The sequence below is a fragment of the Pan troglodytes genome, chromosome X, assembly GCF_028858775.2.
Source record: "Pan troglodytes isolate AG18354 chromosome X, NHGRI_mPanTro3-v2.0_pri, whole genome shotgun sequence".
Taxonomy (NCBI): domain Eukaryota; kingdom Metazoa; phylum Chordata; class Mammalia; order Primates; family Hominidae; genus Pan; species Pan troglodytes.
Window position 1 is genome coordinate 88,693,915 of NC_072421.2, and position 72,089 is coordinate 88,766,003.

Consider the following 72,089-nt stretch of genomic DNA (forward strand, 5'->3'; position numbering starts at 1 on the left):
AGGGTTGTAAAGGTCCATGATGGAAGTGTGGAACCCCTTGGGTCTCTCACTCACTCACCCCTTCCATATGTTAGGAGGCCTCTCCCAGGTTCACACCAGTACTGGCTCTTCAGGCTGCGTAGCTTCACTCTCCTCTGCTTTCTATGGTTCCCAATGCTTCCCTGGTGAATTTAAGGATACTCCCTTAGACAATCCACTGGAAGTGCCAATATGTACTTACTATTTTAATTCTTCTCCATGATATAGGCACTCACTAGCTGCTTCTAGTCAGCCATCTTGAACAGGGATAGCTTCTCCCATATTTAGTGTGAGACCTGCTCCAGCTTCTGGAGGTAAATTTAACTCACATGAGTATGGTGTACCTGCTTTCACTGGGTCCTCCCGGAGTTTTAACTATCAGACTTGTACACACAAAGCCTTAAGCAATTTATCAATTATAGCTTGTGTTTTCCTACTCCATCACTGTTACCTGTTGTGGTTTCTGCTTATGAGTTTCTTCTCCAATAAGCTCTGACTCTTAGTAAGCCTATCTGCCTCTCCAATCTTGGGAGCAATGGTTTTCCCTGTGTCCTTGCATTTCTTATTTATCCAGAAGAGTAGTACATTTTTCAGGCTTCTTAATTTTTTTCCTTGCTAGAAAGAAGTGGCATCTTCCAAGCTCCTTACATGCAGAACTGGAAAACAAAAGCCCTATTTTCAGAATTGTCATGCACAGAATATGTTCTTTAATTTCATTTTTACATGTTAAAATCTAATGTTAATTGTTATAAGAAATATTAGTTAATGAAATATTTGTTTTATATTTTCTCCAGACTTTTTCATTTCATATAAATATTATCATATATGTGGTCTTTGTGACTGCCTTCTTTTGCCTAACATTACGTTTTCAAAATTTATCTAGTATGTATCAGTATGCTATTCCCTTTTATGGTTAAATAATATTCCACCGTATGCCTACATAACAGTCTGTTTATCTGATCATCTTTTGTATGAATATTTGATTTCTTTCCACTTTTGGGCTATTATTTATAATACTGATGTGAACACTCATGTAAAACATTTTCAGTGGTCACAAGTTTTTATTTCTCTTGAGTATATATCTAAAGTGGAATGCAGAATAGGTGGGTTATGTGGTAAGTATATGTAAAATTTAGAATAACTTTCAAAGTGTTTTACAAAGTACCTGCTACATTTTACATTTTTACAACCAATATGTGAGAGTTCTGATTTTTCCACATCTTCACCAACACTTGTTTTTATGTTTTTTTTTTTAAATTATAGGCTTCCTCTATGAAATGGTTACTCATCTTTGTTTTCGTTTTCATTTCCCTGATGACTAACAATATTGGATATCTTTTTTATGTGTGAATTGGTCATTTTATATACAATTTGAAGAAATGTTTATTAATGTTTTTGCCTGTATTATTTGTCTTTTTATTATTCAGTTGTATGAGTTCTCCAAATAATCTTGACGCAAGTCTCTCATCAGATTCATGATCTGCAAATATTGTCTTCCATTCTGTGTGTAAACATCTTTATAATCTCAACTTTATTTTGACTAATGTCTAAAATGGCTATCAATGTAAGACATAAGCATTTGCCTTGTCTCAATGTGCCTCCAAGGATTTGTATCTTGAAACTAAATTACCAACATGGTAGTATTAAGAGGTGCGGCCATTAGGAAGTGATGAAATTGAGGGAGGAAGTCTTCAAGGATTGGATTGGGGCTTTATAAAAAAGGCTTGAGGAATGGGTTCACTATCCTCTGCTTCTCTGCCATATGATAATACAATGTTCATCCCCTTGCTGTCCTTCCTATCCCTTCCATCATGTGAGGATATCTAGATGATGCCATGTGTAAGGAACAGGCCTTTACTAGAAACCAAATATACCAGTGTCTGGAGATTGGACTTTTCAGCTTCCAGAACTGTGAGGAAATAAATTTCTGTTCTTTATAAATTATCTAGTCTCAGGTGTTTTGTTATAGCAGCATGAACCGACAAGATAATATTCTTACACAAATTAATATAAATCTAGATGGGTGGGACACATGAGAACAATTTACCAATAAGTAGTTTTAAATAAAATACTGAGAAAATGAATTCCTCAGTTAAATAAAAATAACATACAAAGATCTATGTGTGTGTGTATATATAATATCTATCCATATCTATATAATCTTGATTTTACATATACACAAGGAAAATATGTTGTAAGATTCCATATGGAGTTGCATTTCAAGAAAATATTTAGTTTAAGCTAAGTTATAAAGAGCAATGTTAGATAACATACACATCTTATAATAGTCTGTAATCGTATTTCCTTTCATTACAGATAAAACTTGAAATTTGAGAAAGTATTATTTCAAAATGTGAAATATGCTAATGTGAAGGTGCCTGAATGAATTGTTCAAGAGCTGTCTTATTGGAAAAATAAATTTAACTACATCTTTATTAACTTAAGCATAGTATACTGAAATTTGCTTACAGCAGTCAACTCTGAGCAATTCTTCTGGCCAAAATGCAGTGACAATGCTTTACTTCTATTATCTGAGATTGAAACAAATTCTGCCCATAATTTCTGGGTGATAAAAAGCTAAGAGTTTTAAAATTAAGCAGATTTCATTTGACAACTGAGCTAAAATTTTGAGTCAGCCCTAAACTCCAATCTGCTATGTCCTTTTCACTTTTGGTGACCTTTTACTATGCTTTAACTTTAGTGCCTTAACTTGGTAAAATTGAAAGAAGAACAAAATAAATGTTGTGAGAGAAACTTGATTTCTCTATATTATAATTTGATTGTAAAATAATCACATTAATGATTCTAAGTCCCTTAATAATTGATTTACTAGCAGATATATTATCAAGCAAACACTAGTTAATGTTACTTTGTCAGATATAATTACAATGCAAATTAAACATGCACAATGCATGCCCTCAAGGAATTTATATACCACAACAGACATAATCACAAAGATACACATAAATGTATATACATCATATGACCAAATTTATATTTTTGTGTTGAAATTATTAGTAATATAATAAATACACAAATCAAGTATTATTTCTATGATGTATAAGGTTATTAATTTTAACTAGCATAGTACCCATGTTATTTTTATTTTGAGACACATGTATCATATATTACTGAAGTATAACAACATGAAACAGAGGACAGAACTATATTTTTGATACATCATATTCATAGCTTAAATGTAGCTTATTTTTTGGATGTACGCGTATTTATTTGAGAATCTATCTTTTTGTTCCAAGAAAGTAGTTTTGGACTCATGCTACAGCTCATCAATTAATTGCATGAATGTGATATGCAGTTTTTGTGCGCCTTAAAATTTAAATTATGCAGTATATATGTCAAACGATCTGCAAACTAAATATGCAAGCAATATTACATATAATTTAGGACAACTATAAGACACTTTTTATAGTGTGTTTTTTTAATATAAACTCTGTTAACAGGACTAACTTTAAAAATACCTAATCTTTGCTCTTCACAAAAATAATGTCAATTATGTCCTGTCCATGTCCAAATTCTATATATCACGTGTCAGAAGAAAATTCAATATTCTTTAAAAAGTTACCTATAGATTGTGTCTATTATACACAAACAACTTTTGATGTCTGAATATTTTATTGCTATAATAATTGTGGATGCCTTTTAATACATTAAAATAAAATGTTTTAATATTAATTTAATGTTAATATTAATGAAATGTTTTAATATTAATATTAATATTAATAAAATGTTTTAGTATTGATTTAATGTATTAATAATACATTAACAAAACAAAGATGCCTATTTTTGCCACTTCTATTCAACAAAGTAATGGAAATTTTAGCTAGAACAATTAGGCCAAAAAAAGAAAAAAGACGAAATAAAAGACATCCAAGTTGGAAAAGAAAAAGTAACTATTTTTTATTGAAGATGACATAATCCATATATAGATAACCCTAAAGATTCCCAAAAAAACTCTTAGAACTAATCAATTTAGCAAAATTGCAAGATAAAAAAATAACCCACAAATATCAGTGGCTATTCTATATACTACCAACAAAAAATCTGAGAAGAAAATCAAGACAACACGTCCATTTAAAATAGCATCAGAAATAATAAAACTACTTAGGAATAAACTTTAAAATAAGAGGTGAAAAACTTGTACACTCAAAACTAAAAATATTGCTGAATTAAATTGAAAAAGACACAAATAAATAGGAAGATATCTTGTGTTCATGGATTTAAAGACTTCATATTGTTAAGATGTTGCAGTACTACCCAAAGAAATGTGAGAATTAAATGAAATCCTTTTCAAAATCCCAGTAAAGATTTTGCAGAAATAGAAATATACATCTTAAAATTAATATGAAATTTCAAGGGATACCAAACAGCTAAAGCAATATTGAAAGAAAATTGGAGCTCTTATACTTTCTGATAGCAAATATATTACAAAACTAAAGCAATCAAAACAGTCTGGGACTGGCATAAAGAAAGATATATAGATCAATAGAATTGAACAGAGATTATAGAAAAAAATTGCATAATGTTCATATGATTTTTGACAAGGATGCCAAGACCCATTCAATGGGGAAAAAAGTGTTTTCAACAGATGTTGAGAAAACTGAGTATCTACATAAAAAAGAATAATAAAGTAGGGCCCTTACTTTATATATAAAAAAAATTAAAAAGGTAAGAAAAACATATATTTAAACACTAAAACTATAAAACTTTAGAAGAACATATAAGGACATGATTCGTGACATTGGATTTGGTAATGATATCTTGAATGGCACATCAAAAGCATAGTAAACAAAAGGAAAAAAGGATGAATTAGGTTGCATCAAAATTAAGTTTTTTGGCATCAAAGGGTACTATCAACAGAAGGAAAAGTCAATACAGAGAATGGGAGAAAATATTTGCAAATTATATATAACATGTTAGTATCCAGAATATGTAAAGAACACCTAGAATTCAACAACTTAAAAACAACAACAACAAAAAAACAAATTATAAAATGGGTAAAAGGCTTGAATAGACATTGAAGATACAAATGGCCAATAAGCACATAACATGTTTGATATCACTAATTATTAGGGAAATGCACATAAAAACCATAATGAGATCACACATTACACCCATTATAATGATTATCTCCAAAACAAAAAAGAAAGAAAAAAAACCAAAAAACAGAAAATACGTGTTGGTGAGAATGTGGAGAAATTGGAATACTTGTGCACTGCCATTAGAAATGTAATGTATTGCAGCTGCTGCAAAACACAGTTTGGTAGTTCTTCAAAAAATTAAGTATAGAATTACCATATGATGTAGTAATTCCACTTCTGGGTATATCAGCAAAAGAGTTGAAATCATGGACTCAATCAGATATTTGTACACCCATGTTCATAGCAGCAGTATTTACAAGAGTCAAAAGGTGGAAACAACCCAAGTGTCCATTCACAGACTAATGAATACACAAAATGTGGTATATACGGTAGTTTCTCAGTTATCTATGGGGGATTGGTTTTAGGGACTTTTGTGGATACCAAAATCCATTTATGGATGCCTAAGTCCCTAATATAAAATGATGTAGTATTTGCATTTAACATATGCACATGCTCTTTTGTATTTTTAATCATCTCTAGATTACTTATAATTCCCCATACAATGTAAGTGCAATGTAAATTGTTGTTATATTCTACTGTTTAGAAAATAACGTCAAGGAAAAAAATATTTTTACATGCTCAGTACAGAGGCATTTATCCATTTTTTCAAAATATTCTTGATCTATGGCAATTTGAACCTATGGATGCAGAACCCAAAAATATGGAGGGTCTAATATATGAACAATGCAATATTATTCAGCCTTGAAGAGGAAGACGGTTCTGACACATGCTACAACATGGATAAATCTTAAATACATTGCCTAAGACTTAGTGAGATAAGCTAGTCATAAAAGGACAAATACACTTATATTTGGTATAGAAGTACTAAAGTAGTCAAATTCATACAGACAGAAAGTAGAATGGTAGTTGCCAGGGGATGGGTGTAGGAGAAATGGGTAATTATTGTTTAATAGGTAAATTCTCAGTTTTTGAATATAAAAAGTTCTAGAGGTAGATGGTGGTGATGTTTCCACAACAATGTACATTAACAAGATTTCCATTAACAATATAGTTAATGCCACTGAACTGTACACTTAAAAATGGTTAGAATGGGAAATTTTATATTAGCATATCTCACTACAATTTTTAAAAAGTAAATGACAAAAAATAAACGATTTCATGAAACAAATTATTGGTTAAGACAATTAGAGTTAATTTACAACATATTTATAGGTCAGGTTCTCAGATAAATGTACATATAGGCAGTTCTAATATATTAACATTTCCTTTCTCATTAATAGTCATTTATTGTTTATTGAGGCTACTTCTAAATATCAGGGCCCAAATACACTAGTAGTAATACTAATTCTTCATTTCTTTTACTATTTTACTAAGGGCCAGTCACTCTCTGAAATGCTTAAAAGTACTAATCCTAATTATTTTTCAAAAGTAACCTGGGTAAGTATTATTATTATTTCTATTTTACAAATGAAGAAACTCAGGCAGAGAAAAGATAAATCATTTAAACACAGTCACACAGAGCGTAAATGGATTGACGATTTAAGACCAATGACTCTGCAGAATCTTTCCTCTTAACAACTCTGATATCTTATGTAGTCCTTTCATCATCCACATTGATAGGTACACTTACACTTCTTTTCCAAATAAACTGAAGTATTGGAGTTGAAATAACTTGTCTGAAATCATACATGTTCAGGATCTATATTCATGCGTATTTGACTCTGAAAACCTGGCTCTTAAATTACCAACAATACTACAATTCTCCAACTTGCAAAGAGTTTATTTATGTCTCACACAGCCCCAGGATGAACTCAAGACCACAGAATATCACAGTTTTTAACGAGAGTATTGACCACAATGAAAATAAAGAAAAAATTTGAAAAATAAACGGTAGCGGTAGATCTCATAAGTAAATCAAATAATTTGTTCCTTAAATATAGATAGATACATCACTAACATGCCTAAAAATTTGAAAAAAGAAGAAAGCAAAAAATACGCACATGAAAAATATAAATGGGGAAGTGAACACTGATACAGAAGAAGAAAAAATGATATAATAACATAATTAATTCAAGTTTATAAAAATAATATCAAAGATGATATAGATGAAATACCTGATTTTTTGGGAAATATAAAATGACAAAATTGTTTCTTTAAAAAGCTAGAAAATCTAAACAGACAAATTGTCATTGGAGAAAACAGTTTTGAAAAAGTAGTCAAAGAACTACTTAAAACTTATTAGTCATGGAATGTCTTTGTAGGTCAATTATCTTAACTCTTTAGAATACAGATGAATCCAGTATTATTTTAACTCTTTCTGTGATGGGCTGAATTGTGTGCCCCCAATATTCAGATGTTAAATCTCTAACACTCCATATCTCAGAATGTGACTATTCAGATGTAGCCCCTAAAGATGTAATTAAGTCAAAATGAGGCCACTTGTGTGAAGCCTAATTTAATCTGACCAGTGTTCTTATAAGAAGAGAAAATTTGCACACACAGAGTGACAGCAAGAACATGTGGGCACTGATGAAAGATCATGTGAGGACACAGCAAGATGACAGCCATTGTCAGCCAAGGAGTGAGGCCTCAGAAAAAAGTAAACTTGTAGATTCCTTGATCTTATACTTCTATCCCTCTAGAACTGTGAGAAATAAATTTATCTTGTTTAATCCATCCAACTCTTTGGTATGTTGTTATTGATACAGCTCCGATGAGTGGAGGAACACCAGGGCTCTTGTTTCGTGGGAATTGGGTAAAATGACATGGACACATGTGGAGTGGTTTTAAGGAGTGGAGAGTTTAATAGGCAAGAAAGAAGGGAGAAGAAAGAAGGAAGAAGCTCCCATGTACAGACAGAGGGAGGGGTTCCCAAAGCCAAGAGAGAAGACCCCATGTGCCACAGAAAAGTGGCTACTTATATGGGTAGGCTGGAGGAGGTGGTGTCTGATTTGCATAGGGCTGTAAATTTTTAAAATTTTTAAAAATTACAGGCTGCTTATTTTGTAGACTTTTTTGCATTTGTATTTATTTGCTGTTTATGATTAGATTCAAGTTATGCAGTTTTAGCAGGAATACTGGATAAATTACATGTTCTTTTCAGTGTATGGTATTATTAGGCAAATAGAGTTGGTTTGCCCCAATACTGGTGATGTTAAATTCAGTCACTTAATTAAAGCATTGTCTGGCGTGTTTTCTCACTGTAAAAATTATATGTCATTTTTAAGACTTTATTTTTGGCCAGTAGGCAAAGAAACTGCAACCACAGGCTTCCAACGCTAAGATGCTCAACTAAAGAAGCCACGCTCTTAAGAGAGCAGGAAAAAACTGGTTCCATTTTGGTGAGTTTCATTTTCTAGGCATTTATTTAATCTTCTAATTATAATTTTCATTAGACTGTAGATTTATAACTATAAGAAACACCCTATAAGTAAATAGCCTTTGCAAATGTTTGTCTGTACAACCTCCAATGAGCATTGTTATTGCGGCCTTATATTCCAATGAGACATACATATGACATCGGATTAAAAGTCTTTCTTTAGGTTTGAAAGATTTTCAGAAGCAGAATCTGCATAATCTGACTCATTTGAAAACAAATAGATTTTAAAAACAGACATATTGAGAATGTAGTGGACAGGGAACTCTGGGAAAAGTTTGACTTTGTTCAAGCCCTCATTGTCTTATGCCTTCTAGACTGATCTTCTATCCAGACCCTATGACTTCAACACGATCTTCAAATAGTTTCAAATTATTCTTTTATAACACACAAGTCTGTCAAAATTACTGCTCCATTTAGCATTCCCTTTTTTTCTGTACTGAACACAGAAGAAAACATTTGTTTATCATAGCATTCTAAAAAAAACTGTATACTATGCTACCCTTCACACACGTTCTTGTACAGACTTATCTTGAACAAACCACCATCTCCACTCAATACCCAGTACTCTTCTGGTACACTATAGTTTTTACTATTCCTGGAACATTTTATGCATACAGTTTTATACTTTTGTCATTTTATCAAAGTACCTCATCCAAAAGAAATATCCTCGTCTACACTTCTTAATACTTTACTCATCCTTAAAGATCCAACTTAATGGATACCTCTTTGATGAGCTTTTTTATTATCCTCACAATTGGAATGAATCTATACTTTGCTTTCAGTGTTTTATACATTTTTAAATAGATGTCTTCATCTTTTCCTAATGTTATAAAGCAGTTACATACACATTCTCAGTGACTAGTGTATATGCTTCCCAAGAGCACAAAATATATCTTAGTTGTTTTCATATCTTTACTGACTAATCTTTTGACACATAGCAGATGCTTCAAATACCTTGATAACCCATAAAACTGACGTATAGAGTCAAAAGATGTCACATGATAGAAAATAAACGTTTATACAATATTGGGCTGAGATTCTCCAGAATCCAGTTTTATTTATTCACAACTATTCATTCATAGCTTATCAAGTATGAACTCTTATACTGTCTTGTAGTAATTGCACATCAACCTGTTTCAAATGGACTGCTTCACAAAGCAAGTTGTTGTCCTGTTTATGTCTTGTACATGTCCTTAGTTGTATTGGAGGTGCATGCACCTGTCTAGTAGAGCCTGAAAGCTCACCACCAGCAGATTCACATTAAAATTCTGACCATTATAAAGGTTTCATACTTTCTAAAGTACCCTAGACTTGGCTACCACTACATGTTGCTCCAGAGTACAAGATATCTACATTGATGCCCACATTTTAGCCATTTTTATTCTCATTTCCAAGTCTTGCATGATTCCCAGGGGAAATGTGTAATTACTTTGTTTTATAATTTTATGTTTATGTTTATGAAAAAGAGCATCATGCATCAGTAGTGAAATAACTATATTGTGTCACAGGAGGAAAGCTAAAACACTTTCAATGGTTTCCTTTTTGGTGTTCTTTTAAGCTTGGTGTAAAAGTAATTGCAGTTTTAGATCATGAATTTTAAATCATTACAACTAGGCTCAAACACATATTTATTAATCCAAATAGGAACCATTACAATCAGTCCATTTTTGCCAACAAGAAATAAGTTTGCTTACTACTATAGCATAAAAATCCATGCTTCAGAATTTGATGAACACCTGGAAAGCATTTTCTGCATCCTGCTGTTTGTGGAAGCATTTTCTAGGCAAAACATTGTGGAGATGCTGGAAGAAGTTGTATTCAGTTGGTAAGAGGTCAGGTGAATATGGCAGATGAGGCAAAACTTTGTAGCCCAATTTGTTCAATTTTCAAAGCATTGGTCAGGCAACGTGCAATCAGGCATTGCCATGAAGAATTGGGCCCGTTCTGTTGACCAATGCCAGCTGCAGGCATTGCTATTTTCCATGCATCTCATTGATATGTTGAACATACTTCTCAGATATAATGGTTTCAGTGGGATTCAGAAAGCTGTAGTGGATAAGATCGGCAGCAGACCATGAAACAGTGACCATTACTTTTTTTTTTTTTTTTTTTTTGGTGCAAATTTGGCTTTGGGAAAGGATTGGAAGCTTCTTCTCAGTCTAACCACTGAGCTGGTCATTGATGGTTGTCGTACAAAATCCACTTTTCTTCCTACATCACAATCAGATTGAGAAATGGTTCATTGTTGCATAAAATAAGAGAAGACAACACTTCAAAAAAATTTTTTTATTTTTGCTCAGCTCATGTGGCACCCACGTATCAAGCTTTTTCCAATATGCTTCAAATGCTGAACAATCATAGAATGGTAGATGATAGGTTTTTTGGCAAGGTCTTGTGTAGTTGCAAGAGGATAAGCTTAGATGATTGCTCTCAGTTGGTCATTGTCAACTTCGGATGGCCAGACACTACGCTCCTAAACTTCAAGGCTCTCATCTTTATTTTATTTTATTTTATTTTTGAGACAGAGTCTCCCTCTGTCACCCATGCTGGAGTGCAGAGGCGTGACCTCGCCTCACTGCAACCTCCGCCTCCTGGGTTCAAGCGATTCCCCTGCCTCAGCCTCCCGAGTAGCTGGGATTACAGTTGTGTGCCACCACACCTGGCTAACTTTTTTGTATTTTTAATAGAGATGGGGTTTCACCATGTTGGCCAGCCTGGTCTTGAACTCCTGACCTCATGTGATCCGTCCACCTCAGCCTCCCAAAGTGCTGGGATTACAGTCATGAGCCACCCCGCCCAGCCTGCAAAACATCTTGAACCACCAGTGCACTGTATGCTCCTTAGCACTTATATTGTGAGTTGTCTCTGCTACTTTATGACCCATTTTGAACTCAAATAAGAAAATTGCTCAAATTTGCTTTTTTATTTTATTTTTTGAGACAGTCTCGCTCTGTCACCCAGGCTGGAGTGCAGTGGCCAGTTCTAGGCTCACTCCAACTTCCATCTCCCGGGCTCAAGAAATTCTCCTGCCTCAGCCTCCCGAGTAGCTGGGATTACAGGCATGTCCCACCACAACCAGCTAATTTTTGTATTTTTAGTAGAGATGGGGTATCACCATGTTGGCCAGGCTGGTCCTGAACTCCTGACCTCAAATGACTCAAGTGATCCACCCATCTCAGCCTCCCAAAGTGCTGGGATTATAGGTGTGAGCCACATGCCCAGCCTTTTTTTTTTTTTTTTTTTTGAGACAGAGTTTTGCTCTTGTTGCTCTGGAGCGCAAAGGCGCGATCTCAGCTTGCTGCAACCTCCTCCTCCTGGGTTCAGTGATTTTTGTGCCTCAGCCTCCTGAGTAGCTGGGATTATAGGCGCATGCCACCATGCCTGGCTAATTTTTATATTTTTAGTGGAGACGGGGTTTCGCCATGTTGGCCAGTCTGGTCTCGAACTCCTGACCTCAGATAAGCTGCACACCTCGGCCTTCCAAAGTGCTGGGATTATAGGTGTGAGCCACAGCATACAGCCTCGAATTTGCTTTTTGTCTAACATCATTTTCATAGTCTAAAATAAATAGCAAGTAATAAGTCATCAGCAGAAAAATAAAATGAGAAATGCGCATTAAAATGGTGTATAATGTAACCAAATTTATTTAAGATTGTATTCCAATATCAAATGGCAAAATTCAACAATGCAAATATCGCAATTACTTTTGCATCAATCTCCAAATAATCTTATCTTTCCATTTAGTGGGTTAGGAAGTTTTAAGGCCAAAGTTGCCTCCAAAAACAATAACAAACCTAGACTAAAAAAAATTATTGGATCTCTAACTCTGCAGCTTCCTTAAAGCTAAAATAAGAGCACCAGTGTCTAACATACACATATACCCAATATCAACTAAGAACTTTCATGAAGAAGAAAGCAGGCAGGATAATCTACCCAAAAATGTCTTCAACTTCCTCATTAAAAAAAAAATGTTAACCCAAAAATGGCCCGGAGTAGGATGTGTATATTAAGATATTTTATATTTGCTTTTTAGATTTGTTTACAAGACTATCAATAAGCAAATGTGGCATTTATGTTCAAAAGACTATTTTGGAGCTTCTCTAATAAGTGAAATTTGCTGAACATCTGAGGCAATTCACAGCCAGTTAAATGTACTGCAAAGTCAGTAATGATTCACAATAATTATATATATGTTTTTCTTTTTTGAGGCAAGGTTTTGTTCTGTTGCCCAGACTGCAGTGCAGTGGCATGATCATGGCGCACTGCAGCCTCAACCTTCTGGGCTCAAGCAATTCTCCCGTCACAGCATTCAGAGTAGCTTAGACTACAGGTATGTGCCACAAATCCCAGCGGTTTTATTTTTTATTATTATTTTTAGTAGAGACAATGTCTTGCTATGTTGTTTAGGCTGGTCTGCAAGTCTCTTAGCCTCAAGCAATCCTCCCACCTTGGCTTCCCAAAGTGCTGGGATTATAGTCATAAGCCACCGTGCCTGACCATATTTGGTTTTTATATATGCATATGTGCTTTACAATGATGTAGAAGTGCTATGTAAGTATTGCTTTATATTAACCCATCTTTCAAGTTTGTATGGAAATCTGGGCAAAAATTGCAGACTTACACTTCTCCTAGAAGATAATTTTTGAATACATCAGTGAATTTTACTGGATTTAAGAAAGTTCCCCATGGCTGAATAGCTAGCTCTAAAATCATCACTGAATTAATAGCAAAATGATCTATACTATATTTTTCATTGCCCCCAATTTCTCAGGGATTCAGGGAATAGAGAATATTATGAAGGTTTTGCAAAAAATAAAATCCTAATGAGATGTATTAGCTTTATTGAAGCATAGCTACTCCTTGAAGATTTGCTCTGAGAACAGCTGTAAGCCCATTCTATGCTTCATTAAAAAGAGCTCTTAATTAAGAATCAATGCCCAGAAATAGTTTGGGAAGGAGAGAGTGCTTCATACTTGTCAATGCTGTGCTCACTTACCAATGTATTTCCTCTCTCTTCATATTACTAAAATTACAAGAGAAATGAAAAACACACTTTAAAAAAAGTTATTCTTAGGAGATATGAACTTCATTTAGAATACACTTGATATGAAATCCAAACTAAACATTTTGTAAACATAGATAAAAATTAATGAGATACATACCATGGAAGTTAAGAGCTATGTCTTACTCATCTTTGCATGCTCCACAGGTTAATACAGTGACATGCATGGAGCAGGTAGTTAATAAACATTCATATACAGGAATGAAAAGAAGGAGTAGGGGAGGGAGAATTTAATAATAGTATATGCCACTTCTTTTATTAATTTTAATTTTTATTTTACATTCCAGGGTACATGTTCAGGATGTTCAGGTTTGTTACATAGGATGTTCAGTATGTACAGGTTTGTGTGTCATGGTTGTTTGCTGCACCTATCAACCCATCATCTAGGTATTAAGCCCAGCATGCATTAGCTATTTTTCCAAATGTACTCCATCTCCACATCCCACCCCCCGACAAGCCCAAGTGTGTGTTGTTCCCTCCTTGTGTCCATGTGTTCTTATTGTTAAGCTTCCACTTATAAGTGACAACATTGGTTTTCCTTTCCTGTGATTGTTTACTAAGGATAATGGCATCCAGCTCCATCCATATCCCTGTAAAGAAAATGGTCTTGTCCCTTTTTATGGATGCATAGTGTTCCACATTTTCCTTATCCAGTGTATCATTGATGGGCATTTGGATTGATTCCATGTCTTTGCTATTGTGAATAGTGTTGCAGTGAACCTATGTGTGCATGTATTTTTGAATAGAATCGTTTATATTCCTTTGGGTATATACCTAGTAATGGGATTGCTGGGTCAAATGTATACCATTTCTTAATAGATTATTCTGTGCCAGAAACTATGATACTTATTTAACTTTCATTATTTTATATGTTCTTCACAACAATCCTGAGAAAGATGAAAGAAGACAGGAATATAAAATAAAGTGTTTGTTCATGAGATTAAGTAATATGTATATTAGCTGAGAACTGCATCAGATATTAAATAATTATTATCAATGTGTGTCAATAAAGATAAGAAAACCAAAATCAGAAGGCAGAAGGAAGAAAAATCATTTGTGTCCTATTCTTTTCAATCCAGATTGTGCATTATGTATGATTTAAAATACTCTCACAATTTTTGTGTATTTTATTAATGAGTTAATATTTGTGAATTGAAGGTCAAATTTACAGCAATAACTACAAACCAAACGTATTGCATTTAATAAAATCACTTGTCTTTCCTCAGATTCTGTAGTTTCAGAAGAAGCCATTATTGAGCATAATATTTTCCACAGAAGAAGTCCTCCTAAAAGATAACAACACCATTTTAATGAAATAGAACTTTAGCAGCACCAAACCAGGGTAGCATAATGCACCCCCATAAACACACACACACACATCCTCAACATACACATGTCCAACCTACTGACATAAAGCAACAATCACAGCTGAAGCCAATTATGTTTTCTTTCTACAGAAATTTGGGTGGCATATTTTAAAGTCATTCGAATCTAATAGCTGCAATTTAACTTTCATACAATACATACTGGCACAAATTAAAATGAACTAATGTTGAGGTTCAGAGAACAAGCACTGTTTTCTGTAGAACATCATTCTTTCCTTCTTCAAAGAGTTAAATAACATCCTAGGGTTTTGGCCATCATATATGAATGCAAGGCCCACCTATTTAAATCAGGATTTACTTGATTAATGTTTGAATCACTTAGTTCATCAGAATGCAGCTAGAATACTAACCTTGACGTCGTACGATCTGATTAAAACTTAGTTTTACGGTATATGCAAATGAACTTCTTTAATTTCATTTTTAAGTTTTATGAACACTTCCATTTGTATCTCCTGATCGAGTTAAAAGTGAACATAAATCTGTTTAACATCGTATGCACCCTAGCAATACAATAGCATTAGGACATCTCAGGTGTCTAAGTGAAACTTTTAAGTTAGAAAGTGGAAGATATACCGAATTTATTAGCTTTATCATATATAGCTATTAAATTATCAGACATTTTTCACTTACATATTTCAAGTGAATCCAAATACTTTTTCAGACCAATCATTTACGTTCTTTAAATTTAACAATAATTGTGTATAAATATATTTAATAAAAATACAATTTAAGTTGATAATTTAGCCTTTTAAAATATTTTTGAGGAATCAAGGATCCATTTATTTACCTTATTATTGTAAAACCCAATTCTTCAAATAACTAAGTAAAAATCTAGAATTGATACAATTTAAATAATCTTGAATTTGTTAGTATGACTATTTAACAGTGAGAACAGAAAGTATTGTATTTTTCAAACATACAATATAACTAAACTTTCTCCCCCTCCCCACAACTTGCACAGTTTGTGTAGTATTTTCAAATATTTGACCAAGAAGGTATCTGTTCACTTGAATGTATTATGCCTATAGAGAGTTGATAAAGCAGCATATAAACCTGACAATATTAACAATCAGTCAGGAGAATTTGTCTCAGTAAAATTAAGTAACACGTATTTGACCACTCGGAGACGAAAATTAAATTTTGAATCTGTCCTTCACTAAAATGCACTCAGTTTTTAACTTTATAAAATATAGGGTTGGTGGAAAAGTAATGGAGTAATAGAACTAAAAACTTGATGCTACGATTAAAATATATTTAAAATTCTTATTCACTGGATATTAGAAATAATTAAAATAAGTCAATATATTTGTATTTTATCTATTTCACGTTTCCAAAACAGATCTGAAGCAGATTAAACTACAATATTTAAATAAAATAAAATAATATATTGTGTTTATTTGTCAATTTTTTATTTTAGTTCAGTAAGAATTAATTTTACTAATTATTTTGCCATATGACATTTATCATGTTTTATGTTATTTATAAAAATTTTAATGTATTGCTCATTTTATTTGTTTTTTTAGCACTAAGTGATAAGTAGCTACTTTAATGTCAAATTTTATTTTAATATTTGTATATATAGGATTTGCTAAAAGATAAAAATCTTCATTTATTCTTTTTTTATTTCAATAGTTTTGGGGTAACAGGTGTTGTTTGGTTACATGGATAAGTTATTTAGTGGTGATTTCTGAGATTTTGGTGCACTCATTACCCAGACAGTGTACACTGTACTCAGTGTGTAGACTTTTATCCCTCACCCTCTCTCATCATTCCCCATGAGCCCATTGTGTCATTTGTATATGCCTTTGCATCCTCATAGCTTAGCTTCTACTGATAAGTGAGAACATGTGATGTTTGGTTTTCCATTCCTGAGTTATTTCACTTAGAATAATGGTCTCTAACTCCATCCAGTTTCCTGTGAATGTATTTATTTCATTATTTTTTATGGCTGAGTAGTATTCCAAACAGTGTGTGTGTGTGTGTGTGTGTGTGTGTGTGTATATATATATATATATATATATATATATATATATATATCTCACTTTTTTAATCAACTCGTTGGTTGATGGACATTGAGGATGGTTCCATATTTTTGCAATTGCAAATTGTGCTTCTATAAACAGGCATGTGCAAGTATCCTTTTCATATAATGACTTTTTTCCTCTATGTAGATACCCAGTAGTGGGATTGCTGGATCAAATGTTAGTTCTTTTTTAGTTCTTTAAGGAATCATCATACTGTTTTCCACAGTGGTTGTATTAGTTTACATTTCCACCAGCAATGTAAAAGTGTTCCCTTTTCACCACATCCACGCCAACATCTATTATATTTTTGTTTTTTAAATTATGGCCATTCTTGCAGGAGTAAGGTGGTATCGCATTGTGATTTTGATTTGTCTATCCTTAATAATTAGTGATGTTGAGAATTTTTTATATGTTTGTTGGCCACTTGTATATCTTCTTTTGGGAATTGTCTATTCATGCCCTTAGGCTACTTTTTGATGAGATTATTTGTTTTGTTCTTGCTGATTTGTTTGAGTTCCTTGTACATTCTGGATATTGGTCCTTTGCTGGATGCATAGTTTGCAAATATTTTCTCCCACTCTGTGGGTTGTCATTTTACTCTGCTCATTATTTCTTTTGCTGTGCAGAAGCTTTTTAGTTTAATTAAGTTCCACTTATGTATTTGTTACTTTTGCTTTTGGGTTCTAGGTCATGAACTATGCCTAAGCCAATGTCTAGAAGAGTTTGTCCAGTTTTATCTTGTAAAATTTTTATGGTTTCAGGTCTTACATTTCAGTCTTTGATCCATCTTGAGTTGGATTTTGTATAAAGTGAGAGATAAGGATTCAGTTTCTTTCTTTCACCTACATGTGGCTTGCCAAATATCCCGGCACCATTTGTTGAATAGGGTGTCCTTTGCCTAATTTATGATTTTGTTTGCTTTGTCAAAGTTCAGTTGGCTGCAAGTATATTGTTTTCTTTCTGTGTTCTCTATTCTATTCCATTAGTCTATATGCTGGTTTTTATATCAGTACCATGCTGTTTTGGCAATTATAACCTTGTAGTATAGTTTGAAGTCAGGTAATGTGATATCTCCAGATTTGTTATTTTTGCTTAGTCTTGTTTTGACTATGTGGGCTCTTTTTTTGGTTCCACATGAATTTTAGGATGCTTTTTTCTAGTCCTGTGCAGAATGATGATGGTACTTTACTGAGAATTACATTGAATTTATAGATTTCTTTTGGCAGTATGTTCATTTCCAGAATATTGATTCTACCCATCCATGAGCATGAGATGTGTTTCTATTTGTTTGTGTTGTCTATGATTTCTTTCAGCTGCGTTTTGTAGTTTTCCTTGTAGAGTCTTTTGCCTCCTTGATTAGGTATATTCTTAATTATTTTATTTTTCTTTGCAGCTGTTATAAAAGAGGTTGAATTCTTGATTTGATTATCAGGTTGTTCACCATTAGTGTATGGCAGTGCTACTCATTTTTGTATATGGATTTTGTATCCTGAAACTTTACTCAATTTATTTATCAGATCTAGGAGCTTTTTGGAGGAGTCATTAAGGTTTTCTAGGTATACAACCCTATCATTGGTTAACAGTGACTTTTTGACTTCCTCTTTACCGATTTGGATGGCCTTTATTTCTTTCACTTATCTGATTTCTCTGGCTAGGACTTCCAGTACTATGTTAAATAGAAGTGGTGAAAGTGGGTATCTTTTGTTCCAGTTCTCAGGGGGAATACTTTCAACTTTTCCCCCATTCAGTATATCATTGGCTGTGGGTTTGTCATAGATGGCTTTTATTACCTTAAGGTATGTTACCTGTATGCCAATTTTGCTGAGGGTTTTAAACATAAAGGGATGCTGGATTTTGTCAAATGCTTATACTGCGTCTATTGAGATGATTATATATTTTTTGTTTTTAATTCTGTTTATGTGGTGTATCACATTTTTTACTTACATATGTTAAACCAATCCTGCATTTCTGGTATGAAACTCATTTAATCATGGTGTATTATCTTTTTGATATGCAGTTAGATTTGGTTAGCTAGTATTTTGTTGAGAACTTTTGCATCCATGTTCATCAGGGATATTGGTCTGAAGTTTTCTTTTTTGTTATGTCCTTTCCTGGTTTTGGAATTAGGGTAATACTGGCTTTGTAAAACGATTTAGGGAGGATTCTCTATCTTTTGGAATAATTTCAGTAGGATTTGCACCAATTCTTCTTTGAATGTCTGTCAGAATTCAGCTGTGAATCAATGTGGTCTTAAACTTCTTTTATTGACATTTTTTTTATTATGGTTTCAATCATGCTGCTGGTTATTGGTCTGTTCAGAGTTTCTATTTCTTCCTAGTTTAATCGAGAAGGGTTGTATATTTCCAAGAAAGTATGCATCTCATCTAGGTTTGCTAGTTTGTGCACATAAAGGTGTTTTTCGTGGCCTTGAATGATCTTTTGTATTTCTGTGTTATCAGTTGTAATATCTCTCATTTTGTTTCTAATTTAGCTTACTCAGATATTCTTTGGTTTTTCTTAATCTCTCCAATAGAATATCACTTCTCTTTAAAATATTTTCAAAGAATCAGCTTTTTTTTCATTTATGTTTTGTATTTTTTGTTTCAATTTGATTTAGTTCTGCTCTCATCTTTGTTATTTCTTTTTTTCTGTTCAATGTGGGTTTGAGTTGTTCTTGTTTCTCCAGTTCCTTGAGGTTTGAAATTAGATTGTCCATTTGTGTTCTTTCAGCCTTTTTGATGTAGGCATTTAATGCTATGAACTTTACTCTTAGTACTACTCTTGCTGTGTCCCAGAAGTTTTGATAGGTTGTGTCACTATTATCATTCAGTTAAAATAATTTCTTAATTTCTGTCTTGATTTCATTGTTGACCCGAAGATTATTCAGGAGCAGTTTGCTTAATTTCCATGTATGTTTATGAGGGTTCCTTTTGGAGTTAATTTCCAATTTTATTCCACTATGGTTTAAGACAGTACTTGATATAATTTTGATTTTCTTAAATTTATTGAGACTTGTTTTGTTACCTATCCTATGGTCTATCTTGGAGAATGTTCTATGTGCTCATAAAAATAATGTCCCAATTGCTGATGAAAAAATGTATATTCTGCAGTTGTTGGGTAGAGTGTTCTATAAATACCTGTAAATTCCATTTGTTGTAGCGCATAGTTTAAGTTCATTGTTTCTATGTTGGCTGTCGTGATGATCTTTGTAGTGCTGTCAGTGAAGTATTGAAGTCTCTCACAGTTATTATGTTGCCATCAATCTCATTTCCTAAGTCTAGTAGTAATTGTTTTATAAATTTGGGATCTCCAAATATATATATATGTAGGAATGTGATTTTTTCCTGATGGACTAATCTTTTTATCATTATATAATGTCCCTCTTTGTCTTTTTTTTTTTTTTTTTTGAGACAGTCTCGCTGTGTCACCCAGGCTGGAGTGCAATGGCGCAATCTCGGCTCACTGCAAGCTCCGCCTCCTGGGTTCACACCATTCTCCTGCCTCAGCCTCCTGAGTAGCTGGGACTACAGGCACCCGCCACCACGCCCGGCTAATTTTTTGTACTTTTTTTTAGTAGAGACAGGGTTTCACCGTGTTAGCCAGGATGGTCTGGATCTCCTGACCTTGTGATCCGCCCACCTCGGCCTCCCAAAGTGTTGGGATTACAGGCGTGAACCACCGTGCCCTGCCTCTTTGTCTTTTTTAACTGTTGTTGCTTTAAATTCTGTTTTGCTTGATATGAGAATACCTACTTCTGTTCGCTTTTGTTTTCCATTTGTATAGAAGGTCTTTTTCCTCCTCTTCACCTTACATTTATGTGAACAGAATTTAATGTGTTAAGTGAGTCTCTTGAAGACTGAAGATACTTGGTTGGTTGGTGAATTTTTATCCATTCCGTCATTCTGTAAATTTCATGTGAGATCATTTAGGTTATTAATATTCAACATTAATATTGAGATGTGGCCGGGCACGGTGGCTCATGCCTGTAATCCCAGCACTTTGGGAGGCCAAGGCGGGCGGATCACGAGGTCAGGAGATCAAGACCATCCTGGCTAACACGGTGAAACCCCATCTCTACTAAAAATACAAAAAAATTAGCCAGGCGTGGTGGTGGGTGCGTGTAGTCCCAGCTACACGGGAGGCTGAGGCAGGAGAATGGCGTGAACCCAGGAGGTGGAGCTGGCAGTGAGCCGAGATAGTGCCACGGCACTCCAGCCTGGGCAACAGAGCGAGACTCCGCCTCAAAAAAAAAAAAATATTGAGATGTGATGTACCGTTCTATATATTATGCTAGTTGTTGCCTGAATAACTTTTATTGTGTTATTGTTTTATAGGCCCTGTGAGATTTATGGTTTAAGGAGGTTCTATTTTTGTGTATTCAGACATTTTGTTTCAAGATTTAGAATCCCTTTTCGCATTTCTAGTAGTGCTAATTAAACAGGTAGATGGTCCATGGTATCATTGTCTGAAGTGTTATCTGAGCTTGTTGTCTCACTGCCAAGAAACTTAAGGAGTATGGACACAAAGGGTGAGGTTCAGCAAAAGTTTAATAAGCAAAAGTAGAAAGCTCTCTGTAGTGGTGAGGGTAGCACAAGTGGGTTGCCATTTTTACAGTTGAATTCAAAAGCTTTTATAAGAAACTCCTTTCATCTCTGTAGCAGTTTGAGTAAATTCTCTTATCTGTAAAGCTGTCTGTGTAACTCTCCTTATCTTTGTAGTTGTGGGCACACAAAGCACAGCTTCCCTTGTTTGTATAACAGTGGGTTTGTTTTAGGTAAGCCTCTCCATCTCTGTGCAAACTCCCACAGAGCCCATCATGTACATGCCTGACATGGAGAAGAAACTTGTCCTGGGAGCTCTCTAATCACACAAAGAACAAAAGGCTTCTATGCTGGGTGCCCACTTATCTGTGCAGCTGCAGTCTAAGTTTTCTCCAGGCTGTTCTATTTTTTGCTTGTAGTTGTGATTTTTAAGGCAGGCTGCTTCTCCAAGGACTGGCCTTAACTGTCTGCCTAACTGATTTTTCCTTTCCATTCTCCCTCACTGGCATGGTAGCGGCAAATTCTCTCAGCATGTGTTTTTCTGAAAAATACATTATCTCTCCTTTATTTATGAAGCTTAGTTTTGCTGGATACAAAATTCTTGGCTGATAATTATTTTGTTTAAGGTGGCTAAGGATAGAACCCCAATCCCTTCTGGTGTTTAGGATTTCTGCTAAAAAATCTGCTGTTAATCTGAAAGGCTTTTCTTTATACATCACCTGATGCTTTTGCATCACATCTCTTAAGATTCTTTTCCTTGTCTTCACTTTAGATAACCTGATGACTATGTGCCTAGGTGATGATTTTTTTGCAATGAATTTCCCGGGTGTTCTTTGAGCTTCTTGTATTTGGATATCTAGATCTCTTGCAAGATCAGGGAGTTTTTTCTGGATTATTTTCTCAAATAAAACTTCCAAATGTTTAGATTTCTCTTCTTCCTCAACAACACCAATTATTCTTATATTCAGTCTTCTAACATAATACCAAATTTCTTCGAGGCTGTGTTCATTTTTTTTAATTCTTTTATCTTTGTCATTGTCAGATTGGGTTAATTCAGCCCTTGTCTTTTAGTGTTGAAGCTCTTTATTATACTTATTTGATTCTATTGTTGAAACTTTCCAGTGTATTTTGCATATTTCTAGGTTTGTCTTTCATTTCTGGAAGTTGATTGTCTTTATGATATTTATTTCTCTGGAGACTTTTTAAATTAATATCTTGTATTTTTTTAAATGTTATTTAAGTTGGTTTGTACCTTTCTTTGGTACCTCCTTGAGTAGTCCTAATAATCAACATTCTGAGTTTTTTATCTGGCGATTCAGAGATTTCTTCTTTTGTTTGGATCCATTGCTCATAGCTATTGTGATCTTTTGGGGATGTTATAGAACCCAGTTTTGTCATATTACCAGAATTATTTTTCTTTTTTTTTTTTTCTTCTCGTTTGGGTCGATTGTTTCAGTGGAAATATCTGGAACTCAAGAGCTGCTGTTCAGATTCTTTGGTTCCATGGGGTGATCCCTTGATGTGGTGCTCTCCCCCTTTCCCTAGAAGTGGGGAAACTGAGAGCCAGACTGTGGTGATTGTTATTGCCCTTCTGGGTCTACCTACTCAGAGGGACTACTGGCCTCTGGGCTGGTGTTGGGGAATGTCTGCAAAGAGTCCTGTGATATGATTTATCTACAGGTCTCCCAGCCATGGATAATAGCACCTGCTCTGATGGAGGTGGCAGGGCAGTGAAGAGGATTCTGTAGGAGTCCTTGATTGAAGTTTTGTTTAGTGCATTGGTTTTTTTGAATGCTGGTTATGCTAGCAGTGAATTTGTCAGGTGGACAGATAAAGGACCTCTGATTAGCCATGGTGTTGCAGGTGGTGGAATTATCTGTTATTTTCTCCTTTGGAACAGGATTGTTCTGTTATGAGTTTCTGTAATGGCTTGAGTTGGCTGGCCTCCAGCCAGGAGGTGGCACTTTTAAGAGAGCACCAGCTGCGGTAGTAGAAGATAGAGGTAAGCATGCCCTATTTTGAACAGTAAGTACTCAGGTGATAGGTGGGGCCCTACAGCTCCCAAGAGTTTATGTCTTTTGTCTTTGCTTAACAGGGCCAGTAGAAAAAATCCATTAGGTGGGGCCAGGGTTAGGCAGGTCGGAGCTCAGACTCTCCTTTGGTGGGGCTTGCGGCAGCCACTGTGGGTGTTGGGAGGGTGGTTCTCAGGCCAATAGAGTTATGTACCCAGGGAGATTTTTTTGAAAAATCAGTAAAAGTGTTCAAAATACTTGTTAGTAACTTCAGGAAAAACAGAATGAAAATTTAATCAACCAATATAAGAAATGAAGGGTGGCATATCACTACAGACTTTCAGACATTGAAAAGGACTTATTATGAATAAGTTTATGCAGATAATTTTGACAACCTACATTAAATGGAAGAAATAATTGAGAGACACAAATTATCAAGTCTGCCTCCACTTTTAAGCCTTACATCAATTAATAAAATCAAATTTTATTAAAAATATTTTCAATATAAATTTGTGTCCTGATGGTTTCACTAGTGAAGTTTATCAAATATTTAAGGAAGACATAATATCGATCATAGTTAAACCCTTTCCGAACATAGAAAATCAAGAAACATTTCTCACCTCATTTTATGAAGGCAGCATTACCTTGATTCTAAAACCAGTTGAAAACATCATAAGAAAACTACAGACCAATATCCCTTGTGAACATGGATACAAAAAATTAAATAATATCAAATCAAATCCAGTAATAATTTTAAAAATAGCACTACATCATGGTCATGTGGGATTTATCTTGAGAATGTAAGGTTGGTTTCACATTTGAAAAACACTCAAGGAGATATATCACATTGATAGAATTAAGGAAAATATCATATTACCATTTCAGAAGATGCACAAAAAGTATTTGACAAAATTCATCTCTTTTTATGATAAAAATTTTTCAGCCAACTACAAATAGATGGGGACTTTCCGAAATTGATTAAGTATTTGTATGAAAAATCTACAAGTAGCATGATACTCAGTGATTAAAGTGTCAATATTTTCTACCTAAGTTCAATAAAATATCAAGGATATCCTCTCTGAATACCTTTAACATTGTACTAGATATCCTAACCAGTGCAAGAGAAAGAAATAAAGAATGCACTGATTGGAATGGGAGGTAGAAAGACTTCCATTATTTGAAAAAATTTGATTGTATGGGAATTCACAGATATCTACTAGAACTAATACATTGATTTAACAAGTTGGTATTCTAAAAGGCCAATATAAAAATCAACTCCACATTTAAATATTAACAATAAACAATTAGAAATCATAATTTAAAACTCCTTTCAAAAAGGCATCAAACATGATACTGATGAGGCTACAGAGAAAAGGGAATGCTTATACACTGCTGATGGGAATGCAAAGTAGTTCAACCACTGTGGAAAGCAGTTTGGTGATTGCTCAAAGAACTTAAAATAGAACTATGGTTTGACACAGCCATCCCACTACAGGGCATACATTCAAAGAAAATAATTCATCCTATCGAAAAGACACATGCACTCACATGTTCATTGCAGCACTATTCACAATAGCAAGGATATGAAATCAACCTAGATGCCAGTCAGTGCTGGATTGAATAAAGAAAATGTGCTGCATATACACCATGGAATACTACACGGCCATAAAAAAGAATGAAATCATGGCCTTTGCAGTAACATGGATGGAGCTGGAGGCCATTATCCTAAGTGAACTAACAAAAGATCAGAAAACCAAATACTGTAGGTTCTTATAAAATTGGAGCTAAACATTGAATACACATCAACATAAAGATAGGAACAATAGACACTGGGGATCTCTAGATAGGGAAGGGAAGGGGGGATTATGGGACTAAGACCCACCTGTTGGGTACTATGCTTACTTCCTGGGCAATAGGATAATTGGGACCTCAAGCCTCAGTGTCACACACTTTACCCATGTAACAAACCTGCATGAGTACCCTTTAATCTATAATAAAAATTAAAATTATGAAAACATAGTATTAAAATGAAATAATTAGAAATAAATTTTAATAAAAATATACACTGTAAACTACAAAACATTGCAAAAGTAAATTAAAGAACATCTAAACAGCTAAACAGATGTGCTCATGGATTGGAAGACTTAATATTATTAAAATGATATTTATCCAAATTGATCTATAGAGACTTTTAATACCAATCAGAACACTATTGGGCTTTTTAAATAAATTAACAAGCTTGTTCAAAAATATATATGGAAAGATAAATGACCTACAATAGCTAATTTATAAAAAATCATTGAATTTTATGTCTAAAATGAGTGCATTTTATTGTATATGAGTTACACCTCAATAAAGCTGTTAAGAATAGATAAAACCACACAATCTCTTGTTTAAGACTTACTATAAAGCCACACCAATCAAGACAGTGTAAAATTAAATGACATAAGAGTCAACATAGATCAATAGACCAGAATAGAGTCCATAAATAGACTCAAACTGATATGTTCAATTGATTCTCAATAAAGGTAATTCAGTGAAAAGTAAGTAGTCTTTTCAAGAAATATTGTTGGAACAACTAGATAACTATATGGACAAAAATTAACCTCTACTTTTATCTCACACCATAAATAAACATTAATTGAAACTTACTCAAATACCTTAACTTAAAACAACTAAATTTATTAAACTTCACAAAGAAAACAGGAGAAAAATTTTCTGACTGTGATAGGCAGACTAATCCACCTCCCTGATCCCCCCCAAAAGATGTTTAAATCCTAATTTCTGGACCCGATAATATGCTAGTTTAAAATGGCCAAATGCACTATGAAGTTGTAATTAAGCTTATGTACTAAAGATAAGGAGATCCTTCTGGATTACCCAAGTGAGCCGAAACTAATTAAATGAGTCCTTAAAAGCAAAGAACCTTCCCAGTTGAGGTCAACGTCAGAGGGAGATGTGACTATGAAAGTATGATCAGAGAGATTGCATTGCTATCTTTGAAGATCCAAAAAGAAGCCATGCGCAAAGGAATATGGGCAGCCTGAAGAAGCTGAATAAAGCAAGGAAACAAATTCTACTGTACAGCCTCTAAAAAGAAAAAGATTCCTATCAACATCGTGGTTTTAATTCAGTGAAATGTGTGTCAGATTTCTGACCTACAAATCTGTAAGATAATATATTTGCGTTGGCTTAAGACCCTAAGTTTTTGCTAGTAATAGAAATTAATAAAGTATCATTGGAGTAAGCAAGAATTTCTTAAAGTTGACAGCAAAAGCACAAATTATAAAATAACTAGGTTGATCGAAGTTGATGAAATGTATATCACTAGTATTAAAATGACTTTGAATTTCAAGAAAACTTCAACTACAGACTGGAAGTAAAATGTTTGCAAATTATATGTCTGATAAAGTGCTTATATCAAAATGTATAAAGAAACCTACAACTCAGTAAGAAGAGAAAAAAACTCAATACAAAATAGTCAAAATAATTTTAATAGGCCCTTCAAAATAAGACAGCCAATGAGCTGATGAAAAGATGGTCAGTAACATTTTGAGAAATACAAATTAAAACCACAATAAGAAACCAATACTCAGTCTCTAGAATGACAAAATCTAAAAGCAACACAAACATCAATCAGAGAATAGGAAAGAAATGTGTGATATATCAATACCACATATTACTATGCAGAAAAAATGAAAATATAAATACATACAACATATATAATCTCAAAAAAGAAGTTAAATACAAGACTAAGCATAGCATGCTTCTATTAATGAAATTCTAGAAAAGGCAAAAATTATTATAACAGAAAGGCCATCACTGCTTGTATAGAATCAAAAGTGGGGGAGGCTATTAAATGTGAAAGGGCAAAAGGAAACTTCTTATGGTGAAATAAAAATTGTATATATTGATTATGGTGAAGGTTACATGATTGTATAAAATTCTAAAATGTCCTCAAATAATTCACTTAAAACTAATAAATTTTATATGTAAATAAAACCTCAATAAACAAAATAGAGAGAAATATGCCAAATAACCATTAATTATAGAATCAGGGTATTCAAAACTATAAAATTCATGATGTTTATTCCTACTTTTATACATCATCTTCTAGGCTTTACTCTCTCTCAAATAAAGCAACATGTTTTGAAGTGTTATCCCTTCTTAAAATGTTCTTTCCATTATTTCTGTAACAAATTGTTAATGAATCGTAACCCACACAGTAATATCAATGCTCACAAAACAAGCCAGAGTTTTTGGAATCCAAATTTGTCATAATTAATTTGAGTTTCAAGTTAATAATATTAATGTGACACTTCTGCCTTAAAACTAAGATAACAAATATCTTTGGGAGTTTTTCTTCCAATAGACTCCAGTATAAAGCAGAGTATCTGCAGCATATTAATAAAATAACTTATTAGTGGGTGCTTCCTAAAAACTGAAATTGTTATCAATATCAGCAACATAGAATATGCCTGAAAAATCACACTGTAAAGTGTGATATAATTTATCATTTTAATTGTGGTTCAAAATAATCCTCAATCCAATATTTTCCAATTTTTATGTTAAAGCTAAGAATGAGACTTTGTTAATGAAATTCTGACAAGTTACTCAAAGATAGTAAAGAGATTTGTTTAAGTTGTAAATCCAACAATAGCACAGAGAATGGGATCGGAGGTAGCAGAAGAAACATTTTACACAAAAGCAGAAGGATGCACAAAAGCAGTAACTGTTTTCACAGAGCAAGTAAGCTAAATCCTAAACTTGCAGAGGGAAACACTTAAAAACAACCCATTTTCATTAGCAAATCCTGAAAAGGATTGAGAATTGGTGCCACCAGATACAATTCAGACTAGAGAAAGTTCAGTATAAAAACAGATGGATTAATTAGAAGAAGCAAATCACAAGAGCGAAGACATAGAATCAACCTAAATGCCCATTAATGGTAGACTGAATAAAGAATATGTGGTATATATACCCAATAGAATAATATGCAGACATAAAAAGAAATGAGATCATGTCATTTGCAACAACATGGATGGAGCTAGAGGCTGTTATTCTAAGCAAATTGATGCAGGAACAGAAAACCAAATACCATATGTTCTCATTTATAAGTGGCAGCTAAATATTGAGTACACACGGATACAAAGTAGGGAATGACAGACCCTGGGGTCTGCTTAAAGGTGGAGGGTGGCAGGAGGGGAAGACTGAAAAACAACCTATACAGGACTATGCATATTACCTGAGTGATGAAATAATCTGTACAACAAACACCCATGACAAACAATTTACCTATGTAACAAACCTGCACGTGCATTCTTGAACCTAAAAGCTAAATAAATAAAAAATAAAAAATTAAATTATAATTTTCAATGTAGAAGTTTTACCTGTAGATTTTTTATCTGTACTAATCTTTGTATAATTGTTTCATTTTGACTTTGGAAAGTTAATAGATGTTTTATAGTGATCCCTAAACAGCACTATTTTGACAATGTAAATCTTAGTAAAGTACATTGATTCTAAATATTTTTTAAATAAAATTTAACAAAATGGTAAAAAAAAAAAATTAGAAGAAGCAATTACATCCCCAGATCTCCAATTCTCAATTAACCTGGCAACTTTCTCTTCCCAACAAACACTCCTCCCCTCCTCAGTAGAACACTAATAGTTTATTTACTGAAAAGAATAAAACAGATTTTCTGAATTTGGGGACTCAAAGCAGAATAGAACACAGTAGTTTCATACTGAAAACTAGTGGGTTAAGTGAAAATTTCCATATTAAATTATGCATTCATCTTTTTTCCCCATTCAGTTCCTAGAAACTTGGCATCTAGGAACATATTATCCTGGCACGATTTGGAAATCATCTTTTCTGAGAAAACTGACTACTCCAAGACAACACTACTTTAAATGTATTTATATTATTGATCCCTTAAGGAAATGGCCCTAGCAGATGACTCTAATGTGAAAACTGCAGTGAACAAATCCCACTCATGCACAGAGCTTCTGTGAAGATTTTCAGTGTCCACTTTTGAAGGAAATGTAGCCATATGTCATTAGAAATTTGGGAAATATTCAATATAAAGGACAAGCAAAAACAGAGAAAAGAGTATTTAGGACACAAAGAATATGCAGGGAAAAATATTTTAAAACTGCAAATAATATTCTCACTGTGATAAGAATATATTATTAAACAAAATAGAAAGCCACAACAATAATATTCAGAGGACCAAATATTACTCCTGGTACTTAAAAATGTTATTGCAAATATGTAAAACTCAATGGAAGGTTTGAAAGATGAAAATATTTTTCAGGAAGCGGAACTAAAAGAGATAAAAATAGATAATAATACAATAGGGTAAAATTAGGGGACAGATTCCAGTATGTGTCCCCTAATTTTACTAAATTGTAAGAGTTACAGAAAGAGTACAAAAAGAAATGTAAGATAATAAATGAAAAGAAAAATTGAGAGAATGTCATAGAACTGATATTTATAGCTTTCATATTGGCAGAGGCCATCAAATGGCCAGAGGATAAAATAAAAATTAACCTTTATCAAGGCATATTATTATAAAATTTCATAATACAGGAGAAAAATAAATGACTCTGCAAGCTCCTATAGAATGGGGAAAAAAAAGAGTCTTCAAGGAAAGCTTAAGAAGAGTAGTAGAATGGCCTTGGACTTCTCAAGGAGGGCGTGGATGCTATAAGACAGTTAAGCAATGCTTTCATAATAGTGAAAGAAAATATGTTCCCACTTAGAAACCTATGCTCAAAGAGTCTGTTACTCAAATGTGAAGGGAGAACTGAAACAGTTTTAGATTTTTAAGCTTTAAATAGGAGAATTCCTATGTAACCTGTTCTAGGATGTTTATGTTCCACTTAAACAAAGGAGTAAAAACCTAGAAAGAGAAAGATACTTTTGAGACTCTTGTTATCGTCATGTGTATAAATAGGTATCTATGTATAAAGTACACTTAATTTTCACCAGAATTACTTTTTTCCTTTTTTTATTTTTATTTATTATTTTTGTGGGTATATAGTAAGTGTGTATATTTATGGAATACATGAGATGTTTTGGTACAGGCATGCAATGTAAAAAGTAAAATTCTCCACATCATGGAGAATGGGTACCCATCCCCTCTAGCATTTATACTTTTATACTTTGACTTGCAAACAATCCAATCACACTCCTTTTTTTTTTTTTTTTTTCCAGAGACACAGTCTCACTGTCTTGCTCTGTCGTCCAGGCTGGACTGCAGTGGCGTGATCTGGGCTCACGGCAACCTCCGCCTCCTGGGTTCAAGCAATTCTCCTGCCTCAGCTTCCTGAGTAGCTGGGACTACAGGCCCATGCCCCCACGCCCTGGTAATTTTTTGTATTTTAGTAGGACAGGGTTTCACCATGTTGCCCGGGCTGGTATCGAACTCCTGAGCTCAGGCAATCCGCCCACCTTGGCCTCCCAAAGTGTTGGGATTACTGGCATGAGCCACCGCGCCCGGCCTACACTCTTTATTTTAAAAAGTACAATTAAGTTACTATTGACTATGGGCACCATGTTGTGCTATCAAATAGTAGGTCATGTTTGTTCTTTCAAACTATTTTTTGTAACAATTAACCATATCCACCTACTCTTCCCAGACTCTAGTAACCATCCTTCTACTTTCTATGTCCATGAGTTCAATTGTTTTAATTGTTAGGTCCTATAAATAAGTGAGAACATGTGATGTTTGTCTTTCTTTGTCTGGCTTATTTCACTTAAAATAGTGATCTCCAGTTCCATTCGTGTTGTTGCAAATGACTGGATCTCATTCTTTTATATGGTTAAATAGTACTCCATTGTGTATATGTACCACATTTTCTTGTGGAGAAAAAGGGAACCTTTATACATTACGTATAGGGAACATAAATGTAATGTTATGTAAATTAGTACTTTGCATTTCCACTAAGAGTGTACAACTGACTGGAGAACAGTTTGAAGGTTCCTCAAAAAACTAAAAATTGAGCTACCATATGATCCTGCAATTTCACTGCTGGGTATATACCCAAAAGAAAGGAAGTTAGTATATTGAAGAGATATCTGCACTCCTATGTCTGTTGCATCACTGTTTACAACAGTTAAGATTTGGAAACAATCCAGATGTCCTTCACCAGAATTTATTTGGTAACAATATCAATAGTGCTTTTGAAAGGAAGTTTTTCAAGATTAAGGGGTCTGGAATTTTTTTATAAAAATGTAGTTGCCCCTGTACTTGGGGCAAATGCTACCACTTCACCAAAATTTATAGGAAGTGAATGAGCTTTACAACCAGGCTAATTTTATATACATAATTCTGGTAGAAATGAGTATCAACAAAAACCTCCAAAAAACCCACAGGTCAAAAATGTTGGCAGGTTAGTTTGTTAGTGAAAACTTAATAAAAATAGGAGAAAAAAATGCTTGCAACTATGTTGCTTGTTAATGTATCAAAACAATGTTTTACTTTATAATGTATGCTTTATAATGATCTGATATGCATTGCTACACATGACAGGAATTATCTAGACATTGCTGCTCATTCAATTAAACATATTTCCTTTTATTAATGGCAAAACCCTACTATACTACATTTTTGCATAGGTAAAAAATTACAGGCCATACAAATCAACCAGTAAAATATAGCAAGTGAACTGATATTCAATTTGTCAGGCTTTATGATGCTTGAGCCTTTAAAGTATGCTGAAAAGGAAGGGTGGGGGGCAAGATTTCATTATATACTGCTTGAGGCCAAAAGAACAAGAAAAGCAGCAAAATGTTTTGTTGACTTACAAAAATAATGTCACAATGCATTTTACTTACAATTTCTTCTTTTTGTAGCAAACAGGAGAGCTTTTTTCCAATAGATTTTCTTGGAGACTTGCAAGCATTTCATAGAGTCTAGACAAGTTGGATTATGTTCTTTATCTCCATATCTATAGATTTTTGTAAACATTTCTGATATGATCTCATCTTCCCTTGGTTAAAAGTTTCCTCTGTAGCAACTGTCTTTTGAAACCAGTTCACAATTGATGATGTCCTCAATTAAACTTCATCTAATGAAAAACAGACTTATTTAATATTTTGAAAATCAATAGTGATGGTGATAAAGGAAACTGATCACTTGACTCTCTCTGATGACAATTTTTAAATGAAGGTCATTTCTTGCCAAAATGACAAAAAAGGCTGAACAATACGATGAATTTAAAAATGCAATCTTATTTACTAACCCTCTTCTATTAATAGAAAAAAAATTATTTGATATTTAATTCATGACAAATTATTAAAAGAAAATGACTTACAGCATAGGATATCATAAATTGCCGATAATTGGAAGATATGAGACTGGTCCAATATTTTCAAAACTGAAACTATTATTCATCCATATATACCAGCCAATTTCATAGTTATTTACATGTTTATAAAACATATTCATAATATTTTAGTGCTATGCTTATATTATACTAATGAGATTAATGTGGCATTTTTAGATTACAATGCCTTTTAATCAGCTCCCTTATTTGTCTTGGGTGATAATTTACTATTATACGATTTCTTAAAATATTGGAAAAATTTTTAAATGCTTATAGTTTTTGAAATTTATACTGTATGTCTTGATAAGTTCTGTGTTTTGTCATTCTCTTAGCATCATGGCCTCAGGTTACCTAACCCTTATGGGGAGCTAGCTCACTGAAGTAAGCAAAAATTCTGCAACAGATAGGCATTAGGAGTAATTGAATTTTACTTAAGTGAACAAATACTCTCCCTGAAGAAGAACTATTTACTCTAAAACATCTGTGTTAGTATGTTACCACTCTACATGTTCAAGGAGATAAATATGAGATAAATTATTCATTTTCTTTCCATGGTGGCAATAGTCCATAAATTATACCAAATCTCTCTATCTGGTATAATTATAAAGCCAAATATATATAAATTGTAATATATACTTATTATATATAATGTATATATTTGGTATAATTATATATATAATATATATTTGGTATAATTATAAAATTATATATATAGATACACACACATACATATATACACCAGTTACAAGATATAGATGAAAGATTATAGATATGGGATTAGATGTTAATATGATTTTCTTTTAGTAAGTTATGATCAATAAAGATAGTATCCACACTGTGTCATGGGATTATTTTTCTCTTCTGCCTGGTAAAATGGAAATCTTCCCATTTCGAGTAATAAAAATATTCACACACACACACACACAATTTAAACTCACTTTTGCAATATGGATAAGTTCTGCTATGTAAATAACATAAAATGCCAACATATATCTAATTACTTTCTCTTGTCATTTCTCCTTATATTAAAAGAGATATACTATGTATTTGTGGCTTCTTTGGGAGCATCAATTTATTTTGAATTGCTAGGTCAAGAAAATCACTGACCAGTAAAATATTAAAGTTACTTTAATTAGTTACAAGTTAAAGTATAAATATAGCATTACAATGGTGAGAAATTTCTAGAAATTTCATAACAAATGCATATATGCTAGCTTCTTCCAGCCTGGCCTGAACATGTAAAAGTGTTACATTATCCTAAACAATAATTTATCAGATAATTTTCAAATAGGATAACAAATTTCTTCTGACTTAGTATTTTTAATTACAAAATGGTCACTGAAGGAGGACATTCATTGTAAAGAATATAAAACAATCTTTTAATATTGTAATCCTTGCCACTTAAGTTAAATAAATCTTTGATTCCTAAGACATTAACACACAGAAAATAATTCCTACTTCACATGGTATAAAAGAAAATAATGAGTCAAACAAAGCATTATGACAGACTTGCTATAAAAAAAAATAGAAATACTGGCCCCAAACCACTGTTTCTACTGATACATGGAAGATACAATTTGTATTTTTAAGAGATAATGACAGCACTGTGTTTTTACAAATACACTGAAAGTAAAAGTTACCTTTAGTGCTATAATAACAATAAAATTAGGAAACACTTCAATAGTGAAGAAAAACACACAACAAAATCCACTATTCCCAGTGTAAAGTCAATTTATAAAATAGCATCAAGCAATGAATAACAAAACAGAGGAAAGATAAAAGCAATCTTGCATTTTCTCCCCCCCCGCCATATTTTACACTCTACTATTTAAAGTGAGTTTCTTTACAACAAATGGTGCTTTAAAGGAAAGTAATATTTTTTCCACTTTGTGTTTGATAAAATCTTACCACATGTGGAATTTTCATTGATTTCACAGGAAGGAATAAGGAATCCAAGCTCAAAAGAAGAGATTATTCTTGGAGAGAAAGATCCCACAATACATTTCATTTCTATTGCCAAAGAATTTTAAGAACTCATTTGTCTGGGCAGTCTCTTCTCTCCAGGATTGACTTAGGTGTGGTCTAAATGTGCAGTTGACCTCTCAAGGTCAGTTCCAGATTTATGAGCTTGTAAAATTCCTTAAAGCCATTTCTATTCCAGGCTCTCATATACTGATTCTACTTTCCTTGACCAAGATGAAAAAAGCCTTTGTTCATGCTCAATGGAAAGCAGATCACTGAATACTGTTTTTTTTTTTTTTCAGTGAAGTTGAACAATTCAGAACTCTTTTGATTAATGCAGAAGTGCTAAGAGTAGTCCTCCCTAATGTGTTGCTATGATATTCAACCACGCCACATGCTGCTGAAAGGTTCCTGTCTAAATGCCATAGGATGGGTTGAAACGTGCTCACCCCAGGCAATTCTTTCCAGAACAATTAGTGCCTACTGCGATTTCAAAAAATACAGCTTTGCTTCTTTGTCCCTCTGAATTACACTGGTCTAAAGAATAGGCTTCTATAATTTTAGCTTATAGAGATAGACTTGTTTACCTCTGCAAATATTTAGAAAGTGAGAGCTATGTTTCAGGTGAATACACATCTACTCTAATCAGAAAGAAACATCAGAATTCTAGCTTTTTTGTCCTAAATTATTACCATTATTGCAACTTGTTCTTTCAAAATTTTGGTAGACAGATGAAAAACTGCTGCCATTCTTCTTGATAAAAATATCAATTGTGGCTCACTGATACAATCTACTCATCTATTTCCAGGAGAAGTAGTGTTGTTATAGTATATAGCTAGTCTGGTATGAGCAGGGAGGAAGAGGGCTCCGCTGAGCACGCACACATACACATCAGGAGTATCAGTCGACCATCAGGTAATGGACAGGCAGTTGTTAACTGTCTCTCCAAAGTAATAATTAGTCACAGGCAGCACCAGCGAAATGCAGTCTCCTAGTAGATAGAAAACACCTGAAACTCATCAGCAGCTTCCCAACAAGATCACAGAAGTCGGAAGAAGTGATGCAAGATCCTGGAATTATGTCAAAGTATAAAACCCCAAGTCAAAAGGTCAAATAGCACAATATCTTTCAAGTTGTCCGCATGGCCCTCGTCCAGGTACATTTCCTTCCTTTCATTCCTGCTCTAAAGCTTTGTAATCAACTTTCACTCCTGCTTTAAAATTTGCCTCTGTCTCCTTCTGCCTTATGCCCCTCAGTTGAATTTTTCTTCAGAGGAGGCAAGAATTGAAGTTGCTGTAGACAGGTACAGTTTCTCCACCACTAACATATTTTGGTGGTGTGTGACTAGAACACCCTTCACTGCCAACATACTTTGGTACCTTGTGACTTGTATAACTTCCACCACTAACATACTCTGATGCTGCATGACTCAGATATGTTCCCTAGTGGCAACAGACCTTCTTTGGCTGGAGGCGTTCAACCCCTGTACATGGTTTTCTTCTCCCTTTCTCTCTCCTGCTTACTAACCAACCCCCAGAACAAGTCTTCTCGGCCATAAGCAATTCTGATCCCCGCAGCTGATCTCTCAGCTCACCCTGAGGGGTGGCTCATGGAGGTGGAAAGGAACTTGAAGTCCACGCCAAGTAGAACTGAAGTACTAATGGCCGTCCTGGACAGGAGGCTGATGAGAGTGGTAGGGCTAAAGCCTAAAACTGTGCAACATTTTGGGTTTTCTCGGCTTTTTCAACTAAAATCAGCTCTTTCTCCCAAATCCTGCACCATTTATTCTCCTGTTTTCTCTGTGTGTCTTCTGAAGTGGCTTTGAGCACCTGCCAGTTGGTCCACCTCAGGGGCAAGTCTACCTTTTCTCTGGTTTCACTACGCATGCCACTTGACTTTCTACTCTGCCTTAAAACACACACTCCCTGTTATTCATGCACCCATGGCTCTTGCTGTGTTTGCTCAGCAGCAGAGAAGTGGGCTCCCTTTTGGATGTCTGTTGGCCCATTGCCAGGACACTAACTGGAACCCCAGCTCTGCCAGCTCCTTATGACTTACCATGCACTTTTTATTCCTGTTACACCCCAGGGCCAAGTTTTCCAGTGGGTCATGACACAGGTGAAATCCTGCCCCTGTACCCCTTGGACCTCACTGCATACCACTTTCGCCAACCCACAGAGCCAACCCTGCCCTGACAGCAAGAGGATAAGACCCACAGAAATCACCACAACTGCCACCCCTCTATCAGCAGGAAGCAGTTACAGAAGACTTACCTTCATCCATTTTCTCCAAAGAATTGGTGTCTTGGAATCTTGAGGAAAGAAACGTTACAGAAGTTAGCTAGTCTTGTATGAGCAGGACCGGAGAGGTCTACCCCTACCCTCCCCCAACACATACCAGGAGTGTCAGTCAACCAGGTGATGGTCAGGCAGTTGTTAACTGTCTCTCTAAATTAATGATTGGTCACAGCTGACACAAGGGAAAGGCCCGTCTCTTACTCGATGGAAAACACCTGAAACTGATCAGCAGCTTCCCAGTAAAGTCTCAGCAGTTGGAAGAAGTATGCCAACATATAAAACCCCAAGTCAATAGGTCAAATAGTGCACTTATCTTTCAAGTTGCCCACTTGACCCTCTTCCAGGTGTATTTCCTTCCTTTCATTTCTGCCCTAAAGCTTTGTAATAAACTTTCGCTCCTGCTCTAAAACTTGCCTCAGTCTGCCTTATGCCACTCAGTTGAATTCTTTCTTCTGAGGAGGCGAGAAGTGAGGTTGCTGCAGGCCTGTATAGATTTTCTGCCAGTAACATATTTTGGTGCAATGTAACTCAGATACCTTCCACTGCTAACAGTGTGAAAGTTTATCTAAAAAATTATTTACATATGTTATTGGAAAACAGCACTCACCCATGTCTGTAGTACATTTTCAATTTTATGGAAACAAATAGTATTACCAACAAATTACTACAATAAAATATTTATGGAGTTTCTGTGGAAAAGTTCCATATTGCCATTACTTAGTTAAAAACATCAAAAATATAAATCACTCCCTCTTTTAAGCAAAACTGAAATACATTAAAAATAATTATATAATTTTAAGAATTTTGGCAACCTACATAAAGTTTATGGTTTTAATATGTATTTTCTTGGCTTAAGAAAGATCATTATGCTATAAATACATGTGGATGTTTATATTTACTAGTCACAGTAGTATAAACTCAGACCTTGGAAACATGCATTCTTAAGTGCAGAAGAATGAAAATGCCTTAAAAAGGTTAATTTATTATTATTAAAATTTAATGTCTTTTATAATTTATTCTACATGATTTGTTTTGAAATTTTTGACTCAAATGGGAAAGAGCTTACCTGAGTTTACTCCAAGCTGTGTTCAGTCAAAATAGTTTTTCTTGTGTTTTTAGTTTTCCAATATCTTTAACAAATTTGATATATATTACATAATACATGAAATATAATCTAGTCTTAATAATATATTAAAATAATATAATATACACAATTATGGTAAAAAATACAGCATCAAATTTACTATCTTAATTATTTTTACATGTACAGTTAAGTAGGTCTCAGTATATTCACATTGTTGTGTAATAGATTCCTAGAACTTTTTCATCTTGAAAACCTGAGTTTAATAACTGCTTTGTATTCCATGGTTATTTTTCACTATGTAATTGCAATGCTTAATTTTTTTATTTTTGAGAGTTAAATTGATAATGTACAACCATAAGTAATTTCTCAATCTAATTTCCTATAACATAAAATTATATGAGTTTATAAGATGTCATCAGTTAACCCAAAATATTTTTTCTAGTGGCTGAAAGGACTACATCTAACAGATTACCTTTTCCTGTGGTTTAGTCTCCTATCTAACTACTTAGAGTCTGGAAAATAAGTCAAAATATTTTCACAGCTCCTACTTTTAGGCATTAAATTACCTCTAGTACTTTACACAAAAGCAGATATAACCTCACACCTCAGGCCACATTCCAAACAAACCATTTTGTTTCTACGGATATGATTCCCTTCCTGCTTTTTTCTGCTTTGTAAAAAAAGTTCCTATCTCATCCATTTAATCTGTTTGCAGTGTGTTTGAGAAGCATTTAAAGTTTACCAAATATACACCACTCCATATGCTTCACCTACTTAATTCATTTCTTCAAGTATTCATTGATTATTTTTTAAGTTGAAATGTTCCAATATCTCTGGTATCCCTACTTTAATATCATTTTCTTTTCTTCTACATATTCATCTTTACAAAAAACATTTTCCAAATGATTATACTCTTAATTTTGACATACTTTCACATTTTGCTAGTTTAGTCACAAATTCCCTTCTTATTGTGGCTTCCTTTATTCTCCTTACTTTGAAGTCTTAAGGCAAATTAAAAATAAGAAGTAAGTTTAATACCCCTTTAAATCCATTACAGAAAAAAATAAGCAGTCCGAAAAGTGTATTCTATCACAGCTATTGTTTTCTTTTTTCTTTTCTTTTTTTTTTTTTTTGAGACGGAGTCTCGCTCTGTTGCCCAGGCTGGAGTGCAGTGGCACAATCTCGGCTCACTGCAAGCTCCGCCTCCCAGGGTTCATGCCATTCTCCTGCCTCAGCCTTGCGAGTAGCTGGGACTACAGGCGCCCGCCACCACGCCCGGCTAATTTTTTTGTATTTTTAGTAGAGACGGGGTTTCACCGTGTTAGCCAGGATGGTCTCGATCTCCTGACCTCGTGATCCGCCCGCCTCTGCCTCCCAAAGTGCTGGGATTACAGGCGTGAGCCACCGCACCCGGCCAGCCATTGTTTTCTTAATAATAGAATAACTATGAATCAAGTCATTTTCCATGGAGAATGACTCTAACAATTCTAACTAGCCAAAATAGAGGACATTCTTGAATTCCAGGGGTTGGGATAGAATTCCTGCAAGAGTTCATTAATTTTCTGTCACTTGCATCTAGCAGAGCTGTTGGAAGAGAGCAGAAAAGTAAGATAGTTGGCCCAAATTGCTGACTACCGCTTTTGCTGCTTTCTTTATTACCAAGTGGCTGCATAGACTACATAAAATCTTGTCCAACCTTGAGAATTAATCAACATTGATCTGTATAGAAGAGATTTGGCTTATAAGTTTGCACATTCCAACTGGATTGTCATGGTAACAGCATAATGAACAAATATTGTGCATGAGCTTTTTCATTCCTGAGTCAATTTCTATCCCCCCAAACATTACTTATATTTGATAAAGCAAATGCTGAATCATATACAATTCAAGAACATTTAAGATTTATAAACTGATTGCCATGGTAGATGCTGGGTGAATGGGAAAAACACGTGCAAATAACTTTTCTTGAGAATATAAAAGACAGTAAAACAGGCATAATTGTTTAAAATAATATGTGTTCTGGAAGGCAATATTTTATTTACTGCTAGGATTTGAAGTTCATAATTCAAGCGCTAGTGAAATCCAGAGACATAAAACGTGAAGAAAGACACTAGAGAAAACACACAATCCAATTAAAAAGTGGACAATAGCAAAAACATAAAAATCACAGGTGCCCATCAAAGGACTGAACAAAGAAAATGTGGTACATATACACCATGGAATACTATGTAGCCATAAAAATACTGAAATCATGTCCATTGCAGCAAGATGGATAGAATCAGAGGCCACAATCCTCAGCAAATTAATGAAGGAACAGTAAACCAAAAACGACATATTCTCACTTACAAGTGGGAGATAAATGTTGAGTACACATGGACATAAACATAGGAACAATAGACGCTGCAGACTACTTGTATTAGTCTGTTTTCATGCTCTGATAAAGACATACCTGAGACTGAGAAGAAAAAGAGGATTAATTGGACTTACAGTTCCACATGGCTGGGGAGGCCTCAGAATCATGGCGGGAGGTGAAAGACTCTTCTTACATGGTGGTGGCAAGAGAAAAATGAGGAAGAAGCAAAATCAGAAACCCCTAATAAACCCATCACATCTTGTGATACTTATTCACTATCATGAAAATAGCATGGGAAAGACTGGCCCCCATGATTCTATTACCTCCTGCTGTGTCCCTCCCACAACATGTGGGAATTCTGGGAGATACAATTCAAGTTGAGATTTGGGTGGGGGCATAGCCAAATCATATCATTCCACCCCTGGCCCCTCCAAATCTCAGGTCCTCATATTTCAAAACCAATCATACCTTCCCAACAGTCCCACAAAGTCTTAACTCATTTCAGCATTAACCTGAAAGTCCACAGTCCAAAGTCTGATCTGAGACAAGGCAAGTCCCTTCTGCCTATGAGCCTGTAAAGTCAAAAGCAAGCTAATTGCTTCCTAGATACAATGGGAGTACAGATATTGGGTAAATACAGCTGTTCCAACTAGGAGAAATTGACCAAACCCAGAGGTTACAGGGCCCATGCAAGTCCAAAATCCAGTGGGGTAGTCAAATTTTAAAGCTCCAAAATGATCTCTTTTGACTCCAAGTCTCACATCCAAATTACACTGATGCAAGAAGTGGGTTCCTGTGGTCTTTGGCAGCTCTGCCACTGTAGCTTTGCAGGGTATAGCCTCCCTTCTGGCTGCTTGCATGGGCTGGCATTTAGTGTCTGCAGCTTTTCCAGGTGCATGGTGCAAGCTGTCAGTGGATCTACCATTCTGGGGTCTGGAGGATGGTGGCTCTCTTCTCACAGCCTCACTAGGCAGTGCCCAGTAGGGACTATGTGTAGAGGCTGCAAAACCACATTTCCCTTCCACACTGCCCTAGCAGAGGTTCTCCATGAGGGCCTTGCCCCTGTAACAAACATTTGCCTGGGCATCCAGGCATTTCCATCCATCTTTTGAAATCTAGGCAGAGGTCCCCAAACTTCATTCTTGACTTCTATGCACCCTCAGGCTCAACACCACGTGAAAGCTGCCAGGACTTGGGGCTTCCACCCTCTGAAGCCACAGCCCAAGCTCTATGTTGGCCCCTTTCAGCCACGGCTCAAGTGGCTGGGACACAGGGCACCAAGTCCCTAGGCTGCACACAGCATGGGGACCCTGGGCCTGGCCCATGAAACCACTTTTTCCTCCTAGGCCTCCGAGCCTGTGATGGGAGGGGCTACATGAAGGTATCTGACATGGCCTGGAGACATTTACCCCATGGTCTTGAGGATTAACATTAGGCTCCTTGCTATTTATGCAAATTTCTGCAGCTGGCTTGAATTTTTCCTTAAAAAATGTTTTTTTCTTTTCTACTGCATCATCAGGCTGCAAATTTTCTGAACTTTTATGATCTGTTTCCCTTTTAAAATGGAATGCTTTTAACAGTACCCAAGTCACCTTTCAAATGCTTTGCTATTTAGAAAATTCTTCCACCAGATACCCTAAACCATCTCTCTGAAGTTCAAAGTTCCACAAATCTCTAGGGCAGGGGCAAAATGCCGCTAGTCTCTTTGCTAAAACATAGCAGGAGTCACCTTTGCTCCAGCTGCCAGCAAGTTCCTCATCTCCATCTGAGACCACCTCAGCCTGGACCTTATTGTTCATATTATTATCAGCATTTTTGTCAAAGCCATTCAACAAGTCTCTAGGGAGTTCCAAACTTTCCCACATTTTTCTGTCTTCTTCTGAGCCCTCCAAACTGTTCTAACCTCTGCCTGTTACCCAGTTCCAAAGTCGCTCCCACATTTTTGAGTATCTTTTCAGCAACACCCCACTGTACTGGTGCCAATTTACTCTATTAGTTTGTTTTCACGCTGCTGATAAAGACATACCCAAAACTCAGGACAAAAAGGGGTTCAACTTGATTTACAGTTTCACATGGCTGGGGAGGCCTCAGAATCATAGCAAGAGGCAAAAGGCACTTCTTACATGGCAGTGGCAACAGAAAGATGAGAAGGATGCAAAAGTGGAAATCCATGATAAAACCATCAGTTCTCATGAGACTTATTCACTACCACAGGAAAAGTATGGAGAAAACTGTCCGCGTGATTCAAATTATCTCCCACCGGCTCCTTCTCATAGTACGTGAGAATTATGGGAGTGAAATTCAAAGTGAGGTGTGTGGGGGGACACAGAGCCAAACCATATCACAACTAGATGGAAGAGAGAGGGAAAATGGGTTGAAAAACCAATTATTGGGCACTATGCTCACTACCTGAGTACAATATATGCATATTATTAACCTGCACATGTACTCTCTGCATCTAAAATTAAAGTTAAATTTTTTAAAAGTAGGCAAAAAACATGAACAAACCCTTCTCAAAATAAGACATACAAGTGTCCAGCAAACAAATGCAAAATGCTCAACATCACTAATCATCAGAAAGATGCAAATCAACACCATGATGAGACACTATCTCACACCAGTCAGAACGGCTAATATAAAAAGTCAAAAACAGCAAATACTGGCCAAGCTGAGGAGAAAAGGGAATGTTTTTACACTATTGGTGAGAATGTAAATTATTGCAGCCACTGTGAAAAGTAGTTTGGATATTTCTCAAAGAACTTAAAACTACCATTTGATCCAACAATCCCATTACATTATACCAAAAAGATACCTGTGCTTCTATGTTCATCACAACACTATTTATAATAGCAAATGAATGGAATCAATCTAGTTGCTCATTAACGGTGGATTAGATGAAGAAAATGTGATATGTATACACAGTGGAATATTACACAGCCATAAATAAATACCAAACTCAGTTCCTTTCCAGCAACATGGATGCAGCTGGAAGCCATCATGCTAAGTGAATTAATGCAGGAACAGAAAACCAAATATTACCTGTTCTCACTTATAAGTAGGAGCTAAACACTGGATACCCATGAACGTAAAGATGGCAATGACAGACACTGGGGAGGAGGACAAAAGTCAGTCTTCTTTTCCTTAAAACTTCTGAAGTGATTAATTTACATAAAGCCATGCTCTTCACAACATTATTTTAGATTACGATAAAATGTGCACTTGACGAGACTTTCTAATTTGCCAAAACAATTCCTTTGCTTTAGGTTTTGAAGAGCCTTTCAGTTAGAAGCTGGGATTTAGTTTCAGGTAATCTGTGACCTATGTTCCCATCCAAACTTTGCTTTTTAGCAAATCTGATATGTTGATTTCCATGTTCATCTGTGCCACTTGGAAAACTTACTAGATTCAAGATCTATGAAACCAATCATTTTGGCTGATTCAAAGCTCCATCTGATGTTTACACAGTCTTGTTATCCAAGTCCAGATTATTTCAGCCTATGACTTTTTATTGTATGATATGGTTTGGCTATGTCCCCACCCAAATCTCATCTTGAACTGTAGCTCCCACAGTTCTAACGTGTCCTGGGAGGGACCCATTGGGAGGTAACTGAATCATAGGGGCAGTTCTTTCCTATGCTGTTCTTATGATAGTGAATAAGCCTCATGAGATCGGATGGTTTAATAAAGAGGAGTTCCCTTGCAAAAACTCTCTTTGCTTGCCACCATCCACTTAAGATGTGACTTGCTCCTCCTTGCCTGCCACCATGATTGTGAGGCCTCCCCAGTCATGGGGAACTGTGAATCCGTTAAACCTCTTTATTTTGTAAATTGCCCAGTCTCAGGTATGTCTTTATTAGCAGCATAAATATGGACAAATACATTGCACCTATGAAATTAAATTATAATAGATACAGAATATTATTACAACATCTGCCTCTAATCACCTTGCAGACCATGTATAAAAACAAATGTAGGAGACCTGAAGGTTTTCAGTTCTTTTGAAGAAAGTTTCTTTGTCTGTTGGAAAGTTGCCTGCAGAAATACACAACAAAATCTCATCTAGTAATTGTTTTCTCTCTAAACTATTTGCTTACACATATAGGCATTAAAAACATGATGACTATATACTGCATAAATAAGTCTATAATTCAGAGATTTCAGGTATTTTTCAAAAAGCCTAATTAATTTGTATTAAAACTGCTGTCTCTCCCACCCAATCTACTCCACATACAATTGTGTGTGTATACATTTATGCTACATTTTACAAATCTACTTAGTATACAATAGCTGCATATTCAGTCATTCTAAAGAGTTTACTGTGTTGCCTCATAATAAACATTTTCTATCAAATGTTATCTTTTTATGAAAATTTGCTATTACATATGACTTAGATATAAAATAGAATTATTTAAGATAAATTTCTAATATTAATTTTATTATGACAAAAAGTCTGTCAACTGTTTTCAGACCATTCTGAAAACAAAGTATCTGATACGATTTGGCTCTGAGTCCCCACTCAAATCTCATCTTGTCGCTCCCATAATTCCTACGTGGTGTGGGAGGGACCCAGTGGGAGATGATTGATTCATGGGGGTGGGTCTTTACTGTGCTGTTCTCGTGATAGTGAATGGGTTTCACAAGATCTGATGGTTTTGAAAATGGAAGTTTCTCTGCACAAGCTCTGTCTTTGCCTGCTGCCATCCATATAAGGTGTGACTCGCTCCTCCTTGCCTTCCACCATGACTGCAAGGCCTCCCCAGCCACGTGGAACTGTAAGTCCATTAAACCTCTTTCTTTTGTAAATTGCCCAGTCTCAGGTATGTATTTATCAGCAGAATGAAAACGCACTAATACAGTAAATTGGTACCAATAGAGTGGGGTGCTGCTGAAAAAATACCCGAAAATGTTGAAGCAACTTTGGAACTGTGTAACAGGTAGAGGTTGGAACAGTTTGGAGGGCTCAGGAGGACAGGAAAATGTGGGAAAGTTTGGAACTTCCTAGAGACTTGTTGAATGGCTTTGACAAAAATGCTGATAGTGATATGAACAATAAGGTTCAGGCTGAGGTGGTCTCAGATGGAGATGAGGAACTTGTTGGGAACTGGAGCAAAGGTGACTCTTGTTATGTTTTAGCAAAGACACTAGTGGCATTTTGCCCCTCACCTAGAGATTTGTGGAACTTTGAACTTGAGAGAGATGATTCAGGGTACCTGGCAGAAGAAATTTCTAAGCAGTAAAACATTCAAGAGTTGATTTGAGGGCCATGCACAGTGGCTCATGCCTGTAATGTCAGCACTTTGGGAGGCTGAAGTGGGTGGATTATTTGAGATCAAGAGTTCAAGAACAGCCTGGCCAACATGGTGAAATCCCATCTCTACTAAAAGTACATAAAAAAAATTAGCTCAGCCTCCTGGCACACGCCTGTATTCCCAGCTACTTGGGAGGCTGAGGCAGAAGAATTGCTTGAGCCTGAGAGGCAGAGGTTGCAGTGAGCTGAGATTGCACCACTGCACTCCAGCCTGGGTGACAGAATGAGGCTCTATCTCAAATAATAATAATAATAATAATAATAATAATAATAATAATAAGAGGTGATTTGAGTGTTGTTAAAGACATTCAGTTTTATAAGGGAAGCAGAGCATAAAAGTTTGGAAAATTTACAGCCTGACAATGCGATAGAAAAGAAAATCCCATTTTCCATCCCGGATCACTTGAGGTTAGGAGTTCAGGACCAGCACAGTGGCTCATGCCTATAATCTCAGTACTTTGGGAGGCTGAGGTGGGTTAATACAAAAATTAGTTGGGTGTGATGGTGCGGACATGTAATCCCAGCTGCTTGGGAGGCTGAGGCAGGAGAATTGTTTCAACCAGGGAGGCAGAGGTTGCGGTGAGCCGAGATCGCACCACTGCACTCCAGCCAGGGTGACAAAGCAAGACTCCATCTCAAAAAAAACAAAAACAGAAACAAAAAAACAGGAGTCACTCTTTTTTGCCTGCCACCATCCACGTAAGATGTGACTTGCTCCTTCTTGTCTTCTGCCATGACTGTGAGGCCTCCCCAGCCATGTGGAACTGTAAGTCTGATTAAACCTCTTTCTTTTGTAAATCAGGTATGTCTTTATCAGCAGCATGAAAACAGATGAATACAGTAAATTGGTACCAATAGAGTGGGGTGCTGCTGAAAATATACCCAAAAATATGGAAGCAACTTTGGAACTGGGTAACAGGCAGAGGTTGGAACAACTTGGAGGCTCAGAAGAAAACAGAAAAATGTGGGAAGGTTTGGAACTTCCTAGAGACTTGTTGAATGGCTTTGCCTAAAATGCTGATAGTGATATGGACAATAAAGTCCAGGCTGAAGTGGTCTCAAATGGAGATGAGGAACTTGTTGGGGACTGGAGTAAAGGTGACTCTTGCTATGTTACAGTAAAGAGACTGGTGGCATTTTGCCCCCACCCTAGAGATCTGTGGAACTTTAAACTATAGAGAGACGATTTAGGGTATCCGGCAGAAGAAATTTCTAAGCAGTAAAGTATTCAAGAAGTGACTTGGGTGCAATTGAAGGCATTCAATTTTATAAGGAAAGCAGAGAATAAAAGTTTGGAAAATTTGCAGCCAAACAATGCGATAGAAAAGAAAATCCCATTTTCTGATGAGAAATTCAAGCCAGCTTCAGAAATTTGCATAAGTAACAAGGAGCAGAATGTTAATTACCAAGACAATGGGGGAAAATTTCTCCAGGGCATATTAGAGACCTTTGTGGCAGACCCTCCCATCACAGGCCTGGCGGCCTAGGAGGAAAAAGTGATTTTGTGGACCTGGTCCAGCATTCCCATGCTCTGTGCAGCCTAGGCACTGAGTTCCAGCCACTCCAGCCATGGCTGAAAGGGGAAAATGTAGAGATTGGGCCATGGTTTCAAAGGGTACAAGCCTCAAGCCTTGGCAGCTTCCACATGGTATTGAGCCTCCAGGTGCACAGAAGTCAAGAATTAGGTATGGGGAACCTCCACCTAGATTTCAGAAGATGTATGGAAATGCCTGAATGCCTAGGCAGAAGTTTGACGTAGGGGTGGGGTCCTCATGGAGAACCTCTGCTAGAGCAGTGCAGAGGGAAATGTGGGGTAAGAGCCACCACACAGAGTCCCTACTGGGCACTGCCTAGTGGAGCTGTGAGAAGAGGGCCACTGTCCTCCAGACCCCAGAATGGTAGATTCACTGACAGCTTGCATCATCCACCTGGAAAAGCCTGTGAAGGCAGCTAGGAGGGAGGCTACACCCTGCAAAGCCACAGGAGTGTAGCTGCCCAAGAATATGGGAACCTACCTTTTGCATCAGTGTGACCTCGATGTGAGAAATAGAGTCAAAGGACATAATTTTGGAGCTTCAAGATTTGACTGCCCTGCTGGATTTTGGACTTGCACGGGGCCTGTAGCTCCTTCTTTTGGCCAATTTCTTCCATTTTGAATGAATATGTTTACCCAATGCCTGTACCCCCATTGTATGTAGGAAGTTACTAACTTGCTTTTGATTTTACAGGCTCATAGGCAGAAGGGACTTGCCTTGTTTCAGTTGAGACTTTGAACTTTTGAGACTTTGGGGGACTGTTGGGAAGGCACAATTGGTTTTAAAATGTGAAGATATGAGATTTGGGAGGAGCCAGGGGTGGAATGATATGGTTTGGCTCTGTGTCCCCATTCAAATCTATTCTTGTAGCTCCCATAATTCCCATGTGTTGTGGGAGGGACGCAGTTGGAGATGATTGAATCATAGGGTTGGACTTTCCTGTGCTGTTCTTGTGATAGTGAGTGGGTCTCAGGAGACCTGATGGTTTTAAAAATGGGAGTTTCTCTGCACAACCTCTCTCTTTGCCTGCTGCCATCCATGTAAGATGCGACTTGCTCTACCTTGCCTTCCACCATGATTGCAAGGGCTCCCCATCCATGTGGAACTGTAAGTCCAAGAAACCTCTTTCTCTTGTAAATTGCCCAGCCTAGGGTATTATAAGCAGTGTGAAAGTGGTATCTTTATAAGCAGTGTGAAAATGGACTAATACAGTATCTTTTACTTTCAAATATATATTTTAATAGAGGGATAAAATATGTAAAGAAAATATTTTCTTGAGAATTGTTCTGTTTAAGTTAAAACTGCTTCAAACTTCTTACATATTCAGATATTACAAAATTAACTGAAGACATTACAGACATAATATGTTTTGTCAGGGTACATGATGTGAGAAATAGAGTATGAACACTTAATAAAGACTTTATCAAAATGTTACCTATATCTATAGACAGATTTTATGATATTGATCACTTGGTCACAAATTGCTAGTTGTATTTCACACATTATAGATTTGGATCTTCTATTAAGTTACTTTTCCTTACTTTTCTTTTATATGAAAATATTATCAATTACATTTTCCTCACTATAGAACTTTAATCTGACCCTGCTACATATGACAGGAAAACTATTCTTTAGTTTGTCAATGTGGGGAGGGTGGTAGACTACTCTAAAAAAATAAGTCACATAAAATTAGTTACATAAAATTAAATGTTCCTTTCCCAACTTTCAAATGTATTGTGTAATAAAACCTTCTCCATTTTTCTCTTAAGGTTTACTAGTGTTGGAAATGATAATTAGTAGATGATTTTTTAAATAATACAGAACATATTATGTGATGTGACAAGAATACCTTTTCAATTTTCCCCAGCCTCCTGTGGCATTCTAGCCATCATGACAGATAAACTATATGACCTTTGTAAAACACTTAACAAGCACTCTCCTAACTAAGTATGTCTGCTCCAGTGGCCCTTGGTTTTCTCACATTACTCACTCTTCTTGCCTAAAACATCGGTAATTTGGGCTGGAAAATGAACATTATTTGTTATATCAAGTAGCCAAACACCCTTAAAGGAGTCTAAGAGTTGGAATAAGATGGAAGAGAGACAAAAAGAAGTGGATATGGAGGCTGCCTTATTAAATAGGCTGGTGAAATCAGTATATCAAAGGGATATCTGCATTCCCATGTTTATTGCAGCACTATTCACAATAGCCAATATATGAAATCAACCTGTGTCCATCAACAGATGAATGAGTAATAAAAATATAGTACATATACACAATGGAATATTATTCAGCTGTAAAAATGAATGAAACACTCTTAATTGCAGCAACATAGATGGAACTAAGCGAAATAAGCCAAGCACAGAAAGACAAATACTGCATGTTCTCACTCATATGTGGGAGCTAAAAAAGTGGATTTCATGGAGGTAGAGAGTAGAAGATTGTTACCAGAAGCTGGGAAAACATGAGGAAAGGAAGAGATAAAAAGAAACTGGCTAATGGGTACAAAAATACAGTTAAATAGAAGACATAAGTTATAGTATTCAATAGTATAGTAGGAAAATTTTAGTTAACGACAATTTATTGTATATTTCTAAATAGCTGGAAGAACATAATTGTAATGTTCCCAACACAAAGAATAGATAAATGTTTGAAGTTACCCCGATTTGATCATTACATGTTGCATACAGTTGTTAAAATATCACATCTACTCCACAAATATGTACATCTATAATATAGCAATAACTATTATTTTTTTAAAAAAGAAGATAGTCTAGGCACAGTGGCTCCCACCTGTAATCTCAGAACTTCAGAAGACCAAGGCAGGGGAGGATCACTTGAGCCCAGGAGTTCAAGATCAGCCTGGGCAACATAGCGAGGCCCTGTTTCTAAAAAAAATAATAAAAATTTTGACATTTCTCAAAATCCTTATGTTCATCCAGGAAAAGTTTAGACTAAATCATATTTGATAATCAAGCCATAATTTTGTTTAGTTGACAGAGGCTGCTACTGTCAGATAAGGAACTAAATTCAAGTGATTTTTATTTGGCTCCCACAGTGTTTAAAAAAAAATACGCATCTCTAGAATTGGCATATCTTTACATGGTGCATGTAAAATTCTTCAGCACTACCTAATGTTTTATAACCTGCCAGGTTCATTCTTTTTTTTTTTTGTCTAAATCCTGAAAGCATTTGTCTTTCTTGCCTTGATTTACAACTTATGATTTGTGTTATTTTTCTAGCCCCAGAATGTGATACTCCGGAACATAGAGGAAAAAGTATTAAATCTCTCCTCTGTGAGTATGCTTCCTTCAAAGGCCTCCCCCGTTAAGGGCTATTGAAACTTTGAAGTACTGTGGAGCACAATCTGAAAGCTTGTTTATGTTTCTTCTGCAGCTGGCTCACTGATCTCCGTGCACCCAATTTCCACCCTGTAATTAAGCATCTGGATACACTCTGAGTTGCATTACGGGAAATGCTGTTTTGAGAGTATCACATAGTTGAGCAACGACCCTCTGCTTCTCAAAGTGATAAAATGGTGATGAATTGCAAATGCCGGAGTGTTTGATGACCTTTCCAATGATTTTCTTGATTACTGTCCAAACATCCTTGTTACACATATGGATTCTGTGAATAGTAAACTATTATAGCGATTTAAATTATTTAAATTAGTATATGCTCCATGTTTGTTTTTTACATTTTTGGTAATTCAACACTATTTTTCAAATAAATTTACAATTGTCTTTTCAGAATCTATAGCTTAAACATTTTATAAACACTTCACAGGTGACAAAATTCCACCTCCATTCTCTTACGGTCCCAGTTGCAACCAAGAATTAAATTGATATAACATATTTTAACAGGAAAAAAACATACAAACTTATTTAATACAAGTTTTATGCAGCACCGGAGCCCTCATTAAGAGATGACAACCCAACAAAACAATCAAACACTTACAAAAAGAATTGGACAAATAATAGTAAGTTGTGAAATGTGACAAAGCAAAGGAGCTTGGTCTAGAGTAGTTAATTGGAAAGATAACTGACTAGAAAGATAAGCATTAGTTCAACAGGTTTGTTTGTACAAAATTCTTTCAGTCTCAACTTCTCATTCTTGATAAGAATGTCATTCCTTGTGGTATTGGAGTACATCTCCCACATGGGAATTTCATGTCTTATATCTACCCAAAGGAAAATAAATCCCTTTATCAAAAAGATACCTGTAACCATATATTAATCACAGCATTATTTACAATGGCAAAGTCATGGAATCAACATAAGTGTCCATCACAGAAGATTTGATTAAAATTTTGTTATATGTACACAAAGGAACACTATTGAGCCGCAAAAAATGAAAAGATGTTATTCGCACTAAGATGAATGGAACTGGAGGCCATTATCTTAAGTGAAATAAGCCAGGCACAGAAAATCAAATATTGCATGTTATCACTTGTAAGTGGATGCTAAAAAATGTGTACACAAGGACATACAGAATGGAATGACAGACAACAAAGACTCAGAAAGGTGAGTGGGTAGGCAAGGGGTGGATGATGAAAAATGACTTAATGGGTACAATGCGCATTATTCAGTTGATGTATATGTACCTTAAAGCCCTTACTTGACAACTAAACAATATATCCATGTAACTAAGTTGCACTTCTAGCTCATAAATTTATACAAATAAAAATAATAAAGAAACAAAACAAAACAAGAAACAGAATACAGGTCTGAGTGATCTTCTTGCCACTGCTGTGTTCTTTTAAGTTTCTTTGATTCAAAATAATATGACAGAGCCCCATATTTTGGGGTGCCATATTCTTAACTCCTTCAACAAAAACCTTTATAAATAGTGAAATTATCATAATTAAATTTGCTACTAATAATGATGGTGTCTACAATGGTGATTGTAGCAGAATGGGAAATATACTTCTATCACAACCTGACCAAGTAGCAGCTCTCTGTTATTTACAATTTGAACATGTCCAAACCATTACCATTTCTAGTCTGGTTTGTACTCCTGTAATGATGTATTAGCACCTTCTTAAATACCATATTAAGTATGAAATCTCAATCTTGTTTAACAACATTATGTCAGGTTGTTCCAGAATTAGTATTTCTCAAGTTGTGTTCTATGGAATATTAGTTTCATTTGAATATGTTAAATGAAAATAGATGCTATAGAGAAAGCTTGCTTAGATGATCCAAGAAAAGATGAGAAATGTTACATATTTTGTAGGCTTGAGAAGTACTGTAGTAAATATATATTTTTATTAACAGAATTTTGCAATTCAGAACCAAAAGTTTTAATTTTCAATAACATATTTATATCCACATTGCTTTGATAAACATACTGTTCAATGGCATGGTTTCTTACCCATACATAGAATATTTATGCTTTGAATAACTCAAAAATATATTAGAATTTGTCTAGTCCAACTTCTTCATTTTACAGATAAGAAAACTTATGCCAAAAGCAATTCCTTTGTTAATTATTTAGTTTGTGTAGCCTTTAAGAAAGGGACTATATTTAGCTATTTACAAACTTTGTGTCAGATGGCACATATAAAAATTGCATGTGAAAGATCTTAATATTATTACTATACCCCCATTGTGGAAAAAAAATTCAGGCTTAAAGCGGTTGAGTTACACATTTATAGCCACAAAACTATTACTTAACAAAGCCAGGTTCAAACTAAGGCTGTCTAACTTAATGACATTTTTTAAACAACTTTATGAAGATATAATTCAAATGTCATACGTTTTACCCATTTAAAGTGTAAAATTCAGTGATATTTAATATACTCACAGTGTGCAATCCATCACCACTATCAAATTTAGAGTAGCTCACACTCTCAAAGAAACCACAAATGCCCACTGACTTTTTGCATTTCTCTAGTGTTTAAAGTTTCTTTTAATTTAATTTTTTAAGTATTAAACTTTTTCTGGTAAATAATATATATACTTATGAGGTATATGGGATATTTTGATACAGGCGTACAATGTGTAATAATTGCATCAGGGTAATTGATGTATCCATCTCCTCAAGCATTTATCACTTGTGTTACAAACAATCCAATTATATTATTTTAGTTATTTTTAAATGTACAGTTAAATTATTATTGACTATAGCAGTCTTGTTGTGTTGTCAAATGCTAGATCTTCTTCCTATTTTTTGTACCCATTAACACTTCTCCTTCTCTGCCCCCGTACCCTCCACTATCCTTTCACAGACTCTGGTGACCATCATTCTACTCTCTGTCTCAATGACTTCAATTGTTTTAATTTTTAGCTCCTACAAATAAATGAGAACATGCAAAGTTTATCTTTCTGAATCTGGCTTATTTCATTTAACATAAAGATATCTGGTTCCTTGCGTGTTGTTGCAAATCACAGGATCTCATTGTTTATGGCTGAATATTACTCTATTATGTCTATGTACCACATTTTATTTATTCATTCATCTGTTGATGGACACTTAGATTGCTTCCAAATCTTGACTACTGTGAAAAGTGCTGCAATATACATGGGATTGCAGATACCTCCCCAATACACTAATTTTCTTTCTTTCAAAGTTTTAAGCAGATTGCCTTACTGATGATTTTGTTTATTTTCAGCTTCTGAATTTTACTTTCTTTTTAAATTTTTTTTTTATTTATTTAATTTTTAACTTATAGTTTCAAGGGTATATTTGAAGGTTTGTTATATAGATAAATTGCATGTCACAGGTGTTTTGTGTACAGATTATTTTGTCACCCAGGTAATAAGCATACCACCCCATAGGTACTTTTTCAATCCTCACCTCCCTCCCACACTCCACCCTCAAGTAGCCCCTGGTGTCTATTGTTCCCTTCTTTGTGTCCACGTGTACTCAATGTTTAGCTCCCACTTACAAGTGAGAACATGTAGCATTTTGTTCTCTATTCCTATTTAGTTTGCTTAGGATAATGGACTTCAGCTCCATTCAGATTGCTGCAAAATACATGATTTTATTCTTTTTATGGCTGTGTAGCATTCCACAGTGTATATGTAACACTTTTTTTTTTTTAAATCCAATTCACCCTTAATGGGCAGTTAGGTTGATTTCAGTCTTTGCATTGTGAATAGTGATGCAATGAACCTACAGGTGCATGTGTCTTTATGGTAGAAAGATTTATATTTTTCTGGGAAATATTTATATTCATAGGATTGCTATGTTAGATGGTAGTTCCATTTTTAGTTATTTGAGAAACCTCCAAACTGCTTTCCACAATGACTGAACTAATTTATATTCCCACCAGCAGTGTATAAGCATTCCCTTTTCTCCACAACCTCACTAGCATCTGTTATTTTTTGACTTTTTAATCATAGCTATTCTGACATGCATAAGATAGTATCTCATTGTGGTTTTGATTTGCATTTCTCTAATAATTAGTGATGTTGAGCATTTCTTCATATGCTTCTTGGCCACATTTATGTCTTGTTTTGAAAAGTGTCTGCTCACAAACAGACAAAAATTCCATGCTCATTTATAAGAAGAATGAATATCATAAAAATGGCCATACTGCTCAAAGCAATTTATAGATTCAATGCTATTGCCATTAAGCTGCCATTGACATTCTTCACTGAACTAAAAAAAAAAAAAAACTATTATAAAATACATATGGAACCAAAAAAGAGCCTGAATAGCCAAGACAATCCCAAGCCAAAAGAACAAGGCTGGAGGATTCAAGCTACCCAACTTCAAATTTACTACAAGGCTGCAGTAACAAAAACAGCATGGTACTGGTACAAGAACAGACACAAAGACCATTAGAACAGAACAGAAAACCCAGATATAAGACCACATACCTATAACCATCTGATCTTTCACAAACCTGACAAAAGCACTAGGGAAAAGATTCCCTACTTAATAAATAATGCTGGGAGAACTGGCTAGCCATATGCAGAAAATTGAAACTGGACCCGTTCATTATACCATGTATAGAAATTAACTCAAGATGGATTAGAATTAAATGTAAAGCCCAAGACTATAAAAACACTAAAAGAAAATCTAGGCAATACCATTCACAACATAGGCACGTGCAAAGATTTCATGACAAGGATGACAAAAGCAATTCCAACAAAAGCAATAATTGAGAAGTGGTCTCTAAATAAAGAGCTTCTGCATAGCAAAAGAAACTATCATCAGGGTGAACAGACAACCTACAGAATGGGAGAAAATTTTTGCAATCTATTTGTCTGACACAGGTCTAATATCCATCATCTACAAGGAACTTAAACAAACTGAAAAGAAAAAAAACCATTAAAAAGTGGGCAAAGGACATAAACGGACACTTCTCAAAAGAAGACATGCATGCACCCAGCAAATATATAAAAAAGTTCAACGTCAGTGATCGTTAGAGAAATGCAAATCTAAACCAAAGTGAGATACCACTTCACATCAGTCATAATGGCTATTATTAAAAAGTCAAAAAACAACAGATGCTGGTGAGGTTGTGGAGAAAAAGGAATGCTTGTATACTGTTGGTGGGAGTGAAGATTAGTTCAACCATTGTGGAAGACAGTGTGGCTATTCCTCAAAGACCTAGAGGCAGAAATGCCATTTGATTTGGCAATCCCACTACTGGGTATATACCCAAAGGAATATAAACCATTCTGTTATAAAGACACAAGCATGTGTATGTTCACTGCAGCACTGTTAACACTAGCAAAGGCATGGAATCATCCCAAATGGCCATCAATGACAGATGGAATAAAGAAAATGTCACAAATATACACCATGGAATACTATCAGCCAGAAAAAGGAACATGATTATGTCCTTTGTGGAGACATGGATGGAACTAGAAGTCATTATCCTTAGCAAACTAATGCAAAAACAGAAAACAAAGTACCAAATTTTCTCACTTATAAGTGGGAGCTAAATGATGAGAGCATATGGATACATCACGGGGGTACAACAGACACGGGGCCTTGCCAGAAGGTGGGGGTGTGTGGGAGAAAGGAGAGCATCAGGAAGAATAGCTAATAGATGCTGAGCTTAATACCTAGGTGATGGGATGATCTGTGCAGCAAACCTCCATGGCACATGTTTACCTATCTAACAAACCTGCACATCCTGCACAAGTAACCTTGAACTTAAAAATATAAGTTGGAAATAAAAAAAAATCATGTTTTGCACTGTAACTATATACAATTTTTATTTGTATATTTGTATAATTTAATTATACCTCAATAAATTTGAAAAAATAAAAAAGTGTCTTCGCATGTCCTTTCCCTGGTATTTTATGGGGCTGTTTGTTTTTCACTTGTTAATTTAAATTCCTTGTCGATTCTGGACATTGAACCTCTGACAGATGCTTGGTTTACCAATATTTTACCCTATCCTCTAAGTTGTCTCTTTACTCTATTGACAATTATTTTTCTGTGCAGAAGCTCTTTTATTTAATTAGATCCCATTTGTCAATTATTGTTTTTGTTGCATTTGCTTTTTCGTCATCATGAAATCTTTCCCAGGGCCTATGCTTAGAATGGTATTTCTTAAGTTATCTTCTAGGGTTTTTATGGTTTTAGGTGCTACATTTAAGTCTTTATTCCACTTTGAGTTGATTCTTTATATGGTGTTAGGAAGGGGTCCAGTTTCAATCTTCTGCATATGGCTAGCCAGTTATCTCGTGAGTCCTTTTCCCGATTGCTTATTTTTGTTGGCTTTGTTGAACATCAGATAGTTGTAGGTGTAAGGCTTTATTTCTAGGTTCTCTATTCTGTTCCACTGGTGTATGCATCTTTTACTGTACCAGGGTCATGCTGTTTTGGTTATTGTAGCCTTATGGTATAATTTGAAGTTGGGTAATATGATGCCTCCAGCTTTTGCATGGGATTGCCTTGGCTATTCAGGCTTTTTTTGGTTCCATATGAATTTTAAAATGTTTTTTTTTTTCTGATTCTGTAAAGTAAGTAATTGTTAGTTTGATAGGAATAGCATTGAATCTGTAAATTGCTTTGGGCAGTATGACTATTTTAACAATGTTAATTCTTCCTATCCATGAATATGGGATGTTTTTCCATTTGTTTGTGTCCTATCTGATTTCTTTAAGCAGTGTTTCATAATTCTCATTATAGTGATATTTTACTTTCCTGGTTTGCTGTATTGCTTGGTATTTTACTCTTTTTGTGTCTATTGTGAATGGAATTGTGTTGATTTGGCTTTCAGCTTGGATGTTGCTGTTGTACAGGCATGGTACTGATTACTGTACATTCATTCTGTATCCCAAAACTTTTCTGAAGTTGTTTATCAGATCAAGGCACTTTTGCCCAGAAACTATGAGGTTTCTAGGTACACAAGTATATTGTCTGTGAACAAGAATTGTTTGGCTTCCTGTCGTCATATTTGAATGCCTTTTATTTATTTATGTTGCCTAATTGCTGTGGCTAAGACCTCCAGTACTATGTTGAACAGGAGGGGTGAGAGATGGCATCCTTGTCTTTCTGTTTCTCAAGGGTAATGCTTCCAGCATGTGCCCATTCAGTGTAATGTTGGCTGTAGTTTTTTAATAGATGGCTCTTATTATTTTTAAGTATATTTCTTTAATGTCTAGTTTGTTGATGGTTTTTAACATGAAGGAATGTTGAGTTTTATCAAAATCCTTTTCCGTATATATTGATATGATTATGTGGTTTTTGTTCTTAGCTCTGTTAATGTGATGAATCACATTTATTTATTTGAATATGTTGAAACAATCTTGCATACTTGGGATAAAGCCTACTTGACCGGAATGGATTAGCTTTTTGATGTTCTGCTGGATTAGGTTTGCTACTATTTTGTTGAAGATATTTGCATCCACATTCATCAAGCATATTGATCTAAATTTTTTTTTAATTGTGTGTCTACTAGGTTTTGGTATCAGGATGATGCTGGCCTCATAGAATGAGTTAGGAAGGAGTCCCTCCTTCTCAATTTTCTGAAATAGTTTTAGCAGAAATGGTACCAGCTCTTCTTTGTATATCTGATAGAATTTGGCTGTGAACCCATCTGGTCCCGGGCTGTTTCTGGATATTCTGCTTTTTATTACTGAATCAGTTTTAGAACTCATTATTGACCTGTTCAGGAATTGAATATCTTCCTGGTTCTATCTTGTGAGGTTGTACATTTCCAGGAATTTATCCATTTTTTTCCAGATTTTCTAGTTTCCATGCATAGAGATGTTCATAGTACTCTCTGATTTTTTTTTTTCTGTGTGGTCAGTGGTAATGTCCCCTTTTGTCATTTCTGAGTTTGTTTATTTAGATCTTTTTGTTCTTGTTAGTCTAGATAGCAGTCTATTTTATTTATTATATAAAACTATCTTGCATTCATTTATGTTTTGTGTGGTTTTCACCTCTTAATTTCTTTCAGTTCAGCTCTGATTACGGTTATTTATTTTATTCTGCTAGCTTTGGGGTTGGTTTGCTGTTGTTTCTCTGGTTCCTTTAGGTGTAATGTTAGGTTGTTAATTCGGTATATTTTTAACTTTTTTATGTGAACATTTAGTGCTAGAAACTTCCCTCTTACTACTTTAACTGTGTCTCAGAGGTCCTGTTACGTTGTATCTTTGTTCTTATATGTTTAAAATAATTTATTTATTTCTGCCTTAATTTTATTGTGTACCCAAAAGTCATTCAGGAGTAGGTTGTTTAATTTCCATAAAATTGTGCTGTTTTGGGTGATTTTCTTAGTATTGTTTTCTATTTTTATTGTGCTATGGTCCAAGAGTACAGTTGGTATGACTTCAGTTATTATGAATTTGCTGTGGATTGTTTTATGGCAGATTGTGTGGATTATTTTAGAGTATGTGCCATGTGCAGCTGAGAATAATGTATATTCTGTTCTTGTGGTGACAAAATCCCTTAGCATTTGCTTGTCTGAAAAGGACCTTATTTCTCCTTTGGTTATGAAGCTTAGTTTTGCTGGATATGAAATTGTGAGAATTTTCTTTTTAGGAATGCCGAATATAGGTACACGAGCTCTTCTGGCTTCTAGAGTTTCTGTGAAAAGGCCTGCTGTTAGTTTAATGCAGTTCCCTTGGTAGGTGACTTTCCCCTTCTCTAGCTGACTTTAACATTTTTTCTTTCATTTCAACCTTGGAAAATCTCATGACTATGAGTATCGCGTACAGTCTTCTTGAGTAGTATCTCACAGGGATTTTCTGCTTTTCCTGTAGTTGAATGTTGGCATCTCTAATGAGGTTGGAGAAAATATCATGCACAATATCCTCAAATATGTTTTCCAAGTTGCTTGTTTCCTCTCCTCTTTCAGGGACACCTATGAGTTTGTAGATTTGGTCTCCTTTTGTAATCTCATGTTTCTGGAAGGCTTTGTTATTCTTCTATATTGTTTTTTCTTTATTTTTGTCTGAGTGAGTTACTTTGGAGATCTGGTTTTTAAGCTCTGAGATTTTTTTTCCTCAGCTCCATCAATTCTTCTGTTAGCATTTGAGATTTTATTTTGAAACTCTTTAACTGAGTTTTTCAGCTCTGTCATATCAGTTTGGTTCCTACAAAATGGCAATTTCCTTTTTCATCTCTTGTATTATTTAATTATATTCCTTAGAATCCTTGGATTGGTTTTCAACTTTCTCCTGTGTCTCAATGATCTTCATTCCCATCCATTTTCTGATTTCTATTTCTGTCATTTCAGCCATTTCAGTCTGGTTAAGAACCATTGCTGGGAAACTAGTGTGATCATTTGGAGGTAAGAAGACTCTGGCTTTTTGAGTTGCCAGAGTTCTTGCACTGGTTCTTTCTCATCTGTGTGGGTGATGGTCCTTCAGTCTTTGAATGTACTGTCCTTCCAATTAGTTTGTTTGCTTTTATCTTCTTTGTTGCCCCTGGGGGTTTGATTGCGGAATAAAATGAGTTCAGTTGAATGGTTTTGTTTCTGGAAGATTTTAGGGGACCAAAGCTCAGCTCAGCACTCCTGGGCTACCACTGGAAGACTTGTATGGGGCAACTCACTAGCTATGTTCTCCAGCACTTCGAGATTAGGAACTTACTGTACTGGAAGTGCCAAAGAGTTCCTGGACTTCTGGCTAAAATACTCCAATAAGTGGTGCCAGAAAAAGTGCTTCACTGGGGCAGTGGCAGTGGGGTCCAGGCTCATTTGCCCATGACAGCAGCAGTGGCAGTGCAGTGGCTTGCATGCTTGTTGAATGGGGCAGGGCTCTGGCATGCATGGGGATTCCATCCTCCATGTCTGTGTTCATAGCAGCAGCAGTGGCAGTGTGAACCAGAGTGAAGAGGATGGGGCAACTGGTGTCCATGTGCATGTTCACTCTGGCAGCCATGTTGGTGCAGATGCAGGACACTGGCAGAGTTCAAGGCTGCCAGCCTCCATGCACATGTTCACACCAGCAGCGGCAGTGGCAGCATGGGGTGGAGATGGGGGATGAGGACATTTGCCTCTGTGCCTGAGTTTGCTCCTCCAATGGCAGAAGGGTTGCGGGGGTGTGCTCATTTTGGCAGCAGTGGCATAATGGGGTGCATGCACACACGTACACCAGTGGGGAGAGGAGGCAAGGTCCACCCATGAGTGCACTGGAGACAGCAAAGTGATGGGGCAGTAGCTATCAGCAAATGCATGCTCGCAAATTTGCTTGGGTGAGGATCTTACGGGAGGCGGTGCAGGTGGGGATGCTGTGTGTTGGTTAGGGCTGCTCTGCTGGAGCTCTGCAACAGTCAGGTGGAGTTTTCCAGTGAAAGAGCTATAATGCAGGCTCCCGGTAGGCACCCTGGTTGGGCATCCAAGGCTGTACTGCAAGCAAGTGCAGCCTGGCTGGTGCCCCGGGAGAAGCCAGAAGACAAGGGATTGATTAGATCTGACTGGGCGCATTTTACAGGCGAGACTCCCCCTGCTCTGTTCAGGTCCAATAGTTCCCCTATGGCTAAATTCTCCTAGGGAAGCTTGTTGAGCATTGAGGGGATGGGCATCCCTGGCCTTGCTCCATTGCAGACATTCCTGTACCAAACTGTTTGGGCTCTGAATAGCCTGGAATCCTGCCCCTGACACCTTTCTAAGAAGCTCTCCCTGGCATCTCAAGTGTCTGTGGGGGTTGTGGGTCTCCTGCTGCCAGGATTCCAGAGGTCCCTGGTGAGAGGGGGTTACTTCACACCTCCTCAACTCATCCCTTCCCCAGGATTTGTCGGGGGCCAGTAATGGGTCCCAGTGTATGGAAGCCTCCTTTAGGGGTCCCAGCTACCTCCCTCTTCATCCCAGCAAGTGGGCCCTGTTTCCATCCACTCTCAGTGCCTTCTCTCTGAAGATCTGCTCATAGTGTACCAGTCTTTCGGATGTCCCAGTCCCTCAGTGACAGATGTTCCTCCTGGCTGTGTGTAGTCTGCCATCTTGGCCCCTACAAAAAACTGAACTTTACTTCCCTATTTTACGTGTTTATCACAGTCTTGACTTTTGTTCATTCTCAATGATAAAAAAATTAAAACGAAATGTTATGCTACTGAAAATTTGTCCAATTTGAATATATTTCATCAAAAGTGTAAAAAAAGAGAAAGTACATATATATTTTAATAGCTTTTAATATTAAAACTTTAATATTTATAAAGAATATTTGTGTATTTTCAATATTTAGATTTTACAGAAGAAAACATATGTAATTTCTAGGCTAGTATTTACAGAAGGAAATGTATTACTAAGAGCAATTCTTAAGATGTAAATAGAATGGATTCTCTTAAAGAGTACTTTAACGTGACATAAAGATTGATATTAAGAGTTTTAAAATGCGTAATACATAATTTCAAAAATTAAAAAGCAGACATGGTAACGTCATTATTTACCAATGCCAAGGGCCTTCACAGCAATTTCATTTAGTGCTCAAATCTTTGTAATACAGTAATTATTATCCTCACAGATGGACAGATTCAGGTTCAGAGAGTTTAAGTGACCTGAACTAAGACAAATAATTTTATTCCAAAGTTTTAACTTCTATTTTAAATATATCTTCATGTTCCATTTTATTAGCCTATTGTTTCTCTTCTATTCTTGTTATATTCTCAGCCATTCAGAGTTATAATTTAATCTTTCCCATTAATTTACGCCTTTAAACTAGATAATGAATCATTCCACTTCTTTATCAGGGTTCAACAGAATGTACCACACATAATACTATTTATAATATTATTTCTAATCACATACTGCGTGTGGAGAACATATTACTCATTGTTTTGTGCCCCCATAGGTTAGATATTCTGCTATAACTTTTATTTATTATTCAATCAGGAGAAAAGCAGCTAAATTTTATATACAATTCAGTGATCCTCAAACATATTGTGAAAGCTAAAATGTAAAAGGACTAATATTAAATTCCTGATAACTAAAAAATCAGCATAGTATATATAAGCCTTTGGGGACATGAAATAAAGGAACATGTTTAAAACGTGAGGAAATGAGTTGTATCCTACACATAATAATGACAGAGGTTTTTCCCATTGCATTTGAATATAAAGGTTTGCTTTCTGGATGTTTTAAAAGTTTTCAGCAGCTGATTTAACTATCCTTGAGAGACAAACTAATGCTCTAACTCTATCAGACTTTTTTAGCCTCATACTGACTCTGCTTCTTAATGTGTGGTCTTAAATTTGCTAAATCAATTGATTAAGCTTAAAGAAAATTTAATTTAAAATGAGAGAGAGCAAAATTAGCACTGGTGAAGGCCTGCTGACTTACTGGCCCAGCATATTTAAGTACACTGACTTATGTGGTTAGAGTTGAATATTGGCCAAATGAAATTTTATGAACTCAAGAAAATTACAGCCACTAACTCTAAGGGTATTATATTCACTAAATGTAGTCTTTAGCTCAATGGCACCCTTGTGTCCAGTAAATGGACCAGACTGTTTAAATATTGGCTCATATCCTTTATCATGTGTGACTGGACTATGAAACTAATTTCCTCAGTAAAGACTTCTCAATATAAATTTAAGTAATTTCTGACTAGGTTTAATATCCACAATATATATTTTTTAAATCCTTGAGTGTATATAGTACCGTTCAAACGAAAAGTTTTCGGTACTTCTCAGGCATTATTTCATTTACTTTCACAATTTCCCGCTGGACAATGTGATTTGCACTGAATTGAGGATGGGGCACCAATATTTGCTGTTTCTGCTCCTGCTTCTCTACATCTAAGTCTATTAGAGAGTAAGATCACATGAAATTGGGAAGTAAGATTGTTTTGTTAATTAATTTCTGCTTACATTGCATGGATTTATACTGATAAGAAATATGTATGAGACAAGGTGCTGTGTATTGTGGTAGATATCAAAGTTGGACACAAATAAAAACATAAAAAACGCAGATAGTGTGTTACAGAATATGCTATGGCAAAATTCACAAGTGAACTCAGGTAGCGAGTCAGCAAGCTCTAACAGAAGACATTGGTTTGAACCTGGAATCTACAATTAGTAACTGTGTGAACTTGAGTGCATTTTTAACCATTTACTTCCTTGATTCTTAGACTTAAGTTATGTAGAAGAGGAAAAACAATGCCTCACTAAGTGACTCGCATGAATATTGAAATAGATAGTATGCGGAAATATTTAACACAGTGCCTGGCACAGAGAAGGGACCTAATAAATGTAGATGAATCTGACGTTTTCTAGTAGATGAAATCAGCATATAGATAGATATAGCTTTAAGGATAAGTAAAATTTCACCAGAGGGAGTTGAGAGAATATTATTCTAGGGAGAAAGAAAAGCATGTGGAGTAGTGTAGAAGTATAAAAACACAGAACACTTCTAGGAATTTTTTTTTTTTTCAATAGAGGCTAGAGAGAGATAAGTTGGATAGTTAGGCTGAGGTTAGATCACGGGATTTGGACCTTCCATACTACTTAGAGGAAAGCAACTGAACATATTTGAACATGGAAGAATTATAATGAGAATGGGATTGGTTGATAGGAAGGGTTGAACAAAGCAAGACTGATTATTAAGCTAATATAATAAGTAGTTCAATTATGAATGCTTAAGGCCTGAAAGAGGAAGTTGGAAATGTCAGAATAAATATTGATCAAAATTAAAGATAACAATTACTGGTAATTTTTACATAGATTTAAGGCCCAGTCCCTTACCTTAAAAAAGCACACTAGGATCTGGCCCTGCCTATCTTACTAGGCGTATTTATCCCCTGCCCCTCCACTGTTCGTCTCTGCAGGTTTCAAGCAGAACAATTTCTTTCCGGCAGCTTAAATATGCTGTCCTCATCCACATGGTCTCCTTTCATTCTGAAATAGTTTTCATCTCCTTACCCAACTGAAAGTTTTTATTTGTTTCTCAAATTTTAGTTCAGGCATTGGATTCTTTTAAGGTCTTCCCTACCATCCCAGATTAGAATTTGATTTTCCTCTTTGCTACATCTTGCCCTTCTCTATAACTTTTTAATACTTATTATATTGCATTTGCCATATTCTGTGTGATATTGCCATTGCCACACTCCTTTTAAATTTTTTTTCAAACACCTGGTTTCAAGCAATTCTCCTGCCTTGGCTTTCCAAAGCGCTTGGATTACAGGCATGAGTCACTACACCCAACCCTCCTTTTTACTTTTTAAATCATGATAACTAATAATAATGATTACTAATCATTTACTATGTACCAATACATTGTTATAAGCACTTTAAATGTATTGGTTCATATAATCTTAAACAACCCTTTGATTTCATAATAATTGTTATCTCCATTTAATAGTTAATTAAAAAAAAAAACCTCAAGCAAAGGGAGAATAAGTATCTAGCCCAATGTTTTACATATAGAAAACAGTGGAGCCCAAGTATTCAAGCTCAAATACTCTGGATCCAGAGCCTTTTCTGTTAACTATAAAATGCTGCTTCTCTTAGATAAAACTATAAAACATAAAGGATATAAAGAAATTGACCAAAGTCATGCCTTGGTTAATAATTATAGTTAGAAAGCAGAAGAATTAGGCATCAAATGTGAAACAATTGTGAAGTGGAAGGAGAACATGGCTAGTGCAGTGTTGTGCAACCGAATGAAATGTTTTTAAAATAATCAGTATTTGAAAAAGACTAACAGGACAAGAGAAATAGTTGTTAATAGATAAAGTAGATCCTGAAAGAAGTGAAGACAGAGAGGAACAAGAGAACATAATTAATTCTCACAATGTATAAGTCCAATTATTCCTCAGAAACAGAAAAGAAAAGAGCATATTGAAGGAAAATGCATGGAAATGTTGTAATGGAAGTGTGCCCAAAACACTGATGCGCAAACATATTATTGTCTCAGAAAAGTTGTAGAAGGATTATGTGCTAAAAGTGATGAAGACAGGTCAGATTGGGAATTTAAGAAAAAAAGAAATGGCTTGGGAAAATTTCTGTGGGGAATGAAAACAAAGGCCATAAGGCTTGTAATGTGCTGTACGAATCATGAAAAATTGACTAAAAATCTTACAGATAGAGAGATGGTGAATAGTATGAAAATCTAAGTTCTAGCTCTGTAGTGTCAGAAGTGAAAGATAAAGTAATAGGAAATAATACTTTTTAAAATTAATTAAATGGTAAAAATGTTATCGGGTTTATGAGCATGACCTGTTTTAGTCCCCAGAGATAATAACATAGGAAGAAGTAAAAGGAAGATTCTGAAGAGTCCTTGAGTCATTGAAAAAAATGAAAGACTACACAGGAGATTGTTGAGTTATGGTAGCAAAATAAAGAGAAGATACCATAGCTGTATTGTTTAGACTCTAAAGTACTTAGGCTCTGGGCACAAGGTGCATAAGGTGAACCTGAAATACCTTGTCATTCCAGAAATCATAGAAATGATCAAAAACTACTAGAGTTATATTAGAAAAGGTCTTAAGAGCCAACCTGGATAAATTCCCCCTGGAAAAATATGAGAAGTTCTCTTAACTACCAAAAAGAGTAATAATTGAAAGCGATTTAAGTATGTCAAATATTGTCAAGACTATTAGCTCATAATATATTTTTTAAAAGCCTCATTGTTCGCTTGTGAAGGATTTTAGGCACCATCTCATTATTTTGAAATCCTGCACTGCAATTAAGACAAAGAAGCAATTACTCTGCTTTTTCTATGCACTCAGTGCCTCAGTATTACCAAATACTAGTTGAAAAAAAGCGAGTGTTTTGTTCACATAATGTCCCTGTTGTGTAGCTGTGCTTGCCCTATACAAATAGCTAAATATAATGTCTCTGTGTGTGTGTGTGTGTGTGTGTGTGTGTGAAATAGTCAAGCTTGTCAGCCAAATCTAATAATGACAAGAAATACAAGGCAGAGAGAAACACATGAGGCAGTATTATAAGGAGGCTAACTTTAGACATTGGAAAATCCAATAAAAACAAGTGGGTTACTTCAGTAAAACAAGAGAAAAAGAGAGAGGGATAGAGGGAGGAGGGAGTGAGAAAAGAGAGATGGAGAGAGAAGGTAAATATTTGAAGTCTTGGAATATACATCAACAATCAAATTGATTGATCTGATTTGGCTATAAACTAAAAAATCATTTTAAAATATAACAAAATAAGATAAATAAGAACCTTGATTGGATATTTGTTAATATTTAGAAGTTATTTTTAGTGTTTCAAGTATAAAAATAGGATATTTTAAGTTTTTAAAAAACACTTGTATTTTAGAGACACATACAGAAATAATTACAGATAAAATAATATAGAAGAAAGTGCCAAGATGGTTGACTAGAAGCAGCTAGTGTGTACCACTGTCACAGAGAGGAGATAGAGTGGTGCATAAATACTAGCTCTAGTGTTCAAGTGGATTGTCCAGGAGGCCATGTTGTGATTCCTGAAGGAAGCAATGGTGACCCACGGAGGACAGAGAGGAGTGAGGCTGCCCACCTGAGATTGGCATGGAGCATGGGGAGGCTCCCTGTTGTGGGGAATGGGTGAGTGAGCAAGAGGCCCAAGGGACACACACTTCTGCTATAAACCTTTGTAATCTTAGGCATAAGAGATCCTAACTGACCCCCTGGACCCCCAGACAAACATGGAGAGACAGCTGCATGGAAACCGGGCAGAGCCACTTCTCAGGCCCACATGGAGCCCCATAGGACTTGGATCCCTAAGCACCCTGGTGCAAGTTGTTGTAGCCCTGGCAGTTAGGGAGGCCAGGCTCTCTTTCACAAACCCAGCATGCCTAGACAAATGCATAATAACAGTGGGACATTTCAACATTTCACCAACAGCATTAGAGACATCTTTGAGGTAAAAACTAACAAAGAAGTTCTGGACTTAAATTTAAGACTTGAACAATTGGACAAAATAGACATCTACAGAACACACCACCCACCAACAACAGAATATATATTCTACTCATCTTCACATGGAATGTATTATAGGATCAATCACATGTTCAATCTCAGTAAATTGAAAAAATTAAAATCATACCTAGCACACTCAAATCACAGTGCAATAAAAAGAAAAATAAATATCAAGATGATATCTTAAAATGACAAAAATTCATGGAAATTAAACAACTTGGTCCTGAATAACTGATGAGTGAACATTTAAATTAAAGCAGAAATAAAAAATATTTGAAATTAATCAAAATGTGAACACAATCTACCAACACCTCTGGGATGCAGCTAAGGCAGTGTTAAGAGGAAAATTTATAGTACTAAATGCCTTCATCAAGATGCTAGAAAGCTCTCAAATTAATGTTTTAACTTTGTACCTAAAGTAACTAGAGGAAAAAAAAAACACACAAAAACCAATACCAAAGCAAGAAGAAAAAAATGAATAATTAAAATAAGAACTGAATTAAATTGAGATGCAAGCATTCATGCAAATGATTAATGAAACCAAGTGTAGATTTAAAAAAAATAAACAAGATTGATAAACTTCCAGCTAGATTAACAAATAAAATAGAGAGAAGATCCAAATAAGTATAATCAGAAATGATAAGGATGACACTACCATTGATCCCATATAGTTGAAAAAGATCTTCATAGAATGCTATTTAACAACACTATGCACACAAATTAGAAAATCTAGAAGAAATTGATAAATTTCTAGAACACGCATTTTCACAAAATTGAATCAGAAGATTTAAAACCTGCATAGACCAAAATTGAATTCTGAAATTAAATCATCAATAAAAATCCTAGCAACCAAAAGAAGTCCTGGGCCAGACAAATTCATAGCTGAGTTCTACGAGACATAAAAGAACCGGTACCAATCCTAATGAAACTATTACAAAAAAATCGAGGTGGAGAGGCTCCTCCCTATCTGATTCTATGAAGCCAGCATTAGCTTAATACCCAAATCTGGCAGAGACACAGTGAAAAAAAAAAAAAAAAAACTTGAGGCCAGTATCTCTGATGAACACAGATAAAAAAGTCCATAACAAAATACTAGCAAACCAAATTCAGCAGCACATCAAAATGTTAATACATCACAACCAATAAGGCTTTCTTTGTGGAATGCAAGATTGTTTTGACATATGGAAATTATTAACTGTGATTCACCACCTCAACAGAATTAAAAACAAAATCATATGTTCTCTCAATAGAAGAAGTGAAAACTTTCAATAATGTCCATTATCCCTTCATGATAAAAAGACCCAACAAACTAGGCAACAAAAAAACATACTTTAAAATAATAAGAGCCATATATGACAAGCCAATATCATACTGAATGGGCAAAAGCTGAAACAATCTACCTTAAGAACTGCAACAAGACAAGGATGCCCACTCTCACCACTCCTACACTCCTACCACTCCTACTTTAACATTGTACTGGAAGCCCTAGCCAGAGCAATCAGGCAAGAGAAAGAATTAAAAGACATCCAAATTGGAAAAAAAAACAGAAGACAAATTATTTCTCTCTGTTGGAGATAAGATTCTGTAACTAGAAAAGCCTAATGACTCCACCAAAAGGCTACTAGAACTGTTACATGACTTTAGTAGGTTTTACTATACAAAATCAATGTACAAAAATCAGTAGTATATTTATACACCAATAATGTCCAGGTTGAGAGTTAAATCAAGAGCACAATACCATTTATACTAGGCAGAAATAAAATGAAATACCTAGCAGTACACATAATCAAAAAGCTTAAAGATCTTTACAAGAAGCACAAACATGTTGAAAGAAATCAGATATGACACAAATAGATAGAAAAATATCCCGTGCTTATGGATTAAAATGGCTATATGGCCCAAAGCAATTTACAGATTCAACACTATTCCTATCAAACTACAAAAGTCATTCATCACAGAATTAGGAAAAGCTATTCAAAAACTCATATGGAACCAAAAAAAGAACCTGAATAAACAAAGCAATCCTAAGCAAAAGAACGAAGCTAGAGGGATCATATTACCTGACTTCAAACCATAGTATATAAGGCTATAGTAGCCAAAATAGCCTGGTACTGGTATAAAAACAGAAACATAGACAAATGGAACAGAATATAAAACCCAGACATAAAGCCTTACACACGCAACCATTTGATATTTGACAAGCCAAGAAACACAAGCAATGGGAAAAGGACTCCCTATTCAATAAATGGTGTGACAAGTGGCTATACAGAAGAATGAAACTGAACCCTTACCTTTTACAATATACAAAAATTAACTCAGGTAGGATTAAAGATTCAAATGAAAAATATCAAAATATAAAAATTCAAAAAAAACCTAGGAAATGCCCTTCTCAATATCAGCCTTGGCAAAGAATTTTTGCCTATGTCTTCAAAAGAAACTACAGCAAAAAATATTGACAAGTGGGACCTAATTAAACTAAATAGCTTCTGCACAGCAAAATAAATTATCAACAAAGCAAACAGCCAACCTGCAGAATAGAAGAAAATATTCACAAACTATGCATCTGACGAAAGACTAATATCAAGAATCTATACAAAATTTAAACAAATTAACAAGCAAAAAAAACACCATTAAATGGGCAAAGGATATGAACAGACATTTCTCAAAAAAGACATAAACAGCCAACAAACATATAAAAATGTTCCACATAACTGATCATTAGAGAAATGCAAATCAAATCCACAACGATATACCATCTCACACCACTCCAAATGGCTATTTTTGAGAAATTAAAATAACAAGTAAGATCCTCGAGAGGCTGAAGAGAAAAAGGAAACACTTATGCACTGTTGGTGAGAGTGTATAAATTAGTTAAATCATTGGGAAATCAGTGTGGCGATTCCTCAAAGAACTTAAAGCAGAGCTCCTGTTTGACCCAGCAATCCCATTACTGGATATGTACTCAAAGGAAAATAGATAATTATATCAAAAGTCACATGCATACATGTGTTAATTGCTTTGCTATTCACAATACCAAAGAATGGAATCAATCTAGATGTCCATTAATGGTGGATGATAAAGAAAATGTGGTATATATACACCATGGAATACTGCATAGCCATATAAAAGAATAAAATCATGTCATTTGCAGCAATATGAATAGAGCTGGAGGTTAAAGCCAATGAACACAGGAAGAGAAAACTAAATCCTGCATGTTCACACTTACAAATGGGAGCCAAACATTGAGCAGCCGGAGACATAAACATGGGAACAATAGACACTGCTAACTAGTAGTCTGGGGAAGGAGGGGCATATGGTTTAAAAAAAACTACCTGTTGGATACTATGCTCACTACTTGGGTGCAAATACACATGCAACAAATCTGCACAGGTACTCCCTTTACCTAAAATAAAAGTTGAGAAAAAATATTTTATAAACTCTGATCACAAAAATTATAAAAAATAAATAATACGGTGTCTCTAAAATAATCTGGCAAAGGGTAGGGAAAACTTGCCAAGGTTAAATGACTCACCTGAAGTCACACGGCCAGTGTAAGCCAGAAAATTTAACCCAGGGAGACAAAGAATAAGGAGATCTCTGTGTAATTTCAAGATTAGGCAATGAGAGGACAGAGAAATTGGCCTGCCTGTATCATCAGAGCTTAACTAGACAACTAGACAAATACATACTGAATATTTGAATAAATTTTTTCATGTCAAACTAGCTTCCAGGTTAAACACTGAGAAAGATATTCTAGCAATGTAATCAAATAATAGAGACCTCAATAAATAAACTATTTGCTTCTTAAATATATTAAATATATTTTCCTTTATTCAAGTATGAGTCAACATTTTGAAAAACAACAATATATAATCCATAAAAACATCCCATAATATTAATATTAATATTAATATAATATTAATAAAAGAATCACCTCTTAAGAGAAAATAAGAATCATCAAAATTATTTACAAAAGAAAATTAAAAAATGGACTACATGTTCTGGTCTCTAGTAAATACATGAAATTACTTATACTGTGAAAAATGTGACAAATGAGAAGGAAAGGAAATGTATACAGGGAGGCTGTGTAGAAACTAAAACCTGTAACAAAACTAAAATTCACAAGATAAACAGTTGAGGAAAACCAACATTTAGAAAATCAAAATGATTATGATGCCGAGGCATTTAGTGCAAACTAAAGACACTTTCTCATAATGCAGAGGAAATGACTGAAAATTATGAGAGAAAATACGACAAAAACAATAGATCCAGTCTACAACTAGTTAGTGTCCCCGAGGGAAATAAGTCAAATCAATATAGCAGAAACAAAAATAGAGTATAATCCAACAATTTTTTTTAACAATTGCAAAAGGTGTAAGCCAAAATGATAAAAAAAAAATACAGCCAAT